At 43.2% G+C, this 59,917-nt stretch overlaps 2 protein-coding genes across 2 annotated transcripts; one reads left to right on the forward strand and one right to left on the reverse strand.

The window, feature by feature from the left end:
* The first annotated feature begins 2,251 nt into the window (after positions 1–2,251).
* GABARAPL1 (GABA type A receptor associated protein like 1) lies at positions 2,252–9,896 on the forward strand. The gene is made up of 4 exons (XM_075841129.1): positions 2,252–2,441; positions 5,480–5,558; positions 5,826–5,944; positions 7,270–9,896. The coding sequence occupies exons 1-4, from the start codon at positions 2,352–2,354 to the stop codon at positions 7,333–7,335; spliced, it is 354 nt and encodes a 117-aa protein (XP_075697244.1). The 5' UTR covers positions 2,252–2,351; the 3' UTR covers positions 7,336–9,896.
* A 12,529-nt stretch (positions 9,897–22,425) lies between these two features.
* LOC142663671 (claudin-10-like) lies at positions 22,426–56,456 on the reverse strand. The gene is made up of 5 exons (XM_075842423.1): positions 56,237–56,456; positions 27,808–27,969; positions 25,271–25,352; positions 24,073–24,180; positions 22,426–22,552 (listed from the first exon to the last, which is right to left on the reverse strand). Exons 1-5 carry the CDS (start codon positions 56,454–56,456, stop codon positions 22,426–22,428), a joined length of 699 nt encoding a protein of 232 aa, XP_075698538.1.
* Positions 56,457–59,917: the final 3,461 nt, after the last annotated feature.

Raw genomic sequence — 59,917 nt, forward strand, 5'->3', positions numbered from 1 at the left:
TTTTTCACCAATATTCATTTTTTGGAATTTAGCAATTTGATACCATAGACAAAGCAATTATTGGTGCACAAATTATTGGTCATATTGGCTGAATTATTAGTATGTCTATGGCCAACTGCTGCTGATCTGGTCTATTAATAGGCGACCTGTATAGTGTACATACATACACTATATGAGCAGACAGTTATTTTTCTAAAAATGTGTCACAAAGCGCTCCCCCCTTGTATATAGTGTCACACAGTGCTCTCCCCTTGTATATGGTGTCACACAGCACTCCCCCTTGTATATAGTGTCACACAGCGCTCCCCCATTGTGTATAGTGTCACAAAGCGCTACCCCTCTTGTATATAGTGTCTCGCAGCGCTACCCCCTTGTATATAGTGCTGCACAGTGCTTCCCCCTGTTGTATATAAGTGTCACACAACGCTAGCCCCCCTTGTATATAGTGGCACACAGCGCTTCCCCCTTGTATATAGTGTCACACAGTACTCCCCCTTGTATATAGTGTCACACAGTGCTTCCCCCCTTGCATGTAGTGTCACACAGCACTACCACCTTGTATATAGTGTCACACAGCACTACCCCCCCTTGTATATAGTGTCACACAGCACAACCCCCCTTGTATATAGTGTCACTCAGCACTACCCCCCTTGTATATAGTGTCACACACACTACCCCCTTGTATATAGTGTCAGCAGTGCTCCCCCTTTGTATAGTGTTACACAGCGCTCCCCCTTCTATACAGTGTCACACAGTGCTCCCCCCTTGTATATAGTGTCACACAGCGCTACCACCCATGTAAATAGTGTCACATAGCACTACCCCCCTTGTATATAGTGTCACACAGCGCTACCCCCTTGTATATAGTGTCACACAGCACTCCCCCTTGTATATAGTCTCACACAGCGCTACCGCCCCTGTATATAGTGTAACACAGCGCTCCCCCCTTGTATATATTGTCACGCAGTGCTCCCCCCTTATATATAGTGTCACACAGCACTACCCCCCCTTGTATATAGTGTCACTAAGCACTACTCCCCAAAAAATATTTTACTTACCTTGTCTCATTCCCGCGACAGACGGAACGCTACACATCCTCCGGATGGGACGCATGCACAAACCGGCGTGGTACAGTGACATCATAACGCCGGCCTGCCCAGGGAGTCTTATGTGGCCTGCAGCCTATATTATTAATTTGTATTTGTGTCTTGAGGACGCAAATACAAGTGAATGTGGCTGTCGCTAGCACCCTGGCTCACTCCGGTGCTAGCGACTCCACTGGGCATGAGGGGGCCTGTGCAGTTCTGGCGGCCATGGGCCCCCTGGGAGCCTTGGGCCCTGGGAGGCTGGCCGAACCGCCCTAATGATCATCCGCCACTGATAGTCATGTAGAAAACCATTATGGGCCCCTGGAAAAGGATTTCTCATAAATTTCCAGAATTCTTAAAAAGCTGGATGACAACTGCTGTCGGGGCTGTAATAACCACTATATTTTCACCCATATTTCGCCAAAAAGATATTGTTAATAGTAAAGGAATGACTGGTGTCTTTGTTTTTTTTTTAGTGTGAAGTGCTCTTTAAATAAACCAGGATTCATGAAACATAATTACATGTAATGTAAAATATTTTTATTTTCTACATAATGTAAAACATCAGTTATGCAACAATTGTATCAGTGACGTGATACCCACAGTACAGGGTACATGGGCAGCAGGGTACACCTGTTCTCTAGACCGGCTGAGTCACCTGTTTACCTTCACTTACATTCATGTGATCAAGTCACAAGACTGGTTAGCAGAGCAACACAACACAGCGTCACTCACCCCCTCCCTAAACTACCTATAAAAAAAACAAAAAAAACACTGTGTTAACTCCTTCTCTGCCTGCATGCACCGCCTCAGTGTCATGTTACTTTTCTATACATAGCTCTGTAATGTAAATCATTGCCATGCCTCACAGAGCAGGGCTTGTCCAAACAGGGTAACAGGGCATGAAAACCTGCAATGTACTGTACATAAGACCTTGGTAGTAGCTGATGGAAGGTTGCCACTGTCTAGTTGCTGCAAAGTAGTAAGCCATGAATGTTGTGGGTACTGTAAGTCCTAGCATGTCCTACCAGGACAATGCCAGTGAGCGCATTCTTGTGCTTTTAGTTGCACAACAACTGGGCATTAGGCAGCTGATAAGGGGTTAACATGATCTGCCCTTTGTTTGGTTCTTCTGGTACTGCCCAGAGGAGGGTTCTCTGATGATGTCACAATACCCTGCATTTTGCTTTGTAGCAGACACTGCTATTGAGGCTTAAAGGGAAGGATCTGCTGTTCTGCACGCATCACTGTAACAGTGCAGCCATGAAATTTCAATACAAAGAGGATCATCCCTATGAATACAGGAAGAAGGAGGGTGAGAAGATTAGGAAGAAATATCCAGACAGGGTCCCCGTGAGTATGCGCCTTGTTCCTGCCTACAGACTGCATTGCCTATGGCCTTTCCCTGCATTGTTAACCTCTTAATAGCAGGACGGTTTTGTATAAGTTATATGGAGTCACCATTATAAATCGCCTATATGATATGTGATTTCTTGACTCTTTCAATATAATCAATTGCTTAGTGGATAATGCCAGAACAGGCCAATGCAATATGGAGAATAAGAGGCAGTTACATTATATACATTGTTACAGTGCACAGTCATTTTTGCTTATACACAAGGAGGTATGGGGTGGTCATTTTACATGGTTACAAGGGGTCTATATCGTTTTAATACGCGCCTTTCACTGGGGTGATTATATAAGCAGTCTTCATACAATCTCTATCCTAACCGAGGTTTACACAGCTGTTAAATATGGAAGTCCATTTTTGTTTCACTTGTTGTCATGTGTCGCTGGCATCTGTGCTGTTTCTGTTGTGACATTTTGAAACAGGACTCTACATATGATTATAAATAAATATAAACAGTTTATTACATAGAATTGACTATAATGATACATGTCAACGTTGACGGGCAATGTGAGGGGCGCTGGGGGGTAGACAATGCACCCCCTACCTGTATCTCTGCCCTGGGAAAAGATGGTGCGCACGCTTCTCCTCCCTTAGCACCGCATTGAGAGGGGAGGGCTCATCTGATGCTTGTGCCTGATTTAACTCTTGCGGTATTAAGAGTTGTTAAGGATTTCAACAGCATAGTAGACTAAACATTGATCTTTGTGATTATATATATATATAGGTTTAGACCTCGTGAACGTATATGAGAGGTCAAATGACACTTTAATAGTGCAGTATATAAAACTAGTACTTCCATTCATGGTTAACCATTTAATATGTTATTGTCATGGCTATATGGGTTAAATACAATGTTTCTTTTTATGATAACTCTTAAAACTGAATGGCAGTATGTTTGGCTCATTAAGAATATTCTTATTCTGTGCATGATCAAGGCCTACTTCTAATATACACGGTCACCTTGACATAAATACAGACATGGAAGCAGGCACTGCGTCCTCAAAACAGTCAAAATCTGGGGCACCTCTGTGCAGGGCAGAGCCCATTAAATTATGTCACTGGCACCCTGAGGCTTCCAGCTGTTACAAATGTTTCCAAATGTTACATATTAACCACGTAGAAATGTTTTATGTTTAGTGCTGGATTAAAATAAAATATATAATCAAGGACATTCTCATTTTCTAACACAAAAGATAGATTAATATCATATTAGCAGAGTTGAGTGAAGCTCCACCTCTGACTTAGACTACGTTCACATTACATTTAGACACCTACGTATGCACTGAACGTAAAGTCCTTTCGTATGCCATTGTATACCATACATTTACCATACATTTATTTTTTAGTTTATCTTTACTTTGTTCAGTAAAAGAAAAAATATTCTATTGTTACCTGAAAACTATCAACAAGCAACTGTTGATGGATCTTTTTTCATTATTACAGTATTTGGCTTTAGCAGTGTCTGTGATTTTTATTAACACCTTAATACCCTCTGCAGCCCTGCTCGATAAACATATAAGCTACTCAGTGCAATGATTATTCAATAATTATTCAGACTATATAGATGTTATTGTGTAATAAACAGCAACAAAGGTAATAAAGATATATTACAAACAAGCTGGGTTTCACATTTCTTAGCTATATGGTTTATATTTATCAAAGGTGGAACTTCACTTTAAGGCTAGGGCTCCATGGCAACACAGCGGAGCTGTAGGCACTCTTTGTGCCACCACATATTACCTCAGTACGGTTCCTTATTACAGAGGGATATTCTCCCTTAGAAGCAATTCTAGGAAGAATACCTTTCTTTTCTGTCGGATCCTATATGGAATCTGACAGCAAAATCCCCTGTATGCCTCTGTATGAAATCAGGCATATGGAGGTACTGTGCAGTGGGGCTCCATAGACTTTTATGGGCACTGTATTATGGCTTCATTCGACTAGGATGTTGCACGGAGCCACAATATAGTCTAAAGTCATATGCATGAGCCCTGGTTAAAGAGGCTCTGTCACCATATTCTCAATTCCCTATCTCCTATTGCATGTGATCGGCGCTGCAATGTAGATAACAGTAACGTGTTTTTTTTTTTAAAAAACGTTCATTTTTGGCCAAGTTATGAGCTATTTTATATATATGCAAATGAGGTTTGAAATGGGCAACTGAGCGTTTTTTTTTCGTTATGTCCAACTGGGCGTGTATTGTGTTTTTAACTGGGTGTGTTTACGTGTATGACGCTGACCAATCAGTGACCAGTCAGCGTCATACACTCCTCTACATTTATTTACACAGCAGCGATGTGCAGCCACATACACAGAGATTAACGTTAATCAAGTGTCCTGATAATGAATACACATGATCATCCAGCCTGGACGTCATGTGTATTCAGAATCCTGACACTTCTGAACTTTTCTGTGAGATTTCTAGCAAGGGAAACGAAATCTCGCGAGATTACGGAGGTAAACGAGATTTCATTTCACTTGCTGGAAATCTCACAGAAAAGATTCAGAAGTGTCAGGATTCTGAATACACATGACGTCCAGGCTGGATTTCATGTGTATTCATTAACAGGACACTTGATTAACGTTAATCTCTGTGTATGTGGCTGCACATCGCTGCTGTGTAAATAAATGTAGAGGAGTGTATGATGCTGACTGGTCACTGATTGGTCAGCGTCATACACGTAAACACGCCCAGTTAAAAACACAATACACGCCCAGTTGGACATACGAAAAAAAAAACACCCAGTTGTCCATTTCAAACCTCATTTGCATATATATAAAATAGCTCATAACTTGGCCAAAAATGAACGTTTAAAAAAAACAAAACACGTTACTGTTATCTACATTGCAGCGCCGATCACATGCAATAGGAGATAGGGATTTGAGAATCTAGTGACAGAGCCTCTTTAACCTGTCGACACTGTAGGTTCATGTGTGTTTCCTCTGTTATATGTATATCTCAAAAAGGTTTATTTTTCAGGTTATCGTAGAAAAGGCTCCAAAAGCTCGAGTCCCTGATTTAGACAAAAGGAAATACTTAGTGCCATCTGACCTCACTGGTATGTAACTTCTCTGACGCCTCTTACACATTATATCTGTTTACATGCTATCTTTTACCCGAGTCAGTACTTAGACATATTTAGTGATCTGGGAGTACCAGGACAATAACAAGTGTTGCAATTTTGAGTTCATGTCAGTGAGCATATATATTTATAAAAAGAAACACTGCATGTCTTGTCATTGCTCGTAATTTTAGTCTTTTTTTACAATCAGTTATTTTGTGTCAATTCATTTTATTTATGTTTTGTTTTTTTTACAACCTCCAGTTGGACAGTTTTACTTCCTCATCAGGAAGCGGATTCACCTTCGTCCAGAAGACGCACTCTTCTTCTTTGTCAACAACACAATTCCTCCTACCAGTGCTACCATGGGACAGCTATATGAAGTAAGAAACCTGTGAATTATGTTATGAAAACTTCTATAAGACGTTGCCATTGGTGTTAGGTTGCTCATCTGTGCCTGTAAAGTTTGTTCCGCTAGTTCGGCATCCCCCCTTTAACGGTATTCTACTGAAAAAAGAGAGCAGATAAAATCCCCGTGTAAGACCTTATGGCTTCTTCATGTGTCTGTGTATAATAATATTTTTAGGACTGGTTCATGGGAACCTGTGTCATCATAGTAGCATTAAGATTAGCAATATAGCTACTAAATAACAATATTTTTTTCTATAGACTTACTATATGAGGTGATTAGCTAAGAAGTAACTCCCAAAGTTCATGATGTGACAGAGTTAGGACTCTGTCCCATGGGTTGGGGGTTACCCATGACACCCCAGACAATACAGCTATAGAAACTTCATCCTTGAGACCTTTTACATGTTTCAGACAATGTAACCTTTGTGGAGTGACAGATTAAACTACATCGACTCTGGATGGTATATACTGCAAAACACAATTCATATAAAGTCAACTCCACCCAAAATTAAGTATAAACTGAAAAGACTATGGGGTCTGTCCATAACTGGTGCTTTGTGCTCTTTCCATTTCATGCCAGATCTACAATGGCACCAGTATTGCTCTTCTACATTGCACAGCTGGCAATAAGAAATGCCTCATATGCGGGCATAATGAGATTGTTCAGATCATGACGATTTAGATTTTCGGCACACAGTACTGAAGGGCAACAGAGTACTCCTACCTTTGTTGGAAGACATGTCCAAGCCTGGATTTAGTATTTAAAGGAAGACTCCAGGGAAAACTGGTACACTGTGTTATGCCTAGTGCCGGGCCTGAGGGGCAGTACATGACTCAAGGATTCTCTCTTAGGTGTTCTCTGAATCACAGTCTCATGCACCACCCATGTCTCATGCAGTTGCTCACGACCGAGATCGGGCTGTGAAAAACGGTCCGAGTGTCAGCTGGATTTCTCAGCCTGACCACGGTACAGGTGAACGGGACTCCTGGCATCATAGACTTCCGTACTGAACAAAATGATACAGTACGGAACAGCAGTTCCGTGGGAAGGCAGGGACTCCTAGTATCATAAAATGTCTATGATGCCAGGAGTCCTGTTCACCTGTACCATGGTCGGGCCTTGAAATCCAGCCGACACTGTTTTTCACAGCCCGATCTCAGTCGCGTGCAACTTTATTTTGGCTCTGCTCTAGGCATAATACAGTGTATCAGTCTTGTCCAGAGTATTCCTTTAAACACGGAGGCTGTTTCTTATCCTTATACATCGCTAAACCTAGCAAACGTTTATGTCTTTCAGGATAACCATGAGGAGGATTGTTTTCTCTATGTGGCTTACAGTGATGAGAGTGTGTATGGGAAGTGACACCACAAAGGATGCGAAATTCCAACTAACACCATCACCACCCTCACCTACCATATCACCAATCACCCAACCTCTAGGACTGCACAGCGCATGGAACCTGGTTATATGGCTGATTGTCTTGGCAAGTTTGGGCGGGTACCAGGGGGAGGGGTAATAATTCATTATTAGGGCTGGGCAGGACTTGGCTTAAAATGTTTAACACCCCAAGGATTTAAAATGTACAGTTTAGTGCATTGAATAAATAAGACCAAGCAACTCAGGGCACATGAACGGTAACACAGGGGCTATGGAGTTCCATGGTGCTGCGCCTGCCATATTAATAATAGCCTGGTTGCTGTCTCACATGTCCATATGCTGTATGTACACACACAAATGAAAGGCCTCCTCTTCTCACAAATGTTTTCCATTAAACCAAACCTCAACACCCAACTTACAGTGCAGTTCAGTGCAGTTCTTTCATGTCTTTCATGTCTGCGCAGTAGACAACCCCTTTCAATAGAATACAGGAAATTTTAAAGCCCTTTTGTGGCCCACAATGAATGTTCGTTCACCTGTTCCACCTGCCTTGTCTGCAGGTTATAGTAGAGACATAGATCCATCACTACAGTCCTCATCATCTCCACAATTTTTAAGCTTCTTACATAGTTACATAGTACGGTTGAAAAAAGGCACATGTCCATCAAGTTCAACCAAGGATTGAAGTATGATGTTTTTGTTTTCATACTTAATAATGCTAAAACTACATAAGTGCTTAAAATTAAAACTCTTGGGGTAGGTAACAACTACAGACAAATTAGTGATGTGCTGTTAGTATCAAAATAAATATTTTTGTTTCATGTTTCATAAAATCTCAACTGGATTATTTATTTGGAGTGCATTTTTTGAATGCTATACAGCAAGTGTCCTTTAGGTGGCAGTGTGGGTAAAGTAAAATGGACATTTTTTGAAATCATGATTCAGCTTATTTTAGTTATGTGTTTCCTGTTTTTTATTCTGTTTCAGTCATTATTTATTTTTGTTAGGATATGATATATGTAAGGGATAATACTATGTTTGGCAGTATGAAAATCTGGAGACAGAGTAAAGTATTTGAGAAGTTTAAGTCCTTCTTTGTTAAAGAGATTCTCTATCTAAATTGTAAATTGAAATTGAATTAGGATGGCAGTAAGATGACCCCTTTCACTTAGGTCTGTGTCGCTTTTGTCTGTTGCGATAAAATAAATATCAAATAAAACAACAGTAAAGTGGTACTGTATGTCAGTCCATGAGGAATATACAATTCTGGTTAATACTGTTAATAGTGCACTACTATCTAATAGTGCATTTATAGAGTCCCGCTGTGTCATTTTAATATCACAACATGCTATGTCCATGGCATTACATTTGCATTAGTTACGTTTAACATCATTAGAAAAAAAATGCTAATCCATGTCTGTTCTTTACATGAACTAGTTCTTGCATTAACTCCAGTCATGCCCATTAGTACTGTACCTAAAAAAAAAAAGGCATTGCTAATGCACCAAAAACAGGGGCTGTGAATTTAAAAGTCTGCTCGACCCTTCCCTGCTTAGTGCCCATTTAGCCTAGACCGATAGACCAGAATAATCAAGGACAGACTGGTTGCTATGGATATGGTGCCTGATAACCCATTGAAAAAGCTGCAATGTATCCGTAGCCATAAGTCTGTCTGAAATGACTCAAAACAAAGCTTAACTTGGCTCTTTCCCGAAACCGAGAAGGGTAAAGGCTTGTTGGCAGTAGTCACTTCAAGCCACTCCATCCTTTGGTATTCAGATTGAAAAGAAACAAAAAAAACTTTTATTTGGAGAATCTCTTTAAAGACATGAAAATGAAATTATATTCACTTAGAAAATCCAGTAAAAAAAACTAATTTCTAAAATGGCTGAGACAATTGTTATTGGTGTGAAGAGATTGATTTGTAGACTCTTAGTAGATGGGTAAATATTAGCTAGACCCACATAACACTAACTTCATCCAGCATTTTAAAAATAAAAATAACGCCAAAATGTTTGTAGATTTTGTCAATGTTCTGAGACTTGAGCCTATTATGCTGGTTGAAAAGACTTCTAAAGCTTCAGTTGTTGTAGTTATTATTATTAATATTATTATTATTATTATTACAAATTAAGTAACTGGGCTTTAACTGCAGAGGTGAGACTGGTCCAAGAGCCCCTTATTGTCCCTCTACAACATAAGAGGACACCAGTACTTGAAATTATATTCACTGGGGTCCAGAAAACGATTTTGGTCTGGGGTCCAGGAACTTTATGTCTCTAACTAACTGGATTTATGACAACAAAGATCTATCTATTTTCTCTATAAAAGTTATATGAACAGTATATGCCAGTCAGTTATTGTGATATATTTTCTGTAGCATACTGTATGTTGCTATGTACAAAGATTTCATCATGACCAAATGAATTTTTCTAATTTTTTTTGTTTTTACAATAAACAAGTTGTGTTATGTCTGATTTAATACTGTCTCATTACATGATTTGATCTTATCCCTATATTAAAATAAAAATGTAAACACTTAAGAATGAGACTAGTTGTGTGTTTTTTTGTTTTTTTTTATCGTTATTTGCTTTGTGTTTGAATCTGGGAGAATACAATTTCCATTATCCTTCTAGTTTGAGGGACAAAAAAGAACATGTTAACTCCGGGACATTGAGTGCATTTGATTACCATAAGGGTATGTGCACACTTAGGGTATGTTCACACACACTAATTACGGACGTAATTCGGGCGTTTTTGCCCCAAATTACGTCCGAAAAATACGCCTCAATAGCGTTGACAAACATCTGCCCATTGAAAGCAATGGGCTGACGTTTGTCTGTTCACACGAGGCGTATATTTACGCACCGCTGTCAAATGACGGCGCGTAAATAGACGCCCCCATCAAAGAAGTGTCCTGTCACTTCTTGGGGTGTAATTGGAGCCGTTATTCATTGACTCCAATGAAAAGCAGCGACAATTACGTCCCTAATGGATGCGGCGTTCAAGCGCCTGCACATGCCGTTACGGCTGAAATTACGGGGATGTTTTCTCCTGAAAACATCCCCGTAATTTCAGCCGTTACGGACGCTGTCGTGTGAACATACCCTCAGTGTTTTCAGCCGTAAACATCACGAAAAACAGCTGAAAAATCGGAAGCAGAACGCCTACAAACATCTGCCCATTGACTTCAATGGGAAATATAAATACCCATTTATGTCAGCATTAGAATATTTTCATGAATGAATCTTTTTTTTCTTCACATGCTAGATTTTCAGGATTTCCAGATCATCAGGTACTGGATTAGAGGATTTTGAACATGTAAAAAAAAAAAGAAAAAACAGCAAGAGGCAACAAATATGAATTAGATTTTATGTTTTCCCCCTATTAAAGTCAATGAAGCATGCAAAGACTTAAAGCAGGGGCTCAAAAATATGCAATATTATATACTAGACAAATGGCACTCTAAATTGCACTCTATACTTGCTCATCATAAAAAAATTCTATTGTACTTGTTGATTTTACTGTCTCATGTCATGTACTTTTTTAAGTTTGAACAGCCATGGGCTGTTAAGTTGCTAAATTTTTTGAGAAAAATTACAGATGGACCCCAGGCAACATCTCCACTTTATGTCTTAACTAGTTTTGATAAATGAGATACACAAAAAGTGGCCATGAGGCAAACAGCAACCGATCAGAATCCAGCTTTCAATTTCTAACATGAATTGGCAAAATAAAACGGGCTGTGCGGTTTCAGCAGATGAATGTTACTTTTTGTATAATTAAAAGTTATACAATTTTCCAATAAACTTTCTGAAATAATTCCTCATGTTTTATTATGAAACCTAAATCTACTGAAGAAACATGACCATGGACAGAATTTCTATCCACTGGAAGTAGACAATGAATCTTCCTACCAAATTACAACAAGCAGAGATCTTGAAAACTGTAAGGAATTAATACAGAGAGTATATTGGAAAATTGTATAACTTTGAATTACAGAAATAAATAACATTAATTTGCTAAAACCGGACAACCCCTTTAAATGCATGAATCTACTATTCTCTCAGGGGCAGCTTTGATACATGGAGCCCGGTGTGTTTTCTTGGCTTTATTTAACAATAAGCAGAGCATAAAGTGTCCCCCAGCAATCAACTGTCATCTGTGAGATAACCTGGTGTAACGACTTGCAGGTATGTGGGCCCATTGGGCCACTGCCGTAACAGAGCAGCTGCTGCTCAACAGAGGATGTGAGAGTCAGTAATACTAAAGTACCTGGACGGTCAGAAGTGGGTAATGCCAGACAGTCAGGGGAAATCGGCCTGTGCAGGATAATGAAGTGAGGCTAGGGCTCCGGACTGGAGTACTGCAGTCGTCTTGGACACTGGACTGGTCTAGCACACCGGATTGGAGTAGTGCTGTCATCTTGGACACTGGACTTGGCTAGGACACCAGAATGGAGTAGTGCAGTCGTCTCGGACACTGCCCTTGGCTAGGACACCGAACTGGAGTAGTGCAGTCGTCTCAGACACTGGACTTGGCTAGGACACCAGACTAGAGTAGTGCCGTCGTCTCGGACACGGGACTAGGTGGAAGTGGGCAGAGTCTCGTGTGAGCTGGGATTGGACAGGGACTAAGTTACAGGTACGCGCTCTGGCCCTTTAAGCGGGGGACAAGCTCGCATGTGCACCCTAGGGGAAACAGCGGGGAGAGACAGCAGTGTGTGCTAGAGTTTCTGGGGGAGGAGATGCTGGCAAGTCTTGGGAGACCTACGGATGTGGATGCCAGTAAGTGGTGAATGCCGGCAGTCAACAACAGTGGGCATTACATCGGGCACTTAAGGTTACATTTCCTGCCTCGTCAGCACAGGGGAAATGTAATGCTATGTACACCTTTGGAGGGCAATTTATGTGTATATATATATATATATATATATATATAGGTTAGTCCGTGTGATTAGTGCAACTTTCTAAATAGCTTTTATTAAAAATTTGTTTTACTTTTTGAGATATAGCTGCTCTGTTTTCTCTGTACATAAAACGAAAACCTACAGAGAAAGGAGGTCAAGTACACACAAGATATTACAATAGAAAAGATTCTTTATTAACAAATTCAAGACACAGGACAATTTAAAAAATGAGTCATACAGTGTACATTGGCGTCAGCCCATGTTGTGTGTGAATGGTAACACAATGTCACAAATGAGTAACAAGACCCGGGATCAGTACTGTTGTATATCAGAAAATCTTTAAATGCATATGGCTATATGTAACATATCATGAGTAGGTGGTGCAGGTAGTGCAAGTCCTCAAGTTGAAACCAATAATTGCCTATTATATAGAGGTTATAAATATATGTGGCCAATACACGTGGATAAACTCATTCATGCATAGGTATACAATTTACAGCCATTCAGCCCTGACGAAGGCATCAGCCGAAACGCGCGTCGGGACTGGCGTCTCCCCCATGTTGACTACATGAATCCGGGTACGTAACATCTCTTTCTGCTTCTGCTTATGCATCTGGCTCTCTGCTGGTATTATTATTCAGGCCTTCGACTTTCACCTATATTTGCTTCAGTGTTGTTACTTACATTCTTGAATGGCTGTAAATTGTATACCTATGCATGAATGAGTTTATCCACGTGTATTGGCCACATATATTTATAACCTCTATATAATAGGCAATTATTGGTTTCAACTTGAGGACTTGCACTACCTGCACCACCTACTCATGATATGTTACATATAGCCATATGCATTTAAAGATTTTCTGATATACAACAGTACTGATCCCGGGTCTTGTTACTCATTTGTGACATTGTGTTACCATTCACACACAACATGGGCTGACGCCAATGTACACTGTATGACTCATTTTTTAAATTGTCCTGTGTCTTGAATTTGTTAATAAAGAATCTTTTCTATTGTAATATCTTGTGTGTACTTGACCTCCTTTCTCTGTAGGTTTTCGTAGTAATGCTATGGTCAAAGTACCAGGTTATATTGGGTTATATGTGTGTTCTCCTCAAATCTATAGATATAACTATTTGTGTCACCTTGACCTTTATTGACATATAGAGATTTATATATCACAAAAATTATATATCTTTTTGGAGTTCACACGATTCCTGCTTGTGTACATGTTGGTTGTCTACATCTTTTCTCTGTACATAGCAGCTGTATCTAGCACTCAATCCTGCTCCCATCAGGTCCGTGGGACTGACGGATTCAGTGACAGCGGGTCCTGCATGTCTCTGACACACAGGATCTACCTGTAATCCATCACATCTAAGTTAATAACTTAGATGTGAAGATTTCAGGTGGATCCTGGGTGTCAAAGACAAGCAGGACCCACTGAAACTGTACCCATCAGATCCGGGGGACTGACATATTCAGGTCATAGCGAACGGTACGGCTGCTCTGTATAGAGAATACAAAGCAGCTGTATCTCAAAAAGTAAAACAAATTTTTAATAAAAACTATTTAGAAAGTTGCATTAATCACACTGACTAACCTTTTTTTTTTTATAAAAAAAACAAATTGCCCTCCAAAGGTGTACATAGCCTTCAAGTATTAAACGGAGTCTGTTCATATTAATGGGCTGTCTGTATAATGCAGGAAAACTGTTTTTCGTTTTACTACCTATTAAAAGCAGAAAATTGATTTCTGGTCAGGACCTTCAGCTGTTTTTAGTATAGTTTGTAACCACATTTTACAATTCATGGAGTGAATGAATTCCATGAATAAGAGCACTCGACGTGCTTGAAACGCGTAGGCTCACTATACCTACCGACTACTGCCTTGATACCAAGACTTGCCTGTTAACGAATTTTAAGTTTTGATACGAATAAAATTGGGAATACGTTCCTTTTTAACCACATTACCTACAGCGCTGGTGTAATGGAGGAAGGGGGTGAAGGGAACAAGTGAGCCCTAATCTACCCACCGCCCTGTCCCTGCCTACTTGCAACGACCCGCCCTAGGCGACGGGGTACAACTTGGCGGCGGTCCCTACGCTGACTAAGTGCAAGGGGATACAAACAGGGAACAAGCAAGGGAAGGGGCAGTAGCCCACGGAACACCGTGAGGGAACGGAGTGGTGAACGAGCAGTCAGGATCAGGATGTAATGAAGTATACAAATGCAGAGCACGGAGCAGGAAGCAAGCCGGGGGCAGAGCGAAGCAGGATAAGCGGGAACTGAAGCAAGGCTGAAGCACGGCAGAAGCAGGCTGGAGCAAGGCAGCAGTGGGGCCAGGAAACCAGGAAGAATCACAAGCAATGAGGAAGAGAAAACGGCAGGTATAAATGGACAGGGGGCGGAGCTAACTCCGACTGACCAGGCCGCGATAGGCTCTCCCACTCCTGAGCCTGCCACCCTGATTGGTGGGAGCCGGTGTCAGTCTAAGAGGTCTGGCCTCAGGTGTCGATTGATTAATCCTGGGAGTATCCACAGACGTAGTGCCTGGCAGATCCTTTACAGCTGGATCAACTCTTTCTATTTCTTCTATTGCCTACCGTGGACCGTTGCGGAGATCCGAGCGAAGCAGGATTATCAGGCGTTGGGCTGGTGAGCTGGAGGTTTCCTCCCCCTTTTCTATAATCTTCAAGCCATCAACCGTTGGAGTATAATGCAAATTTTATTGAACAAATCTCCTAATGACCCCTTCTTTGACATCACCTTCACAATTCTTGCATCCATTGAATTTGTGAGTATTTGGACAGTTTCTGCTTGAATATCTTTGCAGGATGTCAGAATAGCCTCCCAGAGCTTCTGTTTTGATGTGAACTGCCTCCCGCCCTCATAGATATTTTGCTTGAGGATGCTCCAAAGGTTCTCAATAGGGTTGAGGTCAGGGGAACATGGGGGCCACACCATGAGTTTCTCTCCTTTTATGCCCATAGCAGCCAATGACACAGAGGTATTCTTTGCAGCATGAGATGGCGCATTGTCATGCATTAAGATAATTTTGCTACGGAAGGCACGGTTCTTCTTTTTGTACCACGGAAGAAAGTGGTCAGTCATAAACTCTACATACTTTGCAGAGGTAATTTTCACACCGTCAGGGACCCTAAAGGGGCCTACCAGCTCTCTCCCCATGATTCCAGCCCAAAACATGACTCCGCCACCTCCTTGCTGACGTCGCAGCCTTGTTGGGACATGATGGCCATTCACCAACCATCCACTACTCCATCCATCTTGACCATCCAGGGTTGCATGGCACTCATCAGTAAACAACACGGTTTGAAAATTAGTCTTCATGTATTTCTGAGCCCACTGCAACCGTTTCTGCTTGTGAGCATTGTTTAGGGGTGGCCGAATAATAGCTTTATGCACACTTGCAAACCTCTGGAGGATCCTACACCTTGAGGTTCGCGGGACTCCAGAGGCACCAGCGGCTTCAAATACCTGTTTGCTGCTTTGCAATGGCATTTTAGCAGCTGCTCCCCTAATCCTATTAATTTGACTGGCAGAAACCTTCCTCATTATGCCTTTATCTGAACTAACCCGTCTGTGCTCTGAATCAGCCACAAATCTTTTCACAGTACGATGATCACGCTTAAGTTTTCTTGAAACATCCAATGTTTTCATACCTTGTCCAAGGTATTGCACTATTTCACGCTTTTCGGCAGCAGAGAGATCCTTTTTCTTTCCCATATTGCTTGAAACCTGTGGCCTGCTTAATAATGTGGAACGTCCTTATTAAGTAGTTTTCCTTTGATTGGGCACACCTGGCAAACTAATTATCACAGGTGTCTGAGATTGATTACAATGATCCAAAGAGCCCTAAGACACAATACTATCCATGAGTTTAATTGAAAAACTAATAATTAAATGTTTATAATACTTAAATCCAATGTGCATAATAATTTGGAACACGGTGTAGACTCCCACTGCAATAGCAGCACTTGTTTGTCTCATGTTTACAATCATTGATATAATATGTCATTTTAGCAACATTGTATAGACTTGATCTGTGTTCAATACTGCTATGTTAGGCCCCATGCACAGGTCCGTAAAGGCTTTTACTGTCCGCAAATACGCATCCGACGGCTACGAATACACATCCATAGCCGTCCGCAATTGCTGAAGCACCCATAGACTTCTATGGGCGAGTCCGTGATGCAATAGCAGACGAGAATAGGACATGTTCTATAATTTGCGGATCATTTCTACGGCCCGGACACACATCTATAAATACACGGAAACGTGTCCGTGGCCAATAGAAATGAATGTATTTTTCATCCATAATTGCCAATGAAAATTACAGTTGTGTGGATGAGGCCATACAGTTGTGTGCATGAGGCCTTACACTTTGACCCCTCTGGTGCTATCTCTCATATACACTCTGATATCAGGAAGCTGCAGCCTAGCCACATCAATTTTAAACTGGAAGCTCCAATTGTTAAAAACTACAACACAGACTCCTGGCACATATTTTGCTGGCTAGTGTTGTCCTCGGGGGATTAGCGGCTATTGGCACGGGCGTTCCATTCATGCAAGATTAAATGACCTCTTGTTAAAAGTCACCAGCCCACCCTTTGACCACTATCCAATCAGTGAACAGTGATTACCCCCGTGTCCCTCAACATAACTGGGAGCATGCTTATGAGACAATGTCTCCTAATTTCTAAGTCCGAATTACACTCAGTGGCGGATCCTCATATGGGCGTTTCGGGCGGCCGCCCAGGGCCCAAGGCTTCCAGGGGGCCCATAGCTGCCCAAACCACACACAAGTGAAAAAAAACTCTCCAGGGCTGCTGCCGGCCGCATTCTAGCGGTCATCGGTCCCACGTGCTGATGAAGAGGATGGGGGTATGTGCAGGGGGAGTCAATTGCAGCCAGGGAACAGGGGCACAGCACATCAGTTGTAGAGAGCAGACTGTCAGAGATTGTGATGGGCAGGTGATGGAGTCTCCCTGACAGTCTGCTCCTCTGTGCTGCTGTACACTCGCCCTCCTGTTTAAATCTCCAGCAGCTGCCTGATAATGGCAAAACTGAAACTAGAGGGTGAAGGACCTGTGGTGACGTCACAGTCACATGATTATGGTCCTGGAAGCTGCCAGAGACAAGCACCGAAGAGGAAGAGACTGTGGTAAGTGTGTGTGTGTGTGTGTGTGTGTGTGTGTGTGTGTGTGTGTAGCATAATGTAAGTCTATATAGTGTGTGCTGTGTATATAGTCTATATAGTGTGTGCTGTGTATATAGTGTGTGCTGTGTTTATAGTGTCTATAATGTAAGTCTATATAGTGTGTGTGGTTTGAATATATAGTGTGTGGTGTTAGTGTGAATTGTATATAGGGTGTTTAATCTCACATTTTTTGTGTGTGAAATAATTTCCCACCCATAGAGCCCTCTGCAGTAAGTCAGATGCTCAGAACCCCCCCCCCTGCAGTATAATCTCCCCCATAGAGCCCTCAGTAGTTATTATATTGCAGGGGGGGGTCAGAGCGTTTGATTGACTGTTGAGGGTTCTATAGGGGAATAAATCCTTCCCCCCCAGAGCCATAAGGGCGTATTTAGTCGAACGTGTAATACGTCCGTGCAACGTGCGTGCTCTTCACGCGCGTCGCACGGACCTATGCAAGTATATGGGGCAGTTCAGACTGTCAGTGATTTTTGCGCAACGTGAGTCCGCTGCGTAAAACTCACGACATGTCCTATATTTCTGCGTTTTTTGTGCATCACGCACCCATTGAAGTCAATGGGTGCGTGAAAATCACGCATGCCACACGGAGGCACCCCCGTGGAACGTGCGTGATTTGCTTAACAGCAGTAAAACTATGATTGCAAACAGAAAAGCACCACGTGCTTTTCTGTTTACAAACATACAGAGTGTCATAATGATGGCGGCTGCACGAAAGGCACGCAGCCGCGCATCATATGGTGATGACACACGGAAATGTTAAGTGCCTTTCGCACACGCTCATGTAAATCCGCCCTAAGTGTCAGACGCTTAGACCCTCCCATAGGGCACTCAGCAGTCAGTCAGATGTACTGGGGAGGGGTGTCTGACTGCTTAAAGGGTAACTAACGAAACTTTAAAAAAAAAATTACATGTCATAGTGACATGTCAAATGTTCTAATCGGTGGGGGTCCGGGCACTGAGACCCTACCAATCGCTGAAGCAAAGTGGCAGAAGCACTCAGGTGAGTGCTGTGCCACTTTGTTTCTGATCGTCTTTCCTCTGATAGCCGAGCATGCGGTGTATGGGCACAACAGAAAGTCTATGAGTCCGTACACCGCGCCGAGGAAAGACAATCAGAAATGAAGTGGAACACCGCTCACCCAGGCACTCCTGCTGCTTTGTTTTAGTGATCGGTGGTAGTCTCAATGCTGGGATCCCCATCGATCAAAACTTCTGACATATCACTCTCACTATGACACGCCAAATGTTTTTTAAAAGTTTAGTTACCTCTTGGGGACTGAATTTATTGGTTTGAGTTAATGTATGGGCCTGGGTCTTAATTTGCTTAGGGGTCTGGGGTATAAGACAATTTAAGGTGTTTATTTCTGAATTTTTATGTTGCTATAGTCGCTGAAAATGGCTACAGAATCAAGGGGAAAAGATTTCTCATCAGGAAACTCTGCAGTCATCAGGAGAAGTCGCCATAACGGTCTGTGTCAGATGGAGAAGAAAAGAGAACGACCCATCAGTGAAGACATCTCCTGTGAGTCATTGCATTTATAGATCTGTCACCTCTCCTGACATGTCAGTTATCGGAAATCCTTGTATTCCACATAAAGTCTTTGTGTACCCAGGACTAATAGACAAATGCGTGTTACCATTCCCCTTGTCAGGAGGATGTGTCCCTACACAGTGTGATACTGTCAGCGATGGTTGGAGACTGTCAGTATGTAGGGACACAGCCCTTTGACAAGGGGAATTGTAGCACTCATTTGTCAATGCTCACACAGAAAGGTGGTGTTTAATATAGACATGACGTGGCAGGGCGGTGGTGGAGAAGGGGGCCCAAGCTTGTGGAACAGCCCAGGGCCCATGGTTTACTTAATCCGCCACTGATTACACTGCGTTTACTCACATGCACATGCCCTCCGATTTAAACCTGAAGCCACATGTTGCTTTGCGCATGCTCCAAGACTGCTGCAACATTCGATCGGCACATGCCAAAATCTATCTCCGAAATCTTTCCCAATTGCGCTTCTACTTAGAGTCCGGAGGCTTGTACCTTCCTCGATATGCCTATAACCGACACAATAGTTCACAAGTATTGGACAATATTAAGGGATCTCATCCATAGTTATTTATGGGCCTGTATATCTTATACCCGGGTTTTAGGTAAGTATTTCCCGAGTCCTTGCTCATACCCATATACTTAACCTACATAATAGCAGACTATTACTAGATTCTCTCCAAACACTCCTATACTGTCTGTTTCCACATTTGTTAATTAATGACAACACTGTTACACTGTAAGGCCCCATGCACACGACTGCGGACGGCCACTCAGTCGTCTGCATTTGTGGGCCGTGCTCCTATTATAAAGTATGGGAGCACGGTCCGTAAAATAAAAAAATAGGACATGTAGCAGTGTATATTACAAAAAATAATAAAATAGCTCCATATTACATTGTTGAAACAACTGTAAAGTAGAAAGCTTAGGAGTGAAGGTAGGTAAAATCTGAAAAGGAACCCTGTCAGGCAAGAAAATGATAAAACATTTTTGGGGAAAACAAGGCCTGAAGGATTCTTATTCCCACAGATCAGAGGAGATGCATTCAGTGCCTTATCTATGTATGTTGTGATGCTATGTTACCTTATCTGGGCTTACAGCAACATGGCAATAACTTGTCCACTTTCTAATGATAATAAGATTCTCCTCATCCGGTGCCTATATATACAGCAAAGCTGATAAGTGAGCAGCAGAGAGCAGGAAATATCAGCTTATTGTGACTGCTCTAGTGGCCAGTGTGAAAACTAATATTTTAATGTTATTTTTATTTTATTTGGATGGTCACATAAAAATAAAACATAATACCACCAAACATGTTTACAAAATATGTGTATAATAACAACGACCAGATTGAAATACATTCCCCTTGAGACTGGGGGCAAGTCCCAATTCACTACTGGTTAGAGGATGGTAGGTCTCATTCAGGCAGAACTCTTCAGGAATATCTTTCCAAGAAAAGCAGACATGGCAACCACCTGGCCCCTCATGATCTAAGGTCTTTCTCAACTCTTTACTATAAAAACTGTAATCTAATGTTAAGAGATGGGTTGGATCCGTCCAAACCCTTAGTAGAACACCAGGCTAAGAAAATCGGCTTGATTCTCACATAGGTCTTTTTATTTAAAAAAAAAAATGTTTTCATCAAATTGTTTTTAAAACAATTTCTGAATAGAAGATACAATATAAAACAATGTTTAAAGCAATTGTAGATTTACAGGGATAGCTTTGGCACCGGACTGAGTCTTCTTAGTGTCTCCAAAGATTTTTCTCGTGTCAAAACTTTGCCTTCCTGTCTTTATTAAATCTATTGTTTAGACGTCTAGTACCTCTTCTTTGAAAATTCTGTCGATCTGGAGGACAGGGATTTCTGAGACGACCGACCACGTCTAGAGGACCTATGACTCCCTTAAATGGATTGAGATAAGGATTTACCCTTTTTGTCAGAGAGATTTTTCATGAAGTTAACTAACTTTGAACCAACTAACTTTGAACCAAAGAGCCTACGTGGCTTATATTCTCATCCACATTAGATTTGGAGGCATTATCTGCCACCCAGAGTTTCAGCCAGAGTGCACTCCTACCTGCAGTGGAAAGAGCCAACAACTTCATCTGATAGGGAACATAGTCTTGCATTTTCTAGAAAGGAAAGATCCCTTCTCTGCAGGTCCCCATTCCGTCATCATAGCCTTTTTAAAGGCTTCATCCAATTCTTTGCTCCCAATCTCCCAAGAGTAATACCGATGCATAGAAGTATAATACTTCCACCTAGTGGTATAATTTGGTAATACATATGTAATTGTACAGCCCTTTTTCAGGAGCTGATTAGGCAAAGTTCACACTGCATATGACAAACGTGTGTGAATAGACATTGATGGACCTGACCGACAGATGCCAAAAGAGTGCTCTTTTGGCATCGACCAGGCTGGCATAAGTCAGTGTACTTTTTTTTCTGTACAGGAAAGTGCCCCATCCTGCACTTTACTACACAATTGGGCACGACAAATAAATATTTACTGCGTGATGTACGTTTACTTTCAATGGTGACCTGTAGGTGACATATGCAACTTTTTAATAAGTATTCATTAAAAATGGGCTTTTACAGCCAATTGGCTGTAAAAGACCATTTTTTATGAATACTTATTCAAATTGTTTTTAATCGTTTCTACCAGGCAGTAAATTTATAATTTAACAGAACGAAAACCAACCTATCAAATTGTACTAATATATACTAGTTACTGCAGTAACTCCACTCACTGCTCAGCAACAACAAATGATGGATACCTGTTACAGGAGAGTAAATGATATAACATATTATGTTTGATAAATTCTGCCATTGACTAATTGATCAGCATTGATTCCTGCAACTGCTTTGTTTAAATTTAAAACACTGATAAATCCTTTGTGTTTGTGTTAAATCCTGAATTTTATAACAGAATTTCACAATTGGCTTCCATTTGTATGGCATTCTAATGTTTTAATAAACCAGTTATTTAATTTTCTTTCATTAAAATACTTCTTAATATTCACAGTGAAAACATACTATATATAGGTCGTATAATGAAGCTGTGTTCGGTAGATGTATTGTTTCCCTTCTATTCAGAGCGCCACATAAGACTTTGTGACATCTTCATTGGATAATCATAGTCTTTTTTTTTTACAGGTTGGGGTGGGTAAAAGTGAAGATATTAGACATTACATATGTTGCTTCGGATAAAGCTGCTCCCAGTCGGATAATGGACTAATGTCCCATCTCTGTACAAGGGGTACAAGACTGGAATTTCAAAACTTTTAAAAATCCTCTCTTCTTTGAGAAAAGCTACGAGCATTACATACATCTGACAGACGAGGGGCCAGGGTCCTATACGTAGACGGTATTGGTCACACATAGGCATTCTTGTCAAAATGTCTTGGTATTCCTCGCTGTCCATTGCGGTTGTTGTTCTGATCCTGACGGCTTGTATGGGCAGATCTCACAGACTTTACTCCATTGTAAGAATAACTTATTCTAGAAAACACAATGCAAATGAATACTAAGTTTTGTCCAGTATATGTTTATTTTACCCCCAACATTTTTTTCCTTTAAAACAATATTAAAGATGGCTGCCAGTCCCTAAAGCTCACATATCATGACAGTGAGAATATTGGGAGGCAGCTGGTCTTCTCTTATTATTATTATTGACAGCCATGGAAAACTGAGCAAAGGACAGTGGAGGGCGAAATTACTGGGTGACCAGTTGACAGAAAAAGCAGCACCATGAACTGTAAGGCTGGGTTCACACAACCTATTTTCAGGCGTAAACGAGGCGTATTATGCCTCGTTTTACGTCTGAAAATAGGGCTACAATACGTCGGCAAACATCTGCCCATTCATTTGAATGGGGTTGCCGACGTACTGTGCCGACGACCAGTAATTTACGCGTCGTCGTTTGACAGCTGTCAAACGACGACGCGTAAAAATACAGCCTCGTCAAAGAAGTGCAGGACACTTCTTTGGACATAATTTGAGCCGTTTTTTATTGAATTCAATGAAGAACAGCTCAAATATACGGCCGTCAAAGACGCCTCGCATAATGCGAGGAGGAGCAACTACGTCTGAAACGACGGAGCAGTTTTCTCCTGAAAACAGTCTGTAATTTCAGACGTAAAAGGCAGCTATCGTGTGCACATACCCTAAGGGTATGTGCACACGATAACTGCAATTACGTCTGAAAATACGGAGCTGTTTTCAAGGGAAAACAGCCCCTGATTTTCAGAAGTTTTTTGAGCAACTCGCGTTTTTCGCTGCTTTTTCGCAGCGTTTTTTACGTCCGTTTTTGGAGCTGTTTTCATTGGAGTCTATGAGAAAATGGCTCCAAAAACGTCCAAAGAAGTGTCCTGCATATAATGTATATAAGTGTCCTGCACTTCTTTGACGAGGCAGTCATTTTACGCGTCGTCGTTTGACAGCTGTCAAACGACGACGCGTAAATGACAGGTCGTCGGCACAGTACGTCGGCAAACCCATTCAAATGAATGGGCAGATGTTTGCCAACGTATTGTAGCCGTATTTTCAGGCGTAAATCGAGGCATAATACGCCTCGTTTACGTCTGAAAATAGGTTGTGTGAACCCAGCCTAACATGGATGACAATGGTAGTACTGTACATCTTTCTGCCTCAGAAACTGAAAGCAGGAGAAGTCTAGAGCATACATATAGGTGAGTCTATAAAACAAAGACTCCACATAGTTACTGTACATGCAAATTTACAATTCTTTTTTCTGTGTCGGAGGTATATATTAAGTAGCCAGCTTTCTAAAAAACAGCAATACAAAGTAAGTGTGAATTGCAAATATTCAATTCACCATTACTAGAAAGTTGTTCTGTATAACTATACTTAACCCTTTGTCTGATATTCAGTGTAGATGGAGCAATAGTACATTTGTAGAATGCTGGATTTGTTTTTTGCTGTAGGTCTTGATATAACAGTGTATGTGAAATACTAAGACTTTGAGATGACACAGCATCCTTATTCATAGTTGTGCATACCTGGCTTTTTTGATACTATCATTCAAAGAGAGGCAGAGAATAGCTCCTCCGATGATGCTAAGAGATGATCCTGCCCATCCGATGAACAACGCAGCTCCTAGCTCATACCTGTTACAGAAGAGTAAATTATATAACATATTAAGATTGAGATATTAAGAGTAATATTTATAACTTCCATGGTTTGGCTGTCTCTTAGGCCTCATTTACACGAGCGTAATATACGCGCGTGCGACGCGCGTGCTTTTCACGCGTGTCGTACGCACCTATATTACTCTATGGGGCAGTGCAGACAATGCGTGAATTCTATAATCGTGCGTTTTTCGCGCATCATGCACCCATTGAAGTCAATGGGTGCGTGAAAACCACGCATGCCGCACGGAAGCACTTCCGTGCGAACTGCGTGATTCGCGCAAGAGCTGTCAAACTGAATGTAAACAGAAAAGCACCACGTGCTTTTCTGTTTACAAACATCCAAACGGAGTGTCAAATTAGAGATGAGCGCACCGAACTTCACCGGGTTCGGCCGAACTCGTTTTGACCGAACCCGGCAATAAATTTTCCGGTACGCGACGTCAGGAGACAGTCACTGTCCACGGTGCTGAAAGAGTTAAACTGGTTCAGCACCCTGGACAGTGACTTCCGATCACAATATACATGAACGTTTAAAAAAAAAAGTTCTGACTTACCGGCTTCTTCCTCCAGTCTGACCTCCCGGGATGACAATTCAGTCCAAGTGACAGCTGCAGCCAATCACAGGCTGCAGCGGTCACATGGACTGCCGCGTCATCCAGGGAGGTGGGGCCGGATGACAAGAGAGGGACGCGTCACCAAGGCAACGGCCGGGAGACCGGACTGGAGGAAGCAGGAAGTTCTTGGTAAGTATGAACGTCTTTTTTTTATTCACAGGTTGCTGTATATTGTGATCGGAATTCACTGTCGAGGGTGCTGAAATAGTTACTGCCGATCAGTTAACTCTTTCAGCACCCTGGACAGTGACTGACGTCGACTAGCCTCATCTCTACGATGGCGGATGCGCAAAAATCACGCAAAAATCACGCAGCCGCGCATCATACACTGATGACACACGGAGTTGTCAAGTGCCTTTTGCGCACGCAAAACGCTGCATTTTTTTGCGTGCGCAAAACGCACACACTCGTGTAAATGAGGCCTTAGTCTGTTTTTTTGTTCTATTACTTACTTTTGTTCCAGGACTGTTGGATCAAAGAATTCTGAGGTGATTCTGTGTGCATAAAGGGACACTCCAGACATAGCACAAAGACCTAGAACAGACACGAGAGGGAAGATATATCTTTCTATTATAACTCTACGCAAATCTGCCAAGGCTAAATAATGCGTTTTCACACTTGCATAATTTCTGTTTTACATTAGAAACTGCTGCAGACCTGTAGTGTAGTCTTTGCACTGCCGTATGGCTACGTGCGCAAGACATTGATGTGTGCATGAACTCTAAATCAATAGGATATGTCAGGATCTCATTGATGACTGTGTCATTTGTAAGTAAAAACTTATTTTATTTTTTTATGTATTTTAATTCTTTAAGTAAACTGATGTTTAATGGTGGGCATACACCTGGATAATGGATAAAACCACATAGATAAAACCAGAATAGGAAATCGTGTTATGCCAGCGGTCACTGACCCGCCGGCATGTCCTACTTACCGCCAGCTGTGACTGTATCTTCATGTCGGCGTCTCCCTCAGAGACACCGACACACATGGCTGCAGTGCTCTCCTGTGTCCCTGTGTCCTGTAGGGTGCGCGCGCTGGCCCTTTAAGGCCGGGAGTGAGTACGCGCGTTTCAAAGTGTATGTCCCCCATTAAACATCAATTTACTTAAAGAAGTAAAATACATTTAAAATATTTAATAATTTTTACATAACATTGTTTATCTTGTACTAAACATGTCTAAAGTTTCCCAATGAACCCAGTAAGGCCTAATTCACACAAGCGTATTTCACGTCCATGTTACGCGCGTGAAAATAACGCACGTCACACGGACCTATGCAATTCAGACATTCAGTGTTTTTCATGCAGCGTGTGTCCGCTGAAACTCACTGCATGTCCTAAACTTGTGCGTTTTTTGCGCATCACGCACCCATTGAAGTCAATGGGTGCGTGAAAATCACGGACAGCAGACGGACGCACATCCGTGTGCTGTTTGTGATTCACGCAACAGTTGCTAAAGGAATGATTTTGAAAAAGAAAAACACCTCCTTCAGTTTATTTTGCTGACGTGAAACGCCTGACATACTGATGACATACGCATGTAAAAAACGCAGACACGCACCATACACTGATGTCACACAGAACTGCAACGCAGGAAAAACACTGCGTTTTTTTACGCACGCAAAACGGACCCTGGACATTAAAAAGGGCTCTGCCCTTCCTCTCCGTGCCTCAGCGTTGTTAGTCTTCCAGTGTTCGTCTATGAAAATGGTCTCTTAGTTGTATCCCGCTCCCAGTACTCCTGTTTCCAATATCCTGTATCCTGTTGCTCTGTTTCGTACCTGTACCTAAGCCTATTTTTGGAGTCGTGTGTGCATCATCTGCCACGTCTGGTATAATTTGCCACGTCTGGTATCATCTGCCACGTCAAGTGTCATCTGCCAAATCTGGTGTCAAGTGCCAAGGCAAGAATTACCAGTACCTGTGTCTGCTACTCTAAGCATCTGCCTGAACATCCTCCTAGGTACAAACCCCACAGCCGTGACAAATAGTAAGCGCCAGGCTTAAATAAAGTTGACTTGTTTCCTTTATTGACACTGCATTCCAAAACAGTAAAAGTCCATTCATCAGCTCATGACCTGACGAGGGGAGTGGTGCCGTCTTGAAAACTGTTATCAATAAAAGGAACAAGTCAACTTTATTCAAGCCTGGCACCTACTATCAGTGGCGTACATAGAAGAGAGAGGGCTTCATAGTAAACATAAAAATGAGCCCCTGTAATGGTGGTGGGTTTTTCCTATCATTTCTTGACCCTCAATTGGCTCTTTTCATGACACTTGAGCCAATTCTCCATCCCCTTGCTAGCTAACAATGCAGTTCCTCTAGAGAAGGAAGTCCAGCAAAGGAAATACAGAGGGAATCGGAGCCCTTTCTCTATGGGCTCCATGGCAGCCGCATGTCCTGCCTCTATGTTATGTATGCCCTTGCCTATTACCTCCTGTTCAGGTTTTAATCCATATGTGCATTATTGTCCTCCCCAAACTTCTCTGACCTGGAGTAAGTGGTTTGGAGCAAATCCTGTTAAAAGTGGGAATTAATGCTGTGCCCAACTAGCAGAATTGAAAAAGATGAACACAGTGGGGGAGGAGACGTGGCTTAAACTGTGCCAAAATGCACCACATGAAAACTAAACCATATCAGGAAGAGAGAAGTGTCTAGCATGTCTAGCAAGATGTTCCAAAGGTATGATACATCGTGCACCACTGTGATAAATTTGGTGTATCTTCAGAAGGCCTGGTCTAACTTTATGCTGCCTAAGTCTTAGACAGTTTAGTTAATCTGCCCTAGTTGGTCTATTTTATTTTTTATTCAGAAATAGTAAACAGTCAGAATGTCCAGATCTTGAACATCTCGCTGGATGTGTATGTTTCTTTACATATTCTGGTACATACTGCACTGTATGTCATAGTCATCCCAACGTCTTCCTTAAAGTTGTCATACATGTAGCATGTTATAATTGTAAACAGTAACACAATACTAGCACACTCACCACTTAGGATGTATAGCAAGCCAGAGAAACAGGTGATTTTTGCTTTGGTGTCTTCTGAGCCGCCGATCTTGGTGCACTTCATTCCAACAAGAGCAAATATTGAGGCAAAAAATCCAAGGCTAACAGCAGATATTAGCAAACCCCGGCAAGCTTGGATGTACCCTAAAATACAGATAAGGTTTTAAATAAAAACACTATACTTGTAGAATAGTCTATAGTTTAACTGGTTGGGACACAGTTTATGCTGTTTCTTTTAGGCTGGATTCAAACATCAAGTATTTGTTGCAAATTTTGTTGCAGATTTTGATGCAGATTTTTTAGCCAAACCCAGAAGTGGTTTCAAAAGGAATGGAAAACATTCTACTTTATGTTTGGAGGACATTTACAAACTTATTTATTCCATGCATTCAAAATAATGCCCGACTGCTATGATTAGCAGCAGGGCAGCTGCAAATCAATGATTTCTATTATCTCTGTCTTTCTGCATTGCTAGGCAATGCCTTTGGTCTGAGTCTGGATTTGGTCATCATTTAGCTTTGCCTGGTTAATTAGGGTGCAGTACTTTTTTTGGGCCTATATATACTTCAGGCCTGGATTACTCAGGTGCTGGTTAGACTGTTTCTGGCATGTGCTAAACTCTTTCCAGATTCTAGTTGTTTTTGTTGTTTTTGTTGTTTTTGTTGTTTTTGTTGTTTTTGTTGTTTTTGTTGTTTGTTTGTTTGTTTGTTTGTTTGTTTGTACTGTGGGACCTGTTGGTCCACTGAGAGATCTAATTTTTTTATTGCGGTTTTATGTGTATCCTGGGATCAGTAGTTCCACTGGTTTGTTTGCTCTTCCTGTGCATTTGGTTTGCTGCCAACCTGTTGTCTTACCCTGCCGTGGGATAGTATTTAGAAAGGGTCAGTGAGTGCTGTTAATTCTTGTCCACTGTTTGTTCATCTGTTAACTGCTCTCATGCTATTCATCTGCCATCCTTTCCATTTATGCATCGTCTCCGTCTTCCACTACCTTCAGTATTCGGTTCTGCTCATCCACTGGTGAGTTACTTGGGCCTTTTGTTTTCTGCCAGTGTTGATGTGTGATAGCAATCATGTGGTGTTGCAGTCTTGAGCACCACCAGCGGTGTAACACCGACCATGTAATACATGCACAGACTTGGTCTGCCAAAGTGAAAACCGCTGTTGATTAGTGGCTCTCCACTCTATCTAATTGAAGTAGAGCACATGGACAGTGGTTGTACTTGTAAAGGATCTGCCAGACTGCTCCTGCTATGATTATTGACCTTGCTTCATTTTTGACCCTGGCTTTACTGACTACGCTCCTGCTCTGCGATTTGTACCTCGTACACTCCTGGTTTGACTCGGCTCGTTCACTACTCTTGTTGCTCACTGTGTTGCCGTGGGCAACTGCCCCATTACCCTTAGCTTCTGTGTACCCTTGTCTGTTTGTCTGTCGTGCACTTATTGAGCATAGAAACCGTCGCCCAGTCGTACGCCGTCGCTTAGGACGTGCCGTTGCAAGTAGGCAGGGACTGAGTGGCGGGTAGATTAGGGCTCACCTGTCTGTCTCCCTACCCCGTCATTACATAATCACAGGCACATATACCTTTTCTACCCTGGTCCCTGACACAACTATGGACCCCCTTGAGACCCTGGCTCAGCAAATACAGGGCTTCTCCCTACTGGTCCAAGCCCTGGCTCAGAAGGGCAACCAGCATGAACCCCACCTCAAGTTGCCTGACCGGTTCTCAGGGGACCGGAAGACTTTTTTCTCTTTTCGGGAGAGTTGTAGGCTCTATTTCCGTTTAAAGCCCCACTCCTCAGGTTCTGAGAGCCAGCGAGTGGGTATAATTATGTCCCGGCTCCAGGACGGGCCCCAAGAATGGACCTTCTCCTTGGCTCCTGACGCCCCTGAACTTCCATCTTTTTTTTTTCCGCTCTCGGGCTCAAATATGACGAGACTGACAAGACTGCCTTTGCCGAGAGTCAGCTGGTGACCTTACGTCAGGGTAAGAGACCCGTTGAGGAGTACTGTTCTGACTTTAGGAAGTGGTGTGTAGCTTCTCGGTGGAATGACCCTGCCTTGAGGTGCCAGTTTAGATTGGGTCTGTCGAACGCCCTGAAAGACCTGTTAGTTAGCTAGCCCTCTTCTGACTCCCTAGATCAGGTTATGGCTTTAGCGGTACGTCTTAATCGACGTCTCAGGGAACGACGACTGGAACGTTTTTGTGCCTTCCCCTCTGACCCCCCCATGATGGCTCCAGAGGTTCCGTTGCTTCATTCTTCTACGGAAAACTCGGATGAACCTATGCAACTCGGGGCCTCCGTCTCCCCCCAACAACGTAGAGAGTTCCGCAGGAAGAATGGTCTCTGCTTCTACTGTGGGGATGACAAGCATCAAGTGAACAACTGTCCTAGGCGTAAGAATAAGCAGCCGGAAGAACTTCCGCGCCTAAGTGACCATCGGGGTGGTCATTTGGGCGCACAGGTATGTCCCCTATATATGAAACCTAATAAGATCTTGCTTCCCTTTCAGGTCTCTTTTGAGGGTAGGTCTGCCACCGGCAGTGCCTTCGTGGATTCAGGGTCTTCTGCTAATATTATGTCTGTGGAATTTGCTATGTCTCTAGCTATGCCATTGATTGACTTGCCTAAACCTGTCCTGGTAGTGGGTATCGACTCCACTCCTCTTGATAATGGTTATTTTACACAGCATACCCCTGTTTTTGAACTCCTTGTTGGCTCCATGCATTTGGAGTAGTGCTCTGTACTGGTGATGCAGGGATTATCGTCCAATTTGGTTTTTGGCCTTCCCTGGTTGCAGATGCATAATCCCACATTTAACTGGAATACTGGGTATCTTACCAAATGGGGTAATGAATGCATGACGTCATGTTTTTCTGTTAATTTTATCTCTCTCCCTGAGAAGGTGAACACTCTACCTGAGTTTATTCAGGACTTCGCTGATGTTTTTTCTAAAAAGGCCTCCGAAGTGTTACCTCCTCATAGAGAATTCGATTGCGCAATCAATTTGGTACCAGGAGCTAAGCTCCCTAAGGGTAGGATATTTAACCCCTTCCCGACATTTGACGTACATGTACGTCATGGAAAGCATTGACTTCCTGCAAAATGCCGTACATGTACGTCAAACGTTTGGCACCGGCTCAGAAGCTGAGTCCGTGCCATCATCGTCGGATCTCAGCTGTATCTTACAGCTGACATCCCACTGTAACGGCGGGGACCGAAATTAGCTTCGATCCCCGCCATTAACCCCTTAAGTGCAGCGCTCAAACGCGATCGCTGCACTTAAGGTGTTTGCAGCTCATCGGAGCCCCAGCAATGAAATTGCCGGGGTTCCGGTGGCTGCAATGGCAACCGGAGGCCTAATACTGGCCTCCCGGTCTGCCTAGCACCGAAGCCGGTCAAGATCCGCCCGGCGGCGGAGCCTGATCGGCTTCCGTAGCTGCCGGCAAGATGGCGCCGGGTCAGGAGCTGATCCGGCGTCATCAGCGGTGGAGGTCAGCTGTACTGTACAGCTGACATCCACCTGTAACGGCAGGAACCGGAGCTAGCTCCGATCCCTGCCATTAACCCCTTCGATGCAGCAATCGAAAGCGATTGCTGCATCGTAGCGGTTACAAGCAGATCGCCAGCCCTGACAGGCAATCGGGACTGGCGACTGCTGTTATGGCAACAGGAGACACAATGGTCTCCTGCTCTGCCATTACGGAAGCCGATTTAGGCCCCGCCGGGAGGCGAAGCCTAAACGGCTTGCTGTCAGTGAATGACTGACAGATCTAATACATTGCACTACATAGGTAGTGCAATGTATTAGAAAAAAAAAAATCTGACCGTTGGACCTTCAAGTCCCCTAGTGGGACTTGAGAAAAAGTGTAAAAAAAGTATAAAAAAGTGTAAAAAAAAGTGCAAAAAATAAAAGTTTGAAAACAATAAAAGTTTCAAGTAATCAAATAACACACAATCCCCCTTTTACTCTTATCAAGTCCTTTATTATTGAAAAATAATAATAAACCATATGTATTTGGTATCGCCACGACCGTAACGACCGGAGGTATCAAAATATTATATTATTTATTGCACGCGGTGAACAGCGTAAAAAAAACCCGTAAAAAACGTTACCAGAGTTTCTGTTTTTTGGTCACTTTGCCCTACAAATATTACAATAAAAAGTGATCAAAAAGTCGCACGTATCCAAAAATGGTACCTATAAAAACTATAGCTCGTCCCGCAAAAAACAAGCCCTCATACAACTCCGTCGACAAAAAAATTAAAACGTTATGGTTCTCACAACTTGGCGACAGAAAAAAATACATTCTTTTTACAAAAGTAATTTTATTGTGCAAAAAGTTGTAAAACATAAAAAAGTGCTATAAATTAGGTATCGCCGGAATCGTACTGACCCGCAGAATAAAGTTAACATGTAGTTTATAATGCGTGGTGAACGCTGTATAAAAAAAACAAAAAAAGCTGTGCCAGAATTGCGTTTTTTTGTTTACCTAGCATCCCAAAAAATAGGATAAAAGGTGATCAAAAAGTTGCATGTACCCCAAAATGGTACCAATAATAACTACAGCTCGTCCCGCAGCAAACCAGCCCTCATACCGCTACGTCTATGAAAAATAAAATTAGTTATGGCTCCAATAAGTCAGGAAATAAAAAAATATGCAGTTGTGCCCGAGGGGAACATTTCTTCTGTTTCAAGAGGCGATTTATCAAGGACCTAAAATTAGGGAACCAGGAAGGGGAGGGCCCAAACATATCCGCTGGAAGCGACGGTGCCCGTATTATACCAGGCTAATACTTTCCCAGCAAAATTCCCCAAACTACAAAGGCGCGGAGTGTGGACCAAAAGGGGGATAAGAAATTACACCATTTATCAGTGCGACGCCGGCCTGTGCAGAAAGGATTGCTTCACAGCGTAACACACATCTATGGATTATTTTTATTTTTTTATACCACCTGACTATGCCCCTTATATACTCCGCCCCGCTTACATGTACCCCCACATTATAAAACACCAGCAATACTCAAACAAATATAGTACCAAGCAAAATCCGCTCTCCAAAAGCCAAATGGTGCTCCCTCGGCCCTGAACCCTACAGCGTGCCCAAACAGCAGTTTCCTGCAACATATATGGCATCGTCATACCCGGGAGAACCCTTTTAACAATTTTTGGGGTGTGTGTCTCCAGCGTCATAAGCTGGGCATGACATATTTGCCACTGAATGGCATATCTAGGGAAAAATATTTTTTTTTAATTTGCACCATCCGCAGTGCATTCATTTATGGAAAAGACCTGTGGGGTGAAAATGCTCACTACACCCCTTAATAAATGCATTGAGGGGTGCAGTTCCATAGTGGGGGTCACTTATCAGGGGTTTCTTTTTATTATTTCACATCTGAGCCTCTGCAGTTGTGAACCAATACTTTGTAAATCGCCAAATTAGGCCTCCACTCCGCATGGTACTCTTCACTTCTGAGCCCTGTCATATGTCCAGACAAAAGATTAGGGCCATATGTAGGGTGTTTCTAAAACCGGGAAACACCGCATAATAATTAGAGAGCTGTCTTGTTATGGTGGCACAAGCCGGGCACCACATATTGGCATATCTATGGAAAAAAATCCAATTTTCACTCTGCAACATTGAGCGCACACAAATTTCTACAAAACACCTGCAGGGTTAAAATGCTTACTACACCCCTTGGTAAATGCATTGAGGGGTGTAGTTTCCAAAATGGGGTCACTTCTGGGGGGTTTCCACTGTTTTGGGCCCACAGGTGTCCAGAAACCAATCCAGCAACATCTGCACTCCAAATGGCGGTCCTTCCCATCTGAGCCCTGCGGTTTGCCCAAACAGCAGTTTATGACCACATATGGGGTATTGCCGTACTCGGGAGAAATAGCTTTACAGATGTTGGGTTCTTTTTTTCCTTTATTTGTTGAGAAAATGAAAAAATTTGCGCTAAAGCTACGTCTTATTGAAGAAAAAGGACTGTTTTTATTTTCACTGCCCAATTCTAATAAATTCTATGAAACATCTGTGGGGTCAAAATGCTCACTACACCCCTAGATGCATTCCTCAAGAGGTGTAGTTTCCTAAATGGAGTCCCTTTTTGGGCGTTTTCATTGTTTTGTCCCCTCAGGGGCTTTGCAAATGTGACCTGGCCTCCGCAAATCATTCCTGCTAAATGTGATCTCAAAAAGTCAAATAGTGCTCTTTCCCTTCTAAGCCCTGCCGTGTGTCCAAACAGCCGTTTATTACCACATGTGGGGTATTGTTTTACTCGGGAGAAATTGCTTTACAAATTTTGTGGTGCTTTTTCTCCTTTAGTCCTTCTGGAAATGACAAAAAATTAGCTAAACCTACATTTTCTTTGAAAAAATGTAGATTATTATTTTCAGGGCCTACTTCCAATAATTTCTGCAAAAAAACTGTGGTGTCAAATCGCTCACTATACCCCTAGATAATTTCCTCAATGGGTGTTGTTTCCAAAATGGGGTCACTTGTGGGGGGTTTCCACTGTTTTATCCCCTCAGGGGCTTTGTAAATGTGACATGGCCTCCGCAAACCATTCCTGCTAAATTTGAGTTCCAAAAGCCAAATGGCGCTCTTTCCCTTCTCAGCCTCGCCGTGTGTCCAAACAGCCGTTTATTACCACATGTGGGGTACTGTTTTACTCGGGAGAAATTTCTGTACAAATTTTATGGTGATTTTTCTCCTTTAGTCCTTGTGGAAATGAAAAAAAATTAGCTAAACCTACATTTTATTTGAAAAAATGTAGATTTTCATTTTCACAGCCTACTTGCAAAAATTTCTGCAAAAAACCTGTGGGGTCAAAATGCTCACTATACCCCTAGATAATTTCCTCAAGGGGTATAGTTTCCAAAATGGGGTCACTTGTTTGGGGTTTTCACTGTTTTGTCACCTCAGGGGCTTTGTAAATGTGACATGGCCTCCGCAAACCATTCCTGCTAAATGTGAACTCCAAAAGCCAAATAGTGCTCTTTCCCTTCTCAGCCACGCCGTGTCTCCAAACAACCGTTTATTACCACATGTGAGGTATTGTTTTACTCGGGAGAAATTGCTTTACAAATTTTGCAGTGCTTTTTCTCCTTTAGTCCTTGTGGAAATGAGAAAAAAAATCGCTAAACCTACATTTTCTTTGAAGAAATGTTGATTTTAATTTTCACCGCCTACTTCCAATAATTTCTGTAAAAAACCTGTGCGGTCAAAATGCTCACTGTACCCCTAGATAATTTCCTTGAGGTGTCTAGTTTCCCAGATGGGGTCACTTTTGGGGGATTTTGACTGTTTTGGCACCGCAAGAGCCCTTCAAACCTGACATGGTGCCTAAAATATATTCTAACAAAAATAAGGCCCCAAAATCCACTAGGTGCTCTTTTGCTTCTGAGGCCGGTGCTTCAGTCCAGTAGCACGCTACGGCCACATGTGGGATATTTACTAAAACTGCAGAAACTGGGCAACAAATATTGAGTTGCATTTCTCTGGTAAAACCTTCTGTGTTATAAAAAAAATTGTATTAAAAATGTATTTCTGCAGAAAAATATGAAATTTGTAAATTTCACCTCTACTTTGCTTTAATTCCTGTGAAATGTTTAAAGGGTTAAGACATTTTCTAAATGCTGTTTTGAATACTTTGAGGGGTGAAGTTTTTAAAATGGGGTGACTTTTTTGGGGTTTCTAATATATAAGGCCCTCAAAACCACTTCACAACTGAACTGGCCCCTGTAAAAATAGCCTTTTGAAATTTTCTTGAAAATGTGAGAAATTGCTGCTAAAGTTCTAAGCCTTGTGAGGTCATAGAAAAATAAAAGGATGTTCAAAAAACGATGCCAATCTAAAGTAGACATATGGGTGATGTTAATTAGCAACAATTTTGTGTGGTATAAATGCCTGTCTTACAAGCAGATACATTTAAATTGAGAAAAATGCTAATTTTTGAAATTTTTCGCTAATTTTTGGTGTTTTTCACAATTAAATACTGAACATATTGAGCAAATTTTGCGAGTAACATAAAGTCCAATGTGTCACGAGAAAACAATCTCAGAATCGCTTGGATAGGTGAAAGCATTCCGGAGTTATTACCACATAAAGTGACACATGTCAGATTTGAAAAATGAGGCTCTGTCAGGAAGGTCAAAAGTGGCTAAAGAGGGAAGGGGTTAATCTCTCTTGTCCCGAACGTGAAGCCATGAGAGAGTATATCCAGGAATGCCTGGCCAAGGGTTACATTCGCCCCTCTACTTCTCCGGCAGGTGCTGGCTTCTTCTTCGTAGAGAAGAAGGATGGTGGTCTTAGGCCATTGACTACCGAAACTTGAATAAGGTCACTGTAAGGAACCAGTATCCCCTTCCTTTGATTCCTGATCTCTTCAATCAGGTTCAGGGGGCCCAATGGTTCTCTAAGTTTGATCTACGGGGGGGCTTATAACCTTATCCGCATCAAAGAGGGGGATGAGTGGAAGACTGCGTTTAACACGCCCAAAGGTCATTTCGAATACCTCGTCATGCCCTTTAGGTTGTGTAATGCTCCAGCGGTCTTCCAGAATTTCATAAATGAGATTTTAAGAGACTACCTGGGGGTATTTCTTGTAGTGTTCCTTGATGACATGCTTGTGTTTTCCAAGGACTGGTCCTCCCATATTGAGCATGTCAGGAAGGTGCTCCAGGCCCTTCGGGAAAACAAACTGTTTGCTAAAACCGAAAAATGTGTGTTTGGGGTGTAGGAGATTCCATTTTTGGGTCAAATCCTCACTCCTCATGAATTCCGCATGGACCCTGCCAAGGTTCAGGCTGTGGCTGAATGGGTCCAACCTGCCTCCCTGAAGGCGTTACAGTGCTTCCTGGGGTTTGCTAATTATTACAGGAGATTTATTGCTAACTTCTCGGTCATCGCTAAGCCTCTTATGGATCTTACTCGCAAAGGTGCTGACCTCCTCCACTGGCCTCCAGAGGCGGTCCAGGCTTTTGAGGTCCTTAAGAAGTGCTTTATCTCGGCCCCTGTGCTGATTCAGCCTAACCAAATGGAGCCATTCATCGTGGAGGTTGACGCCTCCGAGGTGGGAGTGGGTGCTGTCTTGTCCCAGGGTACCAGGTCCCTCACCCATCTCCGTCCCTGTGCCTACTTCTCCAGGAAGTTCTCGCCCACTGAGAGTAACTATGATATTGGCAACCGCAAACTCTTAGCCATTAAATGGGCATTTGAAGAGTGGCGCCACTTCCTGGAGGGGGCTAGGCACCAGGTAACGGTCCTTACTGACCACAAGAATCTGGTTTTCTTAGAATCTGTCCGGAGGCTAAACCCGAGACAAGCTCGATGGGCGTTATTTTTTACTAGATTCAACTTTTTGGTCACCTATAGGGCTGGGTCTAAAAATATTAAGGCTGATGCACTGTCGCGTAGCTTCATGGCCAGCCCTCCTTCTGAGGAAGATCCTGCATGTGTTTTGCCTCCAGGTATAATCATTTCCTCTGTTGATTCTGACTTAGTCTCCGAAATTGCGGCTGATCAAGGTTCAGCTCCCGGGAACCTTCCTGAGAACAAGCTGTTTGTTCCCCTGCAATTCCGGCTAAGGGTACTCAGGGAAAATCATGACTCTGCACTATCTGGCCATCCAGGCATCCTGGGTACCAAGCATCTCATTGCCAGAAACTATTGGTGGCCTGGGTTGCTTAAAGACGTTAAGGCCTACGTCGCCGCTTGTAAAATTTGTGCTAGGTCCAAGACTCCCAGGTCCCGACCAGTGGGCTTATTATGTTCTTTGCCCATTCCCCAGAGACCTTGGACCCATATCGCCATGGATTTTATCACCGATTTGCCTCCATCTCAAGGCAAGTCGGTGGTGTGGGTTGTAGTAGACCGTTTCAGTAAGATGTGCCACTTTGTGCCCCTCAAGAAACGAGCCAATGCTAAGACGTTAGCTACCTTGTTTGTCAAACACATCCTGCGTCTCCATGGGGTTCCTGTCAATATTGTTTCTGACAGAGGGGTACAATTTGTTTCATTGTTTTGGAGAGCCTTCTGTAAAAAGTTGGAGATTGATCTGTCCTTCTCCTCGGCCTTCCATCCTGAAACTAATGGCCAGACTGAGAGGACTAATCAGTCTCTAGAACAATATTTAAGGTGTTTTATCTCTGACTGTCAATATGATTGGGTCTCCTTCATTCCCCTCGCCGAATTTTCCCTTAATAACCGGGTCAGTAACTCGTCAGGGGTCTCCCCCTTTTTCTGTAATTTTGGATTTAATCTACGGTTCTCCTCCGTTTCACCTGGTAGTTCCAACAATCCCGAGGTAGATACCGTTCATCAGGAACTGTGCACAGTCTGGGCCCAGGTTCAGAAGAACCTAGAGGCGTCCCAGAGCATACAAAAGACTCAGGCAGATAGAAGACGTTCTGCTAACCCCTTGTTTGTGGTCGGGGATCTGGTGTGGCTATCTTCTAAAAATGTGCGCCTTAAAGTCCCGTCCCAAAAATTTGCTCCCCGATATATAGGGCCGTACAAGGTCATTGAAGTCCTTAACCCTGTCTCCTTCTGACTGGAGTTACCCCCGTCTTTTCGAGTACACGACGTGTTTCATGCCTCCCTCCTTACACGCTGCTCCCCGTCCTTGGCTCCCTCGAGGAAACCTCCGGTCCCTGTTCTCACCCCTGAAGGGGTAGAATTTGAGGTGGCTAAAATTGTGGACAGCAGGATAGTCCAAGGCTCCCTCCAGTACCTGGTCCATTGGAGAGGATACGGGCCTGAGGAGAGGACTTGGGTACCCGCCCAGGATGTTCACGCTGGGGTATTGCTCAGGAGGTTCCATCTTCGCTTCCCCAATAAGCCAGGTCCACCTAGAAAGGGTCCAGTGGCCCCTCTTAAAAGGGGGAGTACTGTAAAGGATCTGCCAGACACAGCTTCTGTGTCGACGCCCGTGGGTAATCAGTCTGCACCTGCTCCTAAGTCTGAGAGAGTGACACGATCTTCTACCAGTCAGTCTGGGAGGCTGAGGAGTGGGAGAGCCTATCACAGCCTGGCCAGACGGAGCTAGCTCCCGCCCTCTGTCTATTTATACCTGCATTTCCTGCATTTCCTGCTCCTCCTTTGCCTGTGATTCTTTTCTGTTTCCTGGCTCTGCTGCTCCTGCTATGATTATTGACCTTGCTTCATTTTTGACCCTGGCTTTACTGACTACGCTCCTGCTCTGCGATTTGTACCTTGTGCACTCCTGGTTTGACTCGGTTCGTTCACTACTCTTGTTGCTCACTGTGTTGCCGTGGGCAACTGCCCCATTTCCCTTAGCTTCTGTGTACCCTTGTCTGTTTGTCTGTCGTGCACTTATTGAGCGTAGGGACCGTTGCCCAGTTGTAAGCCATCACCTAGGACGGGCCGTTGCAAGTAGGCAGGGACTGAGTGGCGGGTAGATTAGGGCTCACCTGTCTGTCTCCCTACCCCGTCATTACAGTCCTGGTGAAATTGAATCGTTAAGAAAAGTTTCTGACTTCTAAGGTGTCCATAGCCTTTAAGGCTATGCAAGGACCCAATTTGACTTCCGTATTATGCTATTTTAAGCTAAGCTGGTATATAATTTCCAAAGTTGTGCTTTTTTCACTTAAATACCGATGACAATGCTTTTGATAGTTTTAATAATTTCTATAAAACCATTATGTAATTACTTTAGCTGGGGCCAGCAAGGTATAAAATGACAACATTTACAAATTTGTCATGATGTCCAATTTAACTGGTAAAATTTGAACAAGTAAACTGTAATGTATAGATACTAATATGGGGGCGTGGCTTAGGCATGGCGGTGTGAGGACGCGTGCAACTGCAGCTCCGGACTCACCCCGCCGAATATCGCCCGACAGGGCTCACAAAACAGCCGCAGGACTTACTATGACTAGGGGGAAGCACCGTCGGAACCCCCCGGACACCTCGGGCACCTCCAACATCGCCCGGTTCCTCCGATCCGCACCGGAAAACACCCCGCAACGGGCCTCCTCGTCCCCTCCAACAGGCTGCAGCCAGCCTTCCGGATTCCAGCAGGGGCACACCCCGCCCTCCTCTCACTCTGGCCAGCTACAGCCCGGCGCCGACACCTGAAGGAGAAATGCAGCAGGCTGATAGAGGTCAGTGTGGGGCAGAAAGCACAGGGCCCCCTCCACTGGCCCAGACAGAGATCCCACCCCCCCCCTGTATAGCCACCACCAGCCCGTTACCAGTCCTGGGCCCCCTGACATGGCGCCCATATGCGGGACATTGGAGACACCACTACCACCACCGGCCCAGCGGCCCCCACCCGTGCCAAGCAGTCAGCAGAGCCAGGGGTTACCGGTCGTCTTCCGGGAGACCCTCTCCCCCACCTCATCAGGGCAAACAGGAGTCCACCACACCGGCCTGTCCTCGGGCCCCCCGCTCTCCATGGAACGGACACTGGCAGAACTCTGGGAGATGGTCAAGGTACTGCCCACTAAAACGGATTTAGACCTCCGCCTCGCACGACTGGAGGAGAAACATGACAGGGCCATAGGCGAGGTCACCCAGGAGGTACGTGCCCTAGCAGTGAGAGTGGACACCCTAGAACGCCAGCACTCCGTCGACTCCCTGGACATATCGGTCCTCTCCCAGTCCTTGGCTACCCAAGCTACGCAGCTCCGAGACCTCTCTCTACACTTAGATGATGTTGAGAACAGGGGAAGGCGGAACAACTTGAAACTGAGGGGTTTGTCCTAGCCTGTACCCCCCGATGGACTTTACGATGCTGTGACCCACATTTTCAACAAGCTCCTGGAGCGTCCGCGAGATATGCCCATAGAGATGGACAGAGTTCACCGACTGGCAGGTCCCAGGAATGGAGACGGCAATCGACTCAGGGATGTTATCTGTATTGTTCATTTCTACAAGCAAAAAGAGGAGATTGCCCGCAGAGCCTGGGAAAAAGGGGCGGTCCCGTACAATGGCGCCGATATCACCGTCCTGCCAGATGTATCCAGACTAACACTCTCCATGCGCAGAACGGTCCGCCCGTTATTGGAAGCAACAAGGGCAACATACAAGTGGGGACACCCTTTCCACATCATCCTTCGCAAGCAGGGAATGTCCTTTGCTGTCCGCTCTCCTGACGACCTGGAGGAAGTATTCCGATTCTTGGAGACCACGCCGGTGCGGTTACCAGACTGGACCGAGCCGCCGACGCCACTTGCTCCCAGAGGAGGCCCATACCCGGATTTTGGGTCCCGTCAGCAGATCCGACCTGGAGCAGAGCCATCCGACCTTCGAGCCAGGGAACGTCGACCTCCACGCAGAGACCGAGGGTCGGGGCCCGATGACCTCCATCCTCCTGGACGACGATCGCCGTGGAGGGACTGAATGTCTACAGACGCCTTTATTGTAGACATTTCCCTGCTCTACATTTTGCATTTCCCTTCTCTCTTTTTCCCATAGGGTTCCTGGAGGACTGTCAGGAACACATTGCTGGAACTGCCATATAGCTGGTGGTATCATTGTGGGTTGTGGGGGCGGGCAGGTCCACACCTGTTGGGGGAGGTTTTATTTAGTTCACCTGCTTTAACTGTTTCATTTGCCTAACCTGGGTTATCACGGAGGGGAAGGTGAATACTAGGAATGTTAACCGTTAATAGGGTGAGTCCGGGGCTCTCAAGCACTTTGGTTTTTTGAATTTTCTAGTTGACATTTTAACTGTTGTGGCGCTGTCTTTGCACTCCGGTCTTTCCTTGTTCCCTATTAGGGTTCCGTGTAGCTGTGTCGTGTTTGAAGGTTTCCTGCAGGCGGCACAGCTCGCGTTGAGTAGTGGAGAGGTATTGTACTCCGACTTTAGAGAGCTTGCTCTGAATATATTCGTTCTTCTTTTTTCCCTCTTTTTCTTCCTCGTCTTTCTCTCCCCTTCCCCTGCTGTCCACCCTTGAAATTTACGCTGCCATGACTGACATTACCGTTGTCTCCCTAAATGCACAGTTTCTGAATGTTCCGGAAAAGAGGTCCTCCATTCTCCGTCTCCTGTGGAAACGAAAAGCGCACGTGGCCTTTCTACAGGAAACCCACTTCCGGGCAGATAGCATCCCGAAGCTTACGGACACCAACTACCCCGCAGGGTATCATAGTGCGTCCCCCGACTCCAAGACCAAGGGAGTCTCCATTCTGGTCTCTCGTTCCCTACACTGGGAACACGTGGACACCTGCGCAGATGAAGCGGGACGGTACCTCTTCGTAAAGGGTAAGTTGGATAATGCACTGTACACACTGGCCTCATACTATCTCCCTAACTCTGGTCAGGTGGCCTATCTGGACAGAGTTTTGAGGGCTCTGGATGGCTTTCTGGAAGGTATCCTAGTCATGGGGGGGGATTTAAATGTCACCCTAGACCCCGTTTTAGACACATCACGAGGGCACTCCTCCCTACCCAGGGCAGCACATCGTCGCATACGGCGATTGCTGCATGACCATCAACTTGTTGACACATGGCGGGTTATGCATCCTTCAGTCAAAGACTACACATACTACTCGGTGCCTCACAACTCCTATTCCAGGTTGGACTATTTTTTCCTGCGTCACGCACACCTCCCTAGCCTTACATCATCCTCAATAGATGACATAACGTTATCTGACCATGCCCTTATTACCATCACCCTAGCGCGCCCATTGGCCCATCCTCCCACCTGGCAGTGGCGGCTGAATGAGTCACTCCTACAGGATGCGTCGGTGGTCTCTGAGGTGCATCGTGACCTGGTGGAATACTTTGATAGAAATGACACACCAGGGATGGACCCATTCTGTATATGGGAGGCACATAAATGTGTGGTGCGCGGTTCCCTTATACGACTGGGAGCCAAACTCAAAAAGGAGCGAACGGCACATCTCAGAGACCTACTGTTACGCATCCACCGACTGGAACAGTCCCATAAAGTATCACAGGACCGGTTATTAGGGGCAGAATTGGGGAAATTGAGGGAGCAGGTGCGCTCACTCTGTCTGGCCAAGGCGAAGGCCACCCTAGTCAAATGTAGAAGACATTTTTATGAATTCAATAATAAACCCAGTAGGACATTGGCCCGCGCCCTCCGGAAAACCAGATCGCGTACATACGTTCCACACATCATAGGTACTCATAATAAACTACTGCAACTTCCACATGACATCTCTGAGACCTTCCGTGCCTATTACCACTCTCTCTACAATCTCCCAAAGGCACCCTCCTCGCAGGACGGCGGTAGCTACCTAGAGAGGATCGAGGAGTATCTTCGATCCTCTGGGATGAAATCCATCCCACTTGATGATCTTGCGGCCATAGAGGCCCCCATCACCCCAGAAGAGTGGTCATGGGCACTGAAGGACTCCCCTACGGGGAAGGCCCCGGGACCGGATGGCCTGTCTCTGCCGTACTATAAAACTTATTCAGAAGTGCTCGCACCCCACTTCATCCGGGCCTTTAATTCACTCACCGAAGGGGGTTCCATTCCCAGGGACACGCTGAGGGCTCACATTACGGTCATACCCAAGGAAGGGAAGGACCCATCCCTATGCCAGAGTTACCGTCCTATTTCTCTACTGTACGTAGATTTGAAACTCTTTGCAAAGATTCTGGCATATCGGTTGTCTCCGCTCCTTCAAACCGTGATACATACTGACCAAGTGGGTTTTATGCCCTTACGGGAAGCGAGAGATAACACCACACGGGCAATTAATTTAATGTACCAGGCGGCGGTCACGTCACTCCCCACTTGTTTTTTGTCAACGGACGCAGAAAAGGCCTTCGACAGGGTCAGTTGGGACTTTATGTTGGCCACCCTACGACATATAGGAATAGGGACTCATATGATGTCATGGATCTCTGGTCTCTACTCCTCCCCGTCAGCTCAGGTCAAGGTCAATGGGAAACTCTCATCCTCCTTAACGATTACTAACGGCACACGCCAAGGCTGCCCTCTATCGCCACTGATCTTTATTTTATGCCTGGAGCCCCTGCTGTGTCACATCCGCTCCAACCCGGACATTACAGGCGTGGACTTGGGAGGCAGATCTCATAAGGTTGCTGCTTACGCAGACGACCTGCTGTTCTTCCTCACAGCCCCTAGAATTTCCTTGCCTAACCTAATGGCGGAGCTGGGTAGATACTTGAGATTATCCAGCTTCAAAATAAACTACCAGAAGTCGGAGTTCCTTAATATTTCGTTACCACAGACTTTGGTCGCTGAACTGTCGGAGTCCTTTTCCTTCAAGTGGGCAAGAGACTCGCTTAAATACCTGGGAGTCCGACTTCCCGGGGATCTTTCGCGCCTTTATGCGGTGAACTTCCCTTTGCTTCTTCAACGTATAAAGGCAGACCTGGACTCTTGGACGTTGGGCACTTTTACTTGGTTCGGTAGGTGTGCGATTTTTAAAATGAACATCTTGCCACGGATTCTGTATATCTTACAGGCCCTACCGATCCATATCCCACACCCGTTCTTTCAGTCCCTGCTGTCCCTGGCGCACAAATTCATATGGGCAGGGAAACCAGCACGTATCGCCCGATCTTTGCTCTTTCATGTAAAGGGGGAGGGGGGCCATTGGTCTTCCGGACTTTGTCTCATATCATCACGCCTCCCACTTGACACGAATCTTAGACTGGTTCCGGCACGGCGGGACGAAAGAATGGGTGTCTATGGAACAGGTGTTTATGTCCATCCCATTGCAGGCTCTGCCGTGGTTGGGCAGACATGTTCCCAGGGTCGCGCGGTTACACCCGACAATCGGCGCCACTCTGGCAGTCGCAGCGCGGGTGTTTATTCGGGCAGAGATTTCGCCGTCCCCCTCCCCGCTATTCCCGATCTTGGGCAACCCTGCCTTTCCACCGGGACTGGATAGCGGTCCATTCCAAGTATGGTTGCGGGCGGGTAAGGGGCAGGCCAGACAATTTCAGCAGGAGGGGAGGGGGATGAAGAGCGATCAAATTCAAGCCCTGTCGGACCCTGTCCCTTTCTCGACATGGCAGGTTACCCAGTTGCGACATTTCCTAGCGTCCTTAGAACATCCTGGAGAGCAACTCCGAGACTGCTCCGCGTTTGAACTCCTGTGCACAGGCACAGGCACGATCCGACATGCTTTATCCAGAATCTATGCGTTCTTGATCTCGCCCACCAACCTGCCGCCACCTCCGTACTTGCTCAGCTGGGAGAGGGATCTGGGCGAAACATTTACACCTGAACAACAAGACCGCATGTTCACCATGACACATAATTCCTCCATGGCCAGTAGATTCCAAGAGGCAGGGTTTAAGATATTATCCCGTTGGTACAGGGTGCCTTCCAGATTGCATGCTATGATTCCGGCGGCCTCGCCATTATGTTGGAGATGTGGGGACCATGTGGGTACAATCCTGCATATTTTCTGGGACTGCCCACTCCTGACTGGGTTCTGGTCCGAGGTGTGGTGCATTTCCTCAAAGTTTACGGATTACCTTCTGCCGAGATCCCCAGGCCTCTTCCTGCTTCATCTGTGTGAGGTCCCACTGCCAGTGTATAGACGTTCGGTAGTTAGACACCTGGTAAACGCGGCTAGGGCATGTGTTCCTGCACTGTGGAGACAGTTCTGTCCTCCGACGGTGGGCACGTGGTTCGGCAAGATCCAGGAAATCATGAGAATGGAGGACCTCACGGCATCAATGAAGGGGACTCATGCCTCCTTCCTAAAAACATGGCGTGAATGGATTCGTTTCCAAACGACCGAGGAATATAAAATCATCATGGCCTCGTGAATTCCCGTCTAGATCCGGAATGTCAGGTCAACTTCCCCCCCTCCCCCCTTCGTGTTTTCTCACCCCCCATTTTCTATTCTTTCTTTTCTTACTTATTGGCCTCTCCTTCTTTCTGTCTCTGTTGCTCTCTTTAATGCTCTTATGCACATTTAGTACATATCATGCACGGCTGCGGGTTCAGGGTGCATACCGGAGTTTTCTTACATAAGTATTTTCAGCGACATGGTACTCTCAGGTGAACTCATGTGTTGATGTGAGGCTGATAACTGACCTGTGATCTGTTGCATGATTTCAAAGCCATTTTTGCACTATGTTATATATTACTTGTATGATTTGTGATATAAAATGACAAATAAAAGAATTAAAAAAAAAAAAAGATACTAATATACACATTTTCTTGTATGTTTATTTTTACCTTACAGAGATTATGGCTTTAGTATTTCTGAGGAGGTTCAAATGGTAGGAACATAAAACAAACAGGAATGTATTCAGAAGTTAGCCATTAACAAGCTCTTGTAATGGTTCATTAACTCATGGGTCTCTAGAACATAAGCATTACTTACATAGATTGCATCTTGCATAATTTGAAATGCTCCCTACAATTAGCAATTTCAATGGGACCTAATGTTTAATCATTTGGTTGCTTTGTCCTTTTTATTAAATAACAATTTAAAAGGAGAATTCTGTATAGAAAATGACAATGATATTATTGTGCCTAACCTTCGGGCTCTTCTGGTGCTACCAAATATTGAGGACCATACTACCAACAGCTTCAGTAACTTGAATTCTGGGGTCCGGGGATGGGCACATGTTTTACCTATTGTTGATGTTTCTGAGACATCTCCCGATGTATGGCCAGCCTAACATAGCTTATATAAATCTGGAGGTAGGAAAAAATACCATACAAGTGCCACCCCTTAGATGTGTTCCTTTACTGTCTATACCAGTGGTAGCCAAATAATAGATTGCAAACTACAGGTAGACTACAAAGCGGGGACCAGTACAGTATGATGTTAAGTCACCAGGCTGTTCTACTGCTTACTTCAAAAACAGAAGTCTAAAAAATGGTTTCCTCATAGGTTTATACTGCCAGTAACTAACTTTCATAATAAAATGTTCAATGGTGAATCGCATTGGGACTTGTGATTCTCGACCAGTGCTAATAGCTCCTGTGGGTCCCACACACTCCCTAATTGCTAATGAACCCTCTGGTACACAGTAGGGCACAGGGGAGTAGCAGCACAGTGTGAAGAAGCGCAGGCTGTGGAGCCAGTACAGTATTTAACTCCTATCATTATTTTGGGGGCACTGAGGTATTTGAAAAATTTGTCCTCCACATGCCACATGGGTATTTCCCTGGTACACTGGTAGATCCCCTAACGCCTCATGCACACGACAGTTGTGCCACTCGAGCCATTTTTGACGGCGTCCTAGTGGCACCCGATAGTCTTCATGGACCCATTCACTTTAGCAGGTGAATCGGGTCTGTGAAAAATTATCCGAGTTTCCGATCTGAGGAAAGATAGGACATGTTCTATCTTTCCTCGGGTCACTGACGGGACTCGGCCGGCGCACACGGACGGTTGCATGAGGTGTAACTAAGACTCCACAAAAAGCGGATCCCATTCTGAGAAGTTTGGCCGTGCAACTGGTCTATATTATGTTCTGATACAGTACCTGTGTCTATGTGATATTTTAAGCTCCACTTATATGTATATATACAAAACACAGCTAATACACAAATGTGAGGCTAAAGAAGTGCTTGCAAGTGCTTACATTTGGCGAGGATACATGTCTAATAAGTCCTTACACACAGAAAGTCTATGAGCCCATACTCCGATACATAGGCTTTCAGGAAAAAGCTGAACAGAAATGAAGCGGCTGAGCGCTCACATGAGCACTTCTGCCGCTTCGTTTTAGCGATTGGTGGGGGTCTCAGTGCTCAGACCCCACCAATCAAAACGTATGACATGTGAGACCTTTGTTGAATGTTTAGTTACCCTTTAACCCCTTCCCATCCGCCGTATATATACGGCGCTGTCGGGAGGTGCTTCCCGCAAAGCGCCGTATATATACGGCGCAGTGATGGTGCGGGCTCAGAAGCAGAGCCGGCACTATCACTGCGGGGGGACAGCTGTATTACACAGCTGGCACCCTCCTGTAACTGCCAGGACCGGAGCTACTCTCCGATCCGGCAGATTAACCCCTCAGATGCTGCGCTCAATAGAGCGCAGCATCTGATAGGTTTTCACCCGATCGGCAACCCAGTGATGCAATCGCTGGGTTGCTGTGGCAATCGGACGCCAGAAAATGGCGTCCGAGTCTGCCTTGTACGGGAGCCGATGAGGACCCGCCTGCGGCGTGTCCTCATAGGCTTGCTGTCAGTGAATAACTGACAGCGCTAATACACTGCACTACGTATGTAGTGCAGTGTATTAGAGTAGCGATCGGGGCATCAGGCCCTCATGTCCCCATGTGGGACAAGTAAAAAAAGTAAAAAAAAGTTAATAAAAATGTGGTAAAACAATAAAAACACACACATTTCAAATAAAAATAAAGCTAAACTGACTTTTTTCCCATAGTAAGTCTTTTATTATGGGAAAAACCGTAAAAATAAAAAAAACTATACATAATTGGTATCGCCGCGTCCGTAATGACCCAAACTACAAAACTATTATGTCATTTATCCCGCACGGTGAACGCGGTAAAAAAAAAACATGAAAAATAGCGCCAGAATCTTTGTTTTTAGGTCACATCTCCTTCCAAAAAATGCTAGAAAAAGTGATCAAAAAGTCACATTTACTCCAAAATAGTACTAATAAAAAACGACAATCCATGCCGCAAAAAATAATCCCTGACAACGCTTTGTGCACGCAAAAATAATAACATTATGTGTCTTAGAATATGGCGACACAGAAAACAAATGATTTTATAAAAAAAGTGATTTTATTGTGCAAAAGCCGCAATACATAAAAAAAACTATATAAATTTGGTATCGCCGTAATCGTATAGACCCGCAGAATAAAGCTAACATGTAATTTAGGGCGCACTGTGGATGCAGAGAAAAAAAACAATAAAAAACTATTCCAGAATTGCTTGTTTTTGGTAATTTCCTTTACCAAAAAATGAAATAAAAAGTGATCAAAAAGTCGTATGTGTTCTAAAATGGTACCAATAAAATCTACAGCCCGTCTCGCAAAAAACAAGCCCGCACACCGCAAAATCAACTGAAAAACAAAAAAGTTACGGCACTAGTAATGCGGTGATGAAAAAACATCTCAATGCGCAGGCCAGAAGGGAACATTCCTTCAGTTTCAGGTCCCTAGTATTTAGGAACTAGGAAAGGGCAGGGACATAGCACATCCGCTGAAAGCGAGGGCGCCCGTATTATACCAGCGCAAAACGTTCCCAGTAATATTTCCCAAACTACGAAGGAGAAAAAGTCCCTAAAAGGTGCAGAGCGTTACAAAAGGGGGATAAGAAAGAAAACCGTTTATCAGTGTGACACCAGCCTGTGCATAACGGATCGCTTCACAGCGTAACACACACCTATGGATAATTGTATTATTTACCCCATGATTATACCCTCTTATTATGCCCTGATGTACTCCGCACAGATTACATATACCCTGATGGACTCCGCACAGATTACATATGCCACCACATTATAAACTGAAATACCAGCAAAACCCCAAACAGAACTACTACCAAGCAAAATCCATGCTCAAAATGGCGGTCTTTCCCTTCTTAGCCCTACAGTGTGCCCAAACAGCAATTTATGGCCACAAGTAAGGCATTACCATGCCCGGGAGAACCCGCTTAACAATTTATGGGGTAAGATTCTCTAGGGGCACAACATCTTGTGCGGTGAATGGGCAGATCAGTGGAGAAATTGCAATTTTCACTTTGCACAATCCACTGCGTATTCATTTCTGAAAAACACCTGTGGAGTCTAAATTCTCACTACACCCCTTGATAAATGCCTTTAGGGGTGTAGTTTCTAAAACGGGGTCACTTTTGTTTGGTACATCAGGGGTTTTGCAAATGCAACATGGCGTCCGCAAACCATTCCAGCAAAATCTACGCTCCAAAAGTCAAATACCACTCCTTTTCTTCTGAATGCTCCCATATATGTAAACAGCTGATTATAACCACATATGGGGCGTTACCGTACTCGGGAGAAATTACTTTACAAATGTTGGGGTGCTTTTACTTCTCTATTCCTTGTAAAAATGAAAAATGTGTATCTAAAACTACATCTTGTTGGAAAAAAAAAAATATTTTTCATTTTCATGGCTTAATTCTAATTAATTCAGCAAAAAACCTTTGCGATCAAAATTTTCACTATACCCCTAGATGATTCCTCAGGGGGTGCAGTTTCCCAAATGGTGTCACTTTTGGGGTGTTTCCACTGTACTAGTACTACAGGGGCTCAGCAAATATGACATGACACCCAGAAACCATTCCAAAATCCAAATGGTGCTCCTTCCATTCTGAGCCCTACCGTGTGTCCAAACAGATGTTTGTGACCACATGTGGGGTATTGTTTTACTCGGGAGAAGTTGCTTTACAAATGTTGTGGTGCTTTTTCTCCTTCAGTCCTTGTGGAAATGAAAAAAAAATACCTAAACCTACATTTTCTTTGAAAAAATGTAGATTTTCATTTTTACGGCCTAGTTACAATAAGTTCTGTAAAAAACCTGTGCGGCCAAACTGCTCACTCTACCCCTAGATAATTCCCTCATGGGGTGTAGTTTCCAAAATGGGGTCACTTGTTGGGGGTTTCCACTGTTTTGTCACCTCTGGGGCTTTGTAAGTGTGACATGGCCTCCGCAAACCATTCCTGCTAAATTTGAGCTCCAAGAGCCAAATGGGCACTTTCCATTCTAAGCCCTGCCGTGTGTCCAAACAACCGTTTATTACCACATGTGGGGTATTGTTTTACTCGGGAGAAATTGTTCTACAAATGCTGTGGTGCTTTTTCTACTTTAGTTCTTTTGGAAATTAAAAAAAATTAGCTAAACCTACATTTTATTTGAAAAAATGTAGATTTTCATTTTCATGGCCTAGTTCCAAAAATTTTTGCAAAAAAACTGGCCGGTCAAAATGCTTGCTACACCCCTAGATAAATTCTTTGAGGGGTGTAGTTTCCCAAATGGGGTCACTTTTGGGGGGTTTCCACTGTTTTAGTTCCACTAGACCTGTTCAAAGCTGACATGGTGCCTAAAATATATTCTAATAAAAAGGAGGCCCAAAATCCACTAGGTTCTCCTTTGCTTCTGAGGCCGGTGCTTCAGTACCGTAGCGCACTACGGCCACATGTGGGATATTTCCTAAAACTGCAGAACCTGGGCAATAAATATTGAGTTGCATTTCTTGGGTAAAACCTTCTGTGGTACAAAAAAAATGGATTCAAAATGAATTTCTGGAAAAAAATAATGAACTTTGTAAATTTCACCTCTACTTTGCCTTAATTCCTGCGCAATGTCTAAAGGGTTAAGAAACTTTCTAAATGCTGTTTTGAATACTTTGAGGGGTGCAGTTTTTAAAATGGGGTGACTTATTGGGGGTTTCTAATATCTAAGGACCTCAAAGCCACTTCACAACTGAACTGGCCCCTGTAAAAATAGCCTTTTGAAATTTTCTTGAAAATGTGAGAAATTGCTGCTAAAGTTCTAAGCCTTGTAACGTCCTAGAAAAATAAAATGATGATCAAAAAACGATGCCAATCTAAAGTAGACATATGGGGGATGTTAGTTAGCAACATTTTTGTGTGGTATAACTGCCTGTCTTACAAGCAGATGCATTTAAATTGAGAAAAATGCTACATTTTTGCAATTTTTCGCTAAATTTTGGTGTTTTTCACAATAAATACTGAATGTATCGGGCAAATTTTGCCAGTAACATAAAGTCCAATGTGTCACGAGAAAACAATCTCAGAATCGCTTGGATAGGTAAAAGCATTCCGGAGTTATTACCACATAAAATGAAACATGTCAGATTTGAAAAATGAGGCTCTGTCAGGAAGGTCAAAAGTGGCCAAAGAGGGAAGGGGTTAATGATTAACTTTTATTTACTCTTTCTTGGGGAATGGAAAAAAACTTCCATTTCTTTATTTTGTGTTTATTTTCCGTACCCTGTGTGGTATAAATAACATGTTACCTTTATTTTATGGTTCGGTACGATTATTGCAATACCAAATATTTATATATTTTTTTTATTTTACTAGTTTTGCACAATAAAATCTTCTTTCTTTAAAAAAATAAATAAAAATATGTTGCTGCATTCCAAGAGCCATAACTTTTTATTTTCCCATACAGTATGTAGGATTTATTTTTATATGCAGGACCAGTCATATTTTTTAATATAACCATTTTGGGGTGCATATAAATTATTGGAAACTTTTATTATTATGTTGTGAGGATGGGGGAAAAAAGCAATTCCATCATAGTTTTTTTTGCATTTTTTTATGTTGTTAACCGTGCAGTTTAAACTATTATACAGGTCCATTGCGATTGAGCCTATACCATATATGTTTATTTATTTTAACACTTTTATAAAATATAACAACTTTTTATTGGAAAAAAAATCTATTTTTTTATTATTTTTTACCATGAACAAAACTTTATTCCACTTTTATTTTCTCAGTCCCACTAGGGGACATCATAATGCTACCCTTTGATCGCTTCAATAATGCTTTGGAATACTTAGTATACCGTAGCACTATTGCTTGTTAGTAACAAACTGACAGGCAATCTATAAGGGTATGTGCACACAACCTACTTTCAGTTGTAATGGGGGCGTTTTACGCCTCGAATTATGCCTGAAAAGACGGCTCCAATACGTCGGCAAACATCTGCCCATTGCCTGCAATCGGTTTTACGATGTTCTGTGCAGACGAGCTGTCATTTTACGCGTCGCTGTCAAAAGACGGCGCGTAAATTTACGCCCGCGTCAAAGAAGTGCAGGACACTTCTTGGGAAGTATTTGGAGCCGTTTTTCATTGACTCCAATGAAGAACAGTTTCAATTTACGTCTGTAAAAAACGCTGCGAAAAACGTGAGTACATGCAAAAATGTCTGAAATTCAGGAGCTGTTTTCCCCTGAAAACAGCTCCGTAATTTCAGACGTATTTTGCGCTGTCGTGTAAACATACCCTTAGGTTGTTCCTTTGACTCAGCCTAAGGCCTTATTTACACGAACGTGTGCGTTTTGCGCTCGTAAAAAAACAAGCGTTTTGCGCGCGTTGCAGTGAATGGTGCGTGGCTGCGTGATTTTCACGCATATGCAATCCTTATGACACGCGGTTTTGATGTTTTGAAAAAGAAATTAAGGAAGTGCTTTTATTTTTTCCTTCATTTCTTTATCTACTGTTGCGCGAATCACGCGCAACACACGGAAGTGCTTCCGTGTGCTGCGCGTGATTTTCACGCACCCATTGACTTCAATGGGTGCGTGATGCGCAAAAATCAGCCAAGTACAGGACACGTCGTGAGTTTTACGCAGCGGACACAGTCCGCTGCGTGAAAATCATGGAATGTCTGAATGGCCCCATTGACTAACATAGGTACGTGCGACGCACCTGATTTTCACGCGCGTATCACGGACGTTAAACACGTTCATGTAAATAAGGCCTAATAGGCTCCTGGCTGCCATGGCAACGAATTGGCACCCCGCGATCATATCGCGGGGCCCCGATGGGGAGATAGAGGGAGCCCCCCTGTCTAACCTCCTAGATGCTGCTGTCACTATTAATGGCGTAATTTAAAGGGCTAAACGGCCATGATCAGCGCTAACTCCCATGCCATTCTTAGGACGTAACCATATGTCCATTTGTGGAAATGCACCGCTAAACTTGACATACAGTTATGTTCATTTGCGAGAAGGGGTTAAAGAGTTATAGCGTAGCCTTTCAGAACCACCTAAAAGATTAAAAATATTCTTAAGTGGTGACAATGATTTGCATATTTGCCCAGCACTTTTGTTTATTACTAAAGGGGGAAATAGCTATTAGCTATAGGGGTGCAGAGGTAACAGTCCTACCGGTCCTGGTGCCGGAGGGAGAACAAAAACTCCATTGCCATATACCTAAGAAGTAACCAGTATTATAAATAGCACTGGGTAGGTTGGGGATTCTGTTACAGATTTCACGTTTTGGGCTTCAATTTATGCCTCTGACTGGCATTATTGGCAGCGCAGAGCATAAAGATAGGAGCCATCAGATAATAATTATTACCTTAATCCCTGTAGATGACATTTGGACCCAAACATATTTTCTTATGTCAGTTCTCTGTCTAACAGGATCAAAAGGTACAAACTGGTTGACCTTTAGCGCATTTTCTTGATAATAATATAATGTCATTTTTTGCTGAATCTTAAAAGTTTGCCTAAGGCTTTATTCAGACGAACGGGAATCACTTCCGTGCAATATTAGTCTATGGGGCCGTGCGGACATGTGCGTGATTTTTACTCGGCGTGAGTCCGCTGACAAAAAAGTCACGACATGTCCGTTCTTTCAGCGTTTTGCGCGAATCACGTACCCATTGAAGTCAATGGGTGCGTGAAAACCATGCATGCCGCATGGAAGCACTTCTGTGCCAACTGCGTGATTCGCGCAACAGCTGTCAAAAGGATGAATGTAAACAGAAAAGCACCACGTGCTTTTCTGTTTACAAATATCCAAATGGAGTGTCATAATGATGGCGGCTGCGCGAAAAGCACGCAGCTGCGCATCACATGCTGCTGCCACACGGAGCTGTTAAGTGTTTTTTGCGCACGCAAAACGCCGCGTTTTTGCGTGCGCAAAAACGCCATGCTCGTGTGAGTGAGGCCTGAAACTGACAATTCTGGAGTTATAAATCCTTTTAAAAAAGTATTTTATCTCACAGAACGCTCAGCCAGTGATACAGATTATTTGCCTGAGAGACCAGTTAGGCTGGGTTCACACGACCTATTTTCAGACGTATTGGAGGCGTTTTACGCCTCGAAATACGTCTGAAAACCCGACTCCAATACGTCGGCAAACATCTGCCCATTCATTTCAATGGGTTTGCCGATGTACTGTGTCGACAACCTGTAATTTTACGTGTCGCTGTCAAAAGACAGCGCGTAAAATAACAGCCTCGTCAAAGAAGTGCAGGTCACTTCTTGGGACGTAATTGGAGCCGTTTTTCATTGAATCCAATGAAGAGCAGCTCCTAATTACGTCCGTAATTGACGCCTCGCAAAACGCGAGTACAAGCAATTACGTCTGAAATGCAGGAGCTGTTTTCTCCTGAAAACAGCTCCGTAATTTCAGCCGTAATTGACGTTATCGTGTGCACATACCCTAAACCTAACAAAAGAAAACACCAAGTGAAGCTAGCCTGAAATCCACACCATTATCTGCAATGAAATCCACATGTGTTTTACATTTGGATTTTGTTGCGGATTTGGCCACTTATTGCGCAAAAAAAAAAATGTGAACATGTAGGACATGCATGTTGATTTTTATAATGTTAATGAGTGGGTTTATTAAAATCCTGTTCACTTTCATTGTACTGTAATTTGAGGATTCCTCAAATAAAATTCCCCAGCTTAAAACCGCACTGCTGCCAGTACAGGTTGTAGAAAATGTTTTTTGTAATCCTGGCAACTAGTTGCATATAAACCTTCTGTCCAGACACAAGACTGCCTCACTTATACTTGATCTTGTCACACTTGTATAGAAGTCAATTAATGTGAAAGTAGTATCAAAGTTAAAACATATTTTATAACCTCCTGGAAAGGAGGCTCTGAAAAGAAAAACACAAAAACTGCAATGTGCCAATCATGTGTGTAATACGACATTTACATTTTCCAAAACACTTAGAAACATCGAATGAGAATCCAAATATTGCTAAAAGGATCTTCTAATAAGTCATAGATACACATAGAAAGATTATATTGGTGAAGCCTGTGATCTTGGACCACCACTGAATTCCAGAATGAAGAAGTTCTATGGAGCATTCAAACCCTTTTGGCAGTCCCAGATTTTTTTTTTACTGGAAATTTGAAACAACATACTAAGCAAAGGACCGTTCCAATCATAGGCCAGTACCAATGACCTTAATGAGCACATCTACTATCACCGTGACAATTAAGTCCTTCAAGAAAACAAGCCTAAGCAATGACTGTGTCATTAGACAATGGACCACCATTAGACACACCCTATTAGACTTAGGGTATGTTCACACGGCCTATTTTCGGCCGTTTTTCGGGCCGTAAATGGCCGAAACATCGCCGAAAAATCGCAAGCAGAACGCCTCCAAACATCTGCCCATTGATTTCAATGGGAAAAACGGCGTTCTGTTCCGACGAAAAACTGCTGTGAAAAAGAAGTGCAGGTCACTTCTTGGGACGTTTTTGGAGCCATGTTTCATAGACTCTATTGAAAGCAGCTCCAAAAACGGACGTAAAAAATGCAGCGAAAAACGCCACGAAAATCACGAGTGGCTTAAGAAACGTCTGAAAATCAGGAACTGTTTTCCCTTGAAAACAGCTCCGTATTTTCAGACGTTTTTGAGTTTGTGTGTGAACATACCCTTATACTTAATTAAGTTATTATTATACATTTATAGTATCATATTCTAGTTTTTGATCTTTAAAATGATTGTATTCCACTATCTCCTTACCTTCTAAGGCCAACATAGAAGGAAAGTCCTTGCAGTTAGACACCCCAGTTGAGTCGGTAACACATGTCTTCCAGAGGTTGGACCAGTAGGTTGCAGTAGTGATAACTGTGCCATCTATACTTGAGACTTTCCAATAATCAGTGGGTAGTGTGGAACTAACCAAAACCCAGCCAGACACCCCCAGTACAAATGCAATAATCTCGGTAGCCATGTGAGGCATCTTTAGACTGCTAAAAGTGGGACAATATCAGAGACAGATAAAGCCAGTAAAATAGAAATGAAAGATTAACAGATAAGGTATAAAAATCTTGTATCGATATATACTGAGGAATAAAGATGGCTGCTCCCAGTTATCAGAGGATGCAACAAAAAGAAACTAAGAGAATGTCACCGAAACGTCTGGAAATATATCCCATGAGTTTTATAGTCAGAAAAATCCAACCCTGTCCCCTAGCAGTCCCTCCCTAATTAATTCATGTCCATTCCAGGTACTAAGTAAAGCATTCACACCAATTCTTTCCTACTTGTAACTAATGTGTGTGGTTAATGCATCTCACACACTTTTTGTTTTAACAAGTCCTCATAAATCTTGATATGTGAAAAGATGGTTACTGGCCTAAAGGGCATAATTAAAGGATGTTGTTGCTGGAGATTGACTATTCAGTCGGATATCAAACCTTATCACTAATAAGGCTAGGTTTACGCCACATTTGTCTGTCCTTTTTAAATGTCCGTTGAATGAAAAAAAAAATTCAAACGGATCTGTTAATGGATCCCTTGGTTTTTGATAAGGCTTCTGTCATGGTTAAACGTGTCCATTTTTCAGTCCGGTTGAACAACAGGATCCTGATGGATCAGTTTTCTTGTACAATGCAAGTCTATGGGAACAGGATGCTACATCCTATTGCACCATTCTGTTTGGCGTCCCTTTGTTTTTGTTTTTTTGTATAATTAGAAAAAACTGGACATTTCAATACGGGGCATTTACCCTAAAATAATAATAATTATTTTTTTATATTTAACTCGAAATTATGAGTTATTTGCAAGCACCTTCATTAAAGGCTTTTTTTATGAGATACATTAGTTGGTGGGGATCTGGCAGCTGTAACTTCCTTCAATGTCAAGGGCCAGGATGCCCTTATTTTTAGTGATTGTGCCAACACATGAATGTCACATTTCCATTGAAATGAATGAGAGTTAGAAAAAAAGTACTCTTTCTGTAAGGGATCAAGCAAACGGCCATACAGATCCATACAACTTCCATGCAGTTCTGGTCCCATTCAAGAGAATGGGACTGAGTTGCAATCCAGGTACAGCCGCTACGGAAGTGTACGGCTTGTGCCTGGTAAACATTGAAAAGTACCCAAAAATGAATAAATGTTAATTAATAAATTATATGTATATCATCTCTCAAAAAAGCAGCCTCATACAGCTATATTGATGGAAAAATAAAAAAGTATTAGGGGATTGGTCCTTAAAGGGGTATGATCACTGGGGGGCCCCAGCACTTGGGCACTCACCGATCACAATTGCAGTGAGGAGGATTTTCAATGGAGTAGTGGTCGCGCATGTGCGCTGCCACTCCATTAAATGTCTATCGGGCTGACAGAGACAGCTGAGTGCAGTGCTCGGATGTTTCTGTTGGCCCCATAGACATTGAATTGAGCGTCAGCACACATGCGCAACCATTGCTGTATTCAAAATCCTTCTCACTACGATCGTGTAGTGAGGAGAAACAGGGGTCCCGATCCTCATTCAAGTGATCGTGGGCGTCCCAGCTGTGAGGATAGGTGATCATTCTGTGGATAGTTGATAAATGTTCTCAGTGGGAAACTCCTTTAAGGGGTTAAGGGACGGGTTTAGTTGCATATATAAGCTGGGAGTTGGATTTAAAAAATAAAGTGCAAATAAGAAGAGATTCCATATAACATTTCTGAAATGAAGGTTAAGAAATATAAGATCCGAGTGATTGATTTGATCTGTACTTGTTTTCGTACATGATTTCCATTAGCTTTCCAACAATACCTTTATTACCTTATTTATGTTATACACTATGTAACACTTTATACATATATACTTTCATTTGTAAATGTAACTTTAGTATTGCATACAAATATTTTCTACCAGAGCTGTGAGTTTGATGATATATTTTGCATTCTCTACAACTAGACTTGGTTTTGTGTAAAGCCCCTCCACATGTTTTGGCATATAAATCTTCTTTATGGATTCCTGTCAACTAATAACCCAGAACTGGCCCATTAACGAGTTAATTAACGACTAGGAAGATTTGTGATCCAAACCTGTCAGAATATTCAATGAGCTCCTCTACTAAACTTACTGTGAGTGCAGAGGAAACTGCTCTGGAAGGAGATAGACAAATTTATTTAACTTCCATTCCTAGGGGTTTCGTTGAAGAAGATATTGATCTGTTATATAGGTAGAAACATTTTGAAAACAGTCCTTGTAGAAATAAAAATTAAAAGTACAAACTACTTACAGTATTTATTAAAAATGTTGTACCACCAACTGTGTAACTTTAGAGTAGCCTGTAACAAAGTATTACTCAGTCAATAGGAATGGGTCAAAAATAATCCCTGTCTCCAGAAGAGTGATTTATAAGCCAGTTTTACTTTATTTCTAGTCACATTTGGTTAAATCATTTTATGCAAAAGCACCTTTTTATAGACACATATGGCTTTTTCTTGTTAAAGGGCTATTCCTATCTTATAAAGTGATGGCATACAACTAGGATATGCCATCACTTTATGATCGGTGGGGGTCCAACCTCTGGGACTCCCATCGATCCTCAGAATGAAGGGGGGGGTAGTACTAATTTAGCACTGTGTCCCCTTTTAATTTTCCCTGTACAACTGTGTCTACTGTGCAGGGAAAACTTAGAAGGGTACGCGTGCTATATCAAGGCTGTGGCCCCTTCATTCCCAGGATCGGTGGGAGTCCCAGAGTTTGGACCCAACACCGATTATAAATTGATGGCATATCCTAGTGATATGCATCATTTTTTTTAAGATGGGAATGACCCTTTAAAGTTGGAATGACTGAGGAAATAGGAATATGTAACAAGGAAGTAGGTGAGATCCAGCGCAAAAAGAGGGTTATTCAGAGGTATGTTAAAATGGAATCTTGACTAAGGACGAGGAGTTCGTCTGAAACGCGTAGGCTATACACCTATCTTCTTCTATTGCATCCACCCTATCCTCTGTGGGAATGAGACTCCCTGGTTTTATGTCTACTTATTCAATAAAATTGGAACAAGATTCCATTTTAACATACCTCTGAATAACCCTCTTTTTGCGCTGGATCTCACCTACTTCCTTGTTACATTTCTACCAACGTGTGCCGACACGAGGATCCGTGCGCAGCAGGCATTGGAATTTTTTGCCTCAAGGTGAGCTGGAGGTTCCCTCCTATACACTTTCTACTCGAAATAGGAATATATAACTATATTTAAAGTATATGTTCATCCTTGAATACCAGTGTGTATATATAGATATAATCTATAGCGTATAGTAACTTTTCCTATATTATATTTATACATTTATATTGTACTGATCTTGAGTAAAATGATTTTCCATAGTCCAGAGCTACATGCACAATTCTGTTGGTGGATCTTAGAAACAGTCAAGAGTTTGTTGACATACGCAGCACTTAGAGCTTAGCTGA

The sequence above is a fragment of the Rhinoderma darwinii genome, chromosome 11 (assembly GCF_050947455.1).
Source record: "Rhinoderma darwinii isolate aRhiDar2 chromosome 11, aRhiDar2.hap1, whole genome shotgun sequence".
Lineage (NCBI taxonomy): Eukaryota > Metazoa > Chordata > Amphibia > Anura > Rhinodermatidae > Rhinoderma > Rhinoderma darwinii.

What these genes read in the sequence shown, in the direction of transcription:
- GABARAPL1 (XM_075841129.1), top strand. Translation starts at nt 2,352, where the DNA reads ATGAAATTTCAATACAAAGAGGATCATCCCTATGAATACAGGAAGAAG. An exon ending in AGTGCCATCTGACCTCACTG is followed by an intron (nt 5,559 to 5,825) that starts GTATGTAACTTC and finishes TACAACCTCCAG; the next exon opens with TTGGACAGTTTTACTTCCTC. An exon ending in CCATGGGACAGCTATATGAA is followed by an intron (nt 5,945 to 7,269) that starts GTAAGAAACCTG and finishes TATGTCTTTCAG; the next exon opens with GATAACCATGAGGAGGATTG.
- LOC142663671 (XM_075842423.1), bottom strand. Translation starts at nt 56,456, where the DNA reads ATGCCTCACATGGCTACCGAGATTATTGCATTTGTACTGGGGGTGTCT. An exon ending in CCAACAGTCCTGGAACAAAA is followed by an intron (nt 24,181 to 25,270) that starts GTAAGTAATAGA and finishes CTTCTGTAACAG; the next exon opens with GTATGAGCTAGGAGCTGCGT. An exon ending in GATAGTATCAAAAAAGCCAG is followed by an intron (nt 22,553 to 24,072) that starts GTATGCACAACT and finishes TGTGTTTTCTAG; the next exon opens with AATAAGTTATTCTTACAATG.